The 60,948-nt window shown below is 43.9% G+C and overlaps 3 protein-coding genes across 4 annotated transcripts in view; all 3 read right to left on the bottom strand.

Annotated features, from left to right (window-relative positions):
* Positions 1-10,181, bottom strand: part of LOC118211770 (nuclear receptor subfamily 4 group A member 1-like) — a 14,786-nt gene extending 4,605 nt beyond the window's left edge. Inside the window, exons 1-4 of one of the 2 annotated variants that reach the window (XM_035389209.1) lie at positions 9,791-10,181; positions 1,287-2,080; positions 809-938; positions 1-144 (exon numbers count right to left, since the gene is read on the bottom strand). The exon at positions 1-144 is cut by the window's left edge and continues 20 nt beyond it. In XM_035389209.1, coding sequence (XP_035245100.1) covers positions 1-144; positions 809-938; positions 1,287-2,080; positions 9,791-9,830 — 1,108 coding nt within the window. In that variant the 5' untranslated portion in view covers positions 9,831-10,181. Of the gene's footprint in view, positions 145-808; positions 939-1,286; positions 2,081-5,156; positions 5,305-9,790 lie in introns of those variants that run through there. The other variant, XM_035389210.1, reaches the window with a different exon arrangement.
* A 14,451-nt stretch (positions 10,182-24,632) lies between these two features.
* LOC118210861 (general receptor for phosphoinositides 1-associated scaffold protein-like) lies at positions 24,633-40,292 on the bottom strand. The gene is made up of 8 exons (XM_035387323.1): positions 39,456-40,292; positions 35,686-35,735; positions 34,341-34,395; positions 31,370-31,472; positions 29,557-29,650; positions 28,818-28,884; positions 26,927-26,993; positions 24,633-26,405 (listed from the first exon to the last, which is right to left on the bottom strand). The coding sequence occupies exons 1-8, from the start codon at positions 39,720-39,722 to the stop codon at positions 25,906-25,908; spliced, it is 1,203 nt and encodes a 400-aa protein (XP_035243214.1). The 5' UTR covers positions 39,723-40,292; the 3' UTR covers positions 24,633-25,905.
* Positions 40,293-40,723: 431 nt separating this feature from the next.
* Positions 40,724-60,700, bottom strand: dgkab (diacylglycerol kinase, alpha b). Its single transcript, XM_035386822.1, has 24 exons — positions 60,367-60,700; positions 58,521-58,655; positions 56,557-56,633; positions 55,920-56,061; positions 55,273-55,347; positions 54,960-55,009; positions 54,377-54,451; positions 53,370-53,486; positions 52,334-52,451; positions 52,159-52,247; positions 51,682-51,801; positions 49,855-49,950; positions 49,308-49,397; positions 48,718-48,791; positions 47,948-48,022; positions 46,986-47,071; positions 46,218-46,307; positions 45,437-45,597; positions 45,276-45,340; positions 44,885-44,975; positions 44,110-44,284; positions 42,971-43,091; positions 42,411-42,471; positions 40,724-41,530 (listed from the first exon to the last, which is right to left on the bottom strand). The coding sequence occupies exons 2-24, from the start codon at positions 58,621-58,623 to the stop codon at positions 41,471-41,473; spliced, it is 2,211 nt and encodes a 736-aa protein (XP_035242713.1). The 5' UTR covers positions 58,624-58,655; positions 60,367-60,700; the 3' UTR covers positions 40,724-41,470.
* Between the last annotated feature and the right edge of the window lie 248 nt (positions 60,701-60,948).

Below are 60,948 nucleotides of genomic sequence, written 5' to 3' on the forward strand. Positions count from 1 at the left end.
CCAGTGAAGGGTTGGAGTCGATGTGTGCCCTGACCAGGGAGGCGATGATATTGACCGGAGGCGTGGCGGACGCCGAGTCCTGCACGTTCTTCGGCTTGGAGGGCAAGCGACCCCTGCGACCTTTCAGGCTGTCCGTCCGAACAACTGAGAAGGAACAAAGAGGGAAAAGGAGCAGAGCAAGAGCGTTAGACCAAGAGTGAGACCTTTCTACTGGATGAGGAGGGGTGGCAATTTACTCCAGCCCCATCTTTGGAAGCCCTGGTGTTTTTCCACTGTCTTTTGCAAACTAATAACTCTGACAGAGAAACTGAGCTGTCAAACCCCTGTCGCAAGAACATGCTCACTGACAAAATTTTTGAGACAAAATTCTAAACTAACTAGCTAAACTAATCTAGCAGTGCAATGAGAACATTACTTCATAGCATTTGTATTTCAAACAAATTAACTAGCCTAGCGTGAATTTAGCTGTTTGTTTTCACTTCTGGTGGTTACATGACTGCAACCAATCAAAAAAGAAACGGTGACTCTGCTTCACAACTTCTCACAATGTCACCCAAGTCTAACTGAAGTACCCTTAGCCCCCTGCAGTCCTCTTCTGGCACAGGGCTGAGTGTGAGGCTACACTCCCCGCCCTCACTTGGACTCAATAAAGGGAACTGAAAGTGTAGGTGTGTCATTGAACTTGATGACTCATACTTCAAGTTCCAATAATATATAATAGCCTAATATGGCTCTTTTACTGATTACTTAAACACAACCTGAGCCTTAAAGCAAGGGAACATGCCAACTCTGGCTGATGCAGCCATACCTTCTTTCACCATCCCAACGGCCAGGCACTTCTGGAAACGGCAGAACTGGCAACGGTTCCTCCGCCGTTTGTCCACTGGGCAGTCTTTGTTGGCTAGGCACACGTATTTAGCATTTTTCTGTACAGTTCTCTGCAGGACACAAAAGGCGTAGTTCAGCAAGTGTGGCAGTGGGTATTTCACACAGACTGGACCAGAGGAGAACAGGGAAAGTTCAGACCTCTGATTCTCTTGGTCCCTATCACACACACACACGTGCACACTCACACACACACACGCGCGCAACATATACAAACACACACGCACACATACATACTATATAGATGACATACATATACTTAATTAACCCTTTTACTGTTAGTTTAGTCTGAAACACTGCATCTATAAAAACGCTGCCTTAACACAGCCAAACAAGTACACAAGTACAATGAATCCATTGTGAACAGAGAGACCTCAAACTGAGGAGGAACCGAGGCTGACCTTGAAAAACCCTTTGCATCCCTCGCAGGTGCGCACGCCGTAGTGCTGGCAGGAGGCGTTGTCCCCGCACACGGCGCAGCGGCCCTCGTTGGCCCCGGGGCTCCGGGCCTTGGGGGACGACATGGGCCCCTCGGCCAGCACGGGACTGTCCAAGCACCCCTGATCGAGGGCGAGGGGCGTGAAGTGCAAGGGAGAGGAGTGGTGCTGAGCCGGGCCGAAGGGCTCCTGCTCGGACCCCTGGGGCTGCTGGGACGCCAGGGGGGACTGCTGATCCGACGGGGGGCTGAACGTGAAGAACGAGGGCTGCTGGGGCAGGGCCGACTTTTCGGCCAGCCAGCACCCGGGGCCGGGCGAGAAGGGGCTGAAGGGGGGCTCCCAGGAGGACACGGGCTGGACCTGGAAGCCGGGCGTGGAGGGCGAGGAGACGGACACGGGGCTGCCGTAGTAGTCGGAGCCGCAGGAGGACAGCGTCTCGTCCAGGTAGCTGAGGGCGAAGGTGCCGGGGTAGCAGCCGTACACCTGGAAGTCGTCCAGCTTGAAGGGCGACTGCTGGCCCGAGCCGGCGGGGGCGGGGGCGGCGGACGCGGTGATCTGGCAGGAGTAGGCGTCGAACTCGCCGGCGTACCCGCCCACCAGGGTGTTGATGCTGGGCAGGGAGGGGGCGGACAGCTGGTCCCGCTGGCCACTGACGTCCATGACCAACTTGGCGGTGGGGTCGGAGCTCAGGAACTCAGAGGGGTAGTGGTTGTTCTCGTAAGGCAGAGTTCCATACTGGGTTTGAACACAGGGCATTTCTGCGGGAGAAAGGGAAAGCATTCGCGCCTTTCAGAATTCACAGCTCGAGAAGGGAACCAGAGAACAACTAATGTAGGACTGGTGCACGACCTAGGGATGCTACCTCCAAAGCAACACGGGGTGGATGGAGCACCTTAGATAAATGAGACGTGACAGGTGTCATAAAATAAAACTAGTCCCTTAAACTTGCAAACTTGCACTCATTGAGAAATTGGTTACTGAAAATAGGAGCATGACCAAATTTTTTTTGTTGTTTTTAAAGTCAAACATTAGGGTAGGGTAGTCCCCAAGGACTGACATGACAGATACAATTCTGCAGCTAAACGAAGGCCAGGCTGCCCTCAAGGGGGAGGTGTTCCCCTGGCATGCTCCGGATTTCAACGTGGGTGGGAGAACCGGGACAGCCTGCAGCCGTAAACAGCAGCTCCAGGGACAATGCGCCAGCCCCGCCCAAATCGTCAAACTGCTCTGCACCACCAGGAATCCCAACGCGTCGGGGGACGGGGGGCACCTGTAACACCCTCCAGTCTCTCCTAAGGTACTGGTGGAACCCATCCCCCTCCCATCCACTATGGCTAACAGACAGGGTTGCCTTTTTTCCCTCAGAGATTCTGAGAAAGATTATGAAGTTGGCCACCGGCTGGAGGATAGTCTTGCCACAGGATATTGCATTACTGGTGTATAAAGCGTCAAACACCCCACACGTATAAACACACTACACACCTCCTGCAGGGCTGACAGGTCTAAGAAGCCTAACAAGCTGAAGTTCATGAATTGGCTGAACACCAAACAAAGTGAACATGTGTGTGTGTGTGTCTGTGTATATATATATATATGTGTGTGCAGGCATGCCTGCGTGTGTATGTACGTGTGAGTGTGTGCATGCGTGTGTGTGTGTGTATGTATGTGTGTGATGGTAGCAGGGGAGAGGATAGGTGCTGCTGTCTCAGGTCAAAGCCAATTGCAACATCAGAAAAGTGTTTATTTTTTATTTAAACAGATCAGATTCAGAAAAATCTGATTTTTGTCATACTTAGATTGTACTAAAGAGGACAGGCGCAACAGGTTCATCAGTGAGATCTACAAACGTTTTTGTCTAGTATACTGAAAAATGGTTTTGTACATGGGATTTCCTACGGTCCAGGTCTTTCAAATGTGTATTAATTGCATTATTCATTCAATTAAACATTTCTTTGTTTTACAATAGTGATAACGGACACATAAGCTTTTTACATAAAAAATTGCCAATAATTTTAAATATTACATATTTATTTTGGGAAAAAAAATATTTTTCAACTTCTCCATTGCCCTGTTCATGTTTTCACATTCAATTTCACTTGGTTGCTAAAATGAGCAAGTATTTTTGCACATGAATCTGAATACGACAAGCTGACAGCTGTCACAAAATGACCACCAGATTCCCAATGAGAAAAAACTTGATGCAACTCCATGTGACTCGCAATACTAGCCCTCAAGATGGAGAACAAAATGTCCTCAATGTTTAACAAAACTCTGAGAACCACTACTTATTTTTAGGCCTCCATGAATGAAGCTTTATATGCTGCTCTCGTACAATAGAGCTTTTTAAAATCTGCTGATCTCTCCGCTTCTGACAGTTGGAGCTATTAAGATGCACCAAAGCTGACAACTTCTCCAGTACCTATGGTAGCCTAGTATAAGAATTATTTTCAAACTTCAGAACTTAACAAAAATGTTGAAGCAACAGCATAGTGTTTTCAAACATTGTTGGCCAATCTGACAAGAAATGAACACCCACGCCAGTGAGACTGTCCACGCCAAGAAGACTTTCACTCCTGTTTCCTCATTGTTCAGACCTGTACCGTTTCCAGGTTTTCAGTTGGTTCCCTTAACATTGCGTGTGGGCGTTCTCCGTGTCTCTTTCAGTGCTCAGTTTGGTGATAGTAACCACACACCAGTTGCACACTAACTAACCAAGACACAACCTTGGCCAATGAAAAGGCGCCAACAGAAAACGCCGTGATTTGTTTTCTCCAAAGGGTACATACAAACAGGCAATTGCGTGCACATGTAGACTAAAGACAAATGACATTAAAGGCACAATTCTGCAGTTTCGTCTCCTAGAGCCTGTAATCGCATTTAAACTAAAACGGTGCTTCACAGACCTGATCAAGCCCTGATCAAGGCCAAATGACACATTTTGACAAAGTAATTTCCATGTTTAACTAACAAGCAAACAGCAAAAAGCACCAGCAGGACAGTAAACAAAAGTAGCACCACAGCAGCAACGACAACAACAAAAATAAAGCAATGTTTTTTGTAGTAAATGTTCAGTGAGTCGATTAGTTTGTGGGGTATTATGAAGATAATTCCGATTTTGAGACTAAACAGCTAAAAGATCTGAAATGAAAACAAAAACCATAATAAAGACGTCCCTTATGCTTGCTTTCCACGCCAGTCAGTATCAATGAGAAGACTTGTATAGAACTGTATCAGATATTGCGCCCACGAGACCATTGCACTTGTAATCGCTACTAAAATTAGGTAAAGCACATCAGATTATCGACTTTCCCGAACAGCTGTATTTGCATATCTTTTTTTTTCTTTTTTTGAGTTTGCAAACTCACTTTAAAGTCGAATTGGGAAATATGTCATATCGTCACGCGTGAATACATTGGGTTTAGCAGGTGCACAGGTCTCAAATACCTCTGAACAAATTGTCAGTATTTTTTCCTACTTCAATTTTATTATAAGACATAAGAAGTGAAGCAAAAACATTTTTTTAAAACTACGACAATGAATTTTACAGAACTATAGCTGGAATATTATAGCCATAGTTTTCAAGTTTAAAATATTTATTTTTAACGGCAGCCTCGTGACACGTAAAGAGCAGCGAGAGAGAAAAATAAAATACAGATGACGTTTATTAAATAACAAAATTGTTAAACTCAGATTTTAACTTCTGCCTGTTAAAGCTTATTCCCCCTTGTTACTGACACACCCCCTCCGTTCGCAATGTCATACAGGGTCCATACAAATAGCCTAATAATAACGCACTGAAAACTGTAACATACACAACAAAGTGCATTAACCTACCTGCTTTTATATCCTCTGTTTAATAAGGATTTCAAGCAATGTGTCTGTATTCCAAATGATAAGAAAGTGCTTCTCTATCTCTCTCCCATCGTTATGAACGTCTGTGGTAGCCTGCTGCCTCGATCAGCGCAATTTATACAATTTACTGTGCCGTTACGTCAGGAGGTAAAAGCCGCATGAAGAGCCACTCTCCATAGATGGTAATGGGGCGGAGAACTTCCCGGCTATGGACCAATGGCGCCCCTCGCAGGCAGACGTCCTCGAGGCTGACGCACACACGGGATTCCATTGACGCAAACACCATGCGGTGTGTCTGATCTAAAATTAGCTGTATGAACTACAAGGCTACACGCGCGGTGCTATTACAGCCTGGAATGGCCTAAAAATAGATGCAGAATGATGACATAAATAGCTAAAAGCGATGAAAAAATGTGAACTGTCAAATGAAGACAAGATGAGGATTCCTCAAATAACGTTGTTGCAATAGTTAGTTTGCTAAGAGCTGTTCATTGACGTTGAGGTGTGTTTAAACGCAGCATTTTAAGAAAAATAAATACATTGCAGGTCTGACGAGACAATTTACGTTCTTGTACAGATTTGAGCAACTACCCAGAACAAAAATCAGTAATTTCGCCTTAAATGCTGGTTGTGATCTTTAGTTGCTACTAAAATTATGTTTCTTTGTACTAAAATTATTGAAGATTTCACAACTGTTCCATTCTAAAAACGAACAGAGTTAAGTAGAAAATTAATAAAAACAGACAATTCACATCATAACGTGCGTGTTTTTAAAGTATAAATACAATACACAACTGTTGTACATCCTTTGTTCAAGTGTATAGCTAAAGTGTGACACATTTATGTACTTACCCTACAGTACCAGTTTGCTGTAGATGGGCCTGGTTTAAATAAACCCAACTGTCATACTGGACAACAATATTTGTAAACGTGCAGTGTTCATTCACTTCTAACAACATTAATTCAACTCATGACAGATAACATTTGTGCCCACTCTGGAATGTTGGACCAAATGTTATCTGGTTAGAGCTGAAATAACACTGGACATTTTACTGTATATGAACTTCTAGTTTATTGTAATAATAACTTTCCACACTCAAATGTGAGTACTGCATGTGCACACGTCCAGACAAGGCTGTAGACTACAAGTGCAGCGCTGAACATACGTGCACGTGTGTTGCGTATGTAGCCTACACAATACAATCCGATAAAATACAGATGATTTCTCTATATTAATGATGTACGGATTCACTTAAAATATAACGGTGCACATTACTACATATATAATTGCGATGATTATAACTGTTCTTTTGATATCAACATTTAAAGCAGTTAATTTATCATTACAAAGTAATCTGCTTGTTAGCTTAATAGCAAGATCGTCTTTCTTAGCAAAGTGCACTATACTCATGTGTATAGTAGCTACAGCTTTATGAATAATAAAGTCAGTCACGTATTTGTTTGAATGAGTAGGCCCTATTTACCAGTTTTAACTCCCTCAGCCATAAAGCTAGAACTTTCACTCTAAGCATGAATGAGTTATGCAAATATTGAAATACACACTGCAGGCTATTTGAAATTTGAGTGGCTGGCATAAACATCACTGAAAACAGGAAAACTAAATTTTAGCATTTATTTGTGAGGAAGAAACAGGCAGTACCTCTGTGAGAAAGGACATTTCAGTTCAACAGGAATGAATGTCAGCAAACAGGCACGCTTTAACATGGTTTCAAAATGTCCCTCTATTTCATGGAACCTATGTTTTAGATAGGCTCCAAAAAATTATTAATTCATCAATTGAAATTAATTCATTATTGTTTTCGTAATGAAGCAAAAAAAGATGAAAAGTTAAATGGGATACAAAGTAATGCAAATGGTGTACCCCCTAACGCTGTGAGGGTGCCAGTCATGTTATCTATGGAAAGTATTTGGGCTTTTGCATAGCGCACAGACACTCAGCTACATCCTGGCCAGAGATGTGCTGAGTGAAAGAGGTTATTCAAATCTCTATTCCGTTATTTGACTTACTGACTCATTCGTCAGTCCAACGTAAAATATATTATGGTGTCAATATTTGCACATCTGGTGGCGTACACAGGAAATCTAGTGGAAAGCTTTGCAAACGACTGCGCACATCCACCCTGTGGGCCCTGTTATGATCTGTGCACTGGTCTGACCCACCTGCGTGCCAGAGGAAACAGTAGCTTTGTAATTCAAAGCACTTTCAAGAGGGAGAAAAAAACTCCATGAGAATTGCATCTAAGTAAATGGTACAAAAAAACACGCCCATGGACAGTCTATTAGATTCCCATACTTTAAATTTTGTATGGTTTCCTGGTTTTTACTGGTAGCTCAAAGTGAAAATCAGTTTGTTTTCAGCCTTGGAATAAAATCTAAGCAACTGTGACATTTTCCTTTGGGTCGCACAATATTATGTGCTTGGGTGGGTCCCAGAAGTGTGTCCATAACTGAGACTAAACCCAGACCTGCTCCAGCCACTGCATGTATAGGAGTACCCAACATCTCCTCTCTGCCGAGCAGCACACTGTAGCTTAGCCTAGCATTCATCAGCAGCAGTGTGAGCATGCACAGTGCAGCCGTGTCATTTCATTACATAATAGGGTTATTGCACAATAACCAAAGACGTCAAATAAAGTATCTCCTATGGTGAGTCCTGCATCGTTTAGCAAACGGAAAATGCATAGTTTCTACAGTCTGTGCTATTTTTATGTGACGTATGCAGTATACGTGCTAGACGAATGATGTATTTGGGACATATCACTGTTAATTGACTATAATATTAAATATGTGACATACATTAGCAGCATATGTGTTATTTAACAGTCACCTAAACCCCAGCAAAAGGCCGTTGCGTCAGCTGCTCTCCTGTTTGGTACAATCCTTCTCTCTCCAAACACCTCTGTGAGTGAGGGACTGTGCTGGGTGCCAGGGGTGCCACAAGGGAGGGGGAAGTCTGGATGATTCCAAGGGCCCTGACGGACAGGGGCCCTCAAAAAATATTAGAGCATGGGATTTTCTGGGGTGGCGAGGCCCGACATGAGATCTTTTCATGGGGCCGAAAAATCGCTGGTGCCGCCCCTGCTGGGGGTTTTCCAGTGCTAGCAGTGCGTGAGCTGTCTACGGAGAAGGGACTGGTGATTCCCACAATGCATACAGCCTGTCCTCACCTATCCTCCAGGCCCTCTGAGTCTGTGGGCATATTACAGCATGTTAAGTCTAATAGCTCACTGAGGCAAATCTATGAACTACCAAAATACACTTTCTGCTTTGGTGTTTTTTGTCTGTTTGGTAGTGTGTAAACATAAATACACTAATGTATTTTCTGCACATGCAAACGGGTATATTTTAAGCTGAGCATATGATAACTTCACTGGACAGAAACTTGAGATTCCTGAGGGAGAGGTCAGCTTTAGATCAAGGAAAATAAACAGGGTGGGGGACTGAGGCGGAGGGGGTGGACGCCTTCCTCAAAGTGCGTTTTGGGCATCTGCCTCAATTTAAATTCTATGTCTCTCACGCACATTTTTTCCTATGTGGGTGTTTTAGTCACACCCCTTTTCGTAGGCAGTTGTTTTACCCACGGTTCCTTCTGCCAGACGGGTACTTTACCACACCTTTTTTTTTTCTTCTTTTTTCCAGTTGACTGCTTTTACCAGAGCAGATATGGGACCATTACTGACCCAATGAAACCCAACCCACTGGTTTTAAACAACTGGGTCTCATCACAGGAAATACACCTCAGTGGGTTGGGTTCCCCCCCTCCACCCCCGTAGGTTGAGGCGGAAGCTCCATACGCAGTTAACACCACACGTCTGATGTCTGTAGGGCTGTCTCGTCTATCACGCTGGCCCACTCAACCCTTACGTTATATCCTGTGCTGCAGCCACGCACTGGTCTGGAGATGACAGCTAAGGAACCCTCAGTGAGTCAACACGCACACGCCCACATACACAAACTGCGGATGCTTATGTCACCCGTTCAGCCAGGTCAGACCGACGGCCTCCCCACAACGCTGAACTGGATGCCGTTTCAGCTTTAAAGGATCGATTCTTTAACTCCTTTTCAATTGAGGTTGAATGGAAGGCTAAGCGCAGGTTTGCATCTCACAGACTGGCTGGAGACACGACTGAAATATGAATTAAGGAAAGAAGTTTTAAACACGCTGCCGTGTGTATTACACCCTAGGTGTGTGTGTGTGTGTGTGTTGTATACACAGACACTGATTGGGTACCCATCCTGCTCATACAATGAAATACCCATATACAATCTCTATATAATGCTTTATATAAATCGGTAGAATTGCCGTGGATCTTCCAAACTTATTGATTTAAGGTGACAAATGGCCAAACAGACGTTCGGGTCTCTTCTCCTACATGATGCCTCCAATTTTAGATGTCATATGCCTCTAGTCCTTTTCCACTCAGTTATCAGAGCCAGCAGACGTCCCTGTGAATGAGATGGAACCGAGATGCTCAAAGGCATTACTTTGAGTTATACCATTAGTATTCTTCGCAAATGAAATGCGTGATGCGTAAATAACTATAGAATGTTCCTCACTCTTTAAATAAAAATGTGATAGATACGCCTTAACTTGCCTGAATGAACAGCAATACTGTAGCCAGTGCAGTGATACATGTAGCCATTCGGGAGTCCATCTGTTCATCCGTTCATCCGTGTCCTATCGCAGCATGTCTTCTTTTCCATCTCATACTCCGCTTACGGACGCCTGCAGATCTGGAACAGCGCCCGTGTCTTTTATTCGTCTCTTTCATTGTAGAGGCCATGCTGATATGAAAAAGGAAAACCAGTCGAACCACAAAACAGTGAAGGGTTTTCTTCTTCGTGACTCCCCGCGTAATATGATATATGCCCGCCGTTTTTCCAGTTTGGTTACTTTTTTTCTATTGTGCAACGCAAGAGCTTTCCCTTCGCCAGAAACCCTAAGATGCTTGTCTCGCTCAGAACAACGGGGCGAGTCTATCGGATGACGTAAATCAAGGTTCTCATTGACGTAGTGGAATCCCTGGCTGGCTGTGACACAAGCCCGAGCTGTGGGGAGGTCTGTGAGAACAAAAAGAGAAAGGGAGTTCCTAAAAATAGCTGCTCGGTGAAAACAACGTATTGTGTTCGGCTACTGTGTAGTAGACAATATGCTGACTATTATGCCTTGTACATCAAATTATTACATAAATAAATTAATAAGTTTAACATCCTGGCGAGCCAAATATGGACATTTTCTTTGACTTTCTTCAGATTCGCGGAAGTGCATGTCAATTTTTTATTTTTATTTTATTTTATTTTTCTGCATTCCTTCGCTTATACTCATTAGGTGAGTATAATCGTGCCGCAATACAGCGGCAAGTTATTTTCTGACATCATGTTATTCCCGAATCCGAAGAAGCAGATAAACGCCATATCCCTGAAACCCAAAGAACTGTGTTACTAAAAACCTACTGAAACCCGGAAATCGTAGCTCTCAAGCTCTAGCGTTCATGTCGCATGCGCATGGAGACTGCGTAGCCTACATCGAATGGCTGGCAGCACTAAGAATTTCACTTCGTTGAGACCTGTTAGAACTTTTGCGGTCTTAATCAAAATAAAAAGTTCTGTATTGTCGGACACTTAAATTATTTTTTTAACTTTTTTTTTTTTTTTTTAAATTTAAAATCACGAAAAAAATATTTCGTCTTTGCGAGGCTGACCTGACGTCTAACGACCGATAATATCAGTTCATGCGGGATTTCTAACATGTCCGGTTAGGTTTTACTATATATCAATATATGAGCCCGATTGATTATTGACACAAATCTTTAGTCTTTTCTGTCTATGCACACGTCACGGCACGCAGGACAGCATATTTTTCAGCAAAGTGCCACCAGCAGACATATTGGCATATTTCTGTCGGTCACGGTCCAACGATGATACATTACAGGTTAGGTCTCAGCCAATCCCAGCCTGCCTTTATTTGGCTGGGCTGGTTTCAGTTTTCTGGTTTCAGTGGTTAGCATGTCCAACCTGACCCTGTGAGGTTGTGCTTTTTAAAAATGGCTTCTGTCCGTCTGTCACAGGGCAGAATGAGGTCCTGCTTATCTGGGCTGTGCTGAGACCAATTGAGGGGAAAGTGCTCAAAGTAGGAAAAGGGCACACCAACCTAGAAGAACAGGTTGTATATTTGGAATATATTTGACCAAAATGAAGCACAGGAAAACAATAAGTGAGCATCAGATTTAATATAAAATATAAAACTGCCCTACTCTTTCAGAGGCCAAATCAGGATTTGATATGGGGGCCTCCCCAACCCAATATTATAAATGATGTATCGACTATGTTTTGGGTTAATTAGGGGGCCTCCTGGTGGTCATGAGGCCTTAAGCAGCCATTTGTCTCATTGGGTTGGGCTGGCTCCCGTCGTGCTGTGAGGCTACACTCCATCTTGTTTCTGTTCTGACCTGTTTTCATGTAATGGCCCTGCCTGCTGTTTTTGGATGGGGATGGGAAGGCACTGCAGGCATGAGCAGAACCAAGCACAGGTAATGAGACTCAACAGACCAAGCTCACCATTGGCTCCACACCCCCCCCCCTCGCTGAGGTAGGCTACTCCGAGATCCTCTGCTGGAAGGATCACATCATCGGGAGACTCACGATCGGTGTCGTCATCGTCGCCGCGGTCATCGCCAGCAGCAGATGGCTCGACATCGAGGTCTAGTTTAGAGTCATTTTCGCACGTTGCGACCACAGCCACTCCCCCGTCCGTAAATTAGCACTTCGGAGCTATTTTGAAGTAACTGGACTCCAGTGCATTTGCCTGTTTTCCTTTGAGCGGGGAGAGTGAAACTTGAAAAGGATAGCGGAGACTCAACCCCGCGACAGGAATTCCAGAACTTTCTCAAAGCCACCGGCCACTTATCACGCTACACGGCTAACGGGCTCATGTATGGTGGCCAAATTCGTCCAGATGTCTGGAGGCTATGCACGTGATAATGTATGTGGGGACCAGAAAAAACTTTTCTTTGATGTGTTAATGTATAACATTCCTTGTTTGTGTCCCTGTTGACACCATGGATCGTAAAGAACCACTTTAATTTGCCCGAAAAATGCTCTGAGAAAAAATTCAATTATCCCAACAAATGGAATCTAATTAATGGGTATTACTCCTGCCAGCAAGGGCTGTTTGTGTTCAAGAGAGAGGAAAAAAAACAAGAGACACAGAAAACATTTTACTCTTACTGTGATAGAGTGAAATAGCCATTTTTGTGACGCTGCCTTTTGAATATGATATGGAATAGTCAGGGCACTTGTCACTTTCGAGAGTTGGAGAGTTTAAAGGGGTGAAAATGGGCCCTCAATTCTGAGTGCCTGTTTTCATATTCAAAATTACAGCAGCAATGCTAACATGTCATTGTCGCTTCGTCTATGTTTTTAATGTTAAAAATTGTCTATTAATTTCCTGGGCCATAGGATATGGCTGTATTATTTATTTAATGTGCACGTTTGCACAAATATCCACTCTCGATATAGTCAAGTCTTCCACTTATGTTCTCCGGCGAACGTATCTGTCTTCCTGCTACTGAAATGTAACACCGGGGTGTTACTGATACCGTGATGTTTTTACAACATAGAAGCGATCAATTATGCCCTGACTGAGGCTACATGATCAGCAGAGGAGATCTGATTTTTGCTTTCAAGTCTAAACATGACATGGGAACAGGCACCAATGTTTCATTCAGACAAGTCAGCATATGGAAAAAAATTCTACCTAAATCAAAGGCTTAGTCAGTCTTGTAAACAGAAAATATCCATATATTTATGTGTTTGCTTGTGCAGGCAAGCATACTCAGAGTAATGATGTATTTGACCATGCATATTCAGCTGCAAATGTAATACACGTGCATTTTTCATAGAGACATGTTTCCCATGAACTTGTCTTAGGTGTCAAGATTATCTTCCCATTCAGCAGAACCCACGGGTAATAAAGTCCCCTGATCACTTTTGCATCTTGCACATCAGGGGACACTGCAGGATGAAAAACAGGTTTGATCGCATCAGGGTGCTATAAGCGACTTTAATTTAATGGTATGTTGTTACCGAACGCCTGGCTCACATTTTATGGGTTAAAGAGAGCCTGGAATCAGCGGCATGTGTTGGCAGCTGCTGGGTGTGTGCACCATGCCAAGGAGTTACCCAGGGAGTGTGTGTGTGCGTGTGTGTGTGTGTGTGTCTGTGAGTGCACATATGAGGGGAGGGCCGGTGGGCTGTTTCCCTGGGAGACAGACCAATAACAGTTTCAGGGGGGAACAGCCTCTCCTCCACGTGCTTCCGTTAAAATTAGGTCCAGTAACATGAGCGTCTGTCCATCTCTGCACCCCAGTCTTCACACTCCAAGTCTTGGCGCCGGTCGTGAAGGTAGTGAAGCAAATGTTGACAAATAGTGGCTCATTAAAAGTGGCTTTGCTGCACATCTCCCAACAGATAAAATGAATAATTTGCTTACGTCCCAGAACTTGACAACACATGTCCATTAGATTTGAGAATGGTATTCACATTTATTGAATGATAACACTCTCTGTAGGTCAGAGACAGCAGGTTGTGTCTCCATATATGGCTTCCCTCCACCAGTCTGTTTGAAAGGTTCTAGAATTTTAAACTATCACATCACGCCAATCACAAGCCAGCTTTTCATATGGCATGGTTTGTGGCCTATAAGTGCATTTCACATGTATCTACAACTCCGCTGTGCAACTCCCCCAGAAGCACTAAAGTGCAGATCTGGGCCAAATACGTATTGAAATATGAGTATCTGCAGGTCACTCAGAACTTTCAACAAAATGTGCTGTTGACCAACAATCAAATGAGAGGAAAGTTCTTTTGAATTTTGGTGGAAATAGATACATATTTTAAAAAGACATTGATAATCGGCAGGAATTTTACAGGTGTTTAAAGGGTTAAAGCTGTTAAATGAATCATGTCACCTAAGTATGTGTTGATAACAAGATGTGAGCTTTCCTTTTAGGTCATTTGGGATCCCAGTGCTGTAGCCTCCTTTGAACATTTCTTCCATCTCTGCTAGTGACTTGTGTCATAGATGTTTTAGCCTTTTTGAAAGGTCTGGTTTATTAACTTTATTGGAAGAAAAACGTTGACAGGATGCTCTGATTCTGCAGTATAATTAGTGGTGCACAAAATTGACTTTCAGGATTTGTGATTGACTTATGATGTAATGCAATGAGTGTAATGCCAATATGCATTATAATTGAATAAATTAGATTCATTATAAAAATAAGATGTTTTAGAAGTCTGAATATTGTTGGTATAATTTAACAATTAGCTTCACTAAAATATGTGTTCACAAAACCTTATGGTTATATTCAGTATCATTCAGCGTCTGATGATTAACTTTTTCTATGGGGAGCAGGCGCTCTCTAGGGGCGAACTAAAGAACTGCAGGTGAAATGAATGAACGTAGTTTCAAATGTGCTTTCCATGTTCCTTGCCTTAATTCGGTTTTGGTCCATGCAGATTGCGAGAATTACCTATAAAGTACGTTTATAGGTAACGTTAAGCATTAATTTGACCAACGTCGATATATTGATTAAGAAATGTTCCGAATATTCAGGACGGAAATTCAGCAGCCTGAGTAATGCTCTTACTTCAAAGCACATCCTTTGTATTCCAACAATATGTAGTTTGCATTATGTACGTAGGGGAGACCGGCGTTGGTTGGCACGCTTTTCACTCTTTGCCGCATTTCTCCAGCAAAATGTATGCTAGAATATTCCAACCATTAGCAAATGAAATGTTATGGTCTCAGCTATAAATCAGTGTATTTTAATGTCCACAAATGTTTTATACAATTAGGTGACTAATGATTAAAGTCGTGTCGTGCACTTGTGCCAACCAGCCCCAACACAGGCTTGGTTGGCACACGTTATGGGGTTTTTTGGCACAATGTTAAAATGCAATAGTTACAAAGAATAAAGCAATGGAATAAATAAAAAATATAATAAATATACAAAATATTAACAGTATTAACGGAATAATATAAAATAGAGTTGAAACCAAACAACATTTTTACCCAGTTCATCAATAGACATTCCATGTACCTATAGGCCTATTAGTCTCTTCTTTTATCTTTCTTTTATCTTTGTCTTTGTGGGTGTTTTGTAAATGTATGATGAATGTATTTATTATACATGCTATGGTTTATTTATTATATGCATATTTATTTCATTGAATATTCATGTTTTCTTATTTGAAAACATTTTCTATTGGTTAGCTCATTCTTTTTAACTATAGAATTAAAAAAATTTTGCTAACCAACCCCAAAATCAGTGTGCCAACCAACCCCACTCACACTGGAACACACCTCTCCGATAATATCATGTTACCCAGCTAACATCACTCTTCACAAACATTTCAAATCTTTTATCATGTAGCAGATTCCTATCTCTACTAACTGGAAGTAATACATTTCCAATATTTCCATGTTTGGAGCCAACCAGCCACAGTCTCCCCTATATGTTACTAATGATGTATTTTTACGACTGTGTTATTGGAAAGTCAAAAGGGGAAAAAACAATTTTAAAAATGTATATGTCCAACAAAAGTTCTCTGAAGTCTAAGCTCTTCTAAATTACTCTGATAGGAAGGAAGCCAGGAATAGGTGAAAGTTACTATTGCCTGGGTGTATATAGAACCATGAGAAATTTTGGTAAACTTTCAATTCTCCCAATTCATTTTCTAGTAAACAAAAGAATCATTCAACACATCTCTTTACTATCTTTATTGAATGATAGAATTGAATAAGACGTAAGGTAAGGTCGAAAAATACTTTGTTTCTAAAAAATGTATATTTATGAAGCTATGCCTCTACTGATTCACAATGTTAAGCTTATAGAGGTACATGTTGTAATTCAAAATTAGATCATCAGATGGTGATGTGAGCAAGCAAGATTTGTGCTTATCTGTACACGTGCCAAAAGCAGTTTCTGGTCCTCTTAACCAAATGATAACCAAAAGTTAAGCAATCGAGTTGAGCGATCGAGCTCAAAAACACGGGGAACAGTTAAATGGTTTATGTAGATTTTCATACCCTCTGGAAGACAAAGGACAGAAGAAGTATTATAAATGAGTAAACTGTGCACTGGACAAAGCACCAGCTATACATGGACCGACAAAAAAATAAATAAATAAACAAATAAGCAGAATGGAAGTGACGTATTTCTGTTTAAAACTTCATTTTCTCAAATGTATATTGTGCTTGGAAGGAGGAGGGTTGGACTCCCAAGCCACAGACAAATAGTCATATTCCTTTTCTTTACCATATAGTTGCTATATGGTACAAGATTCTGTACCATAGTTCATAGCTCAGGCACCAGGTTCAAACAGCACTTTTCCTGATAGTATTCTGTGCCTTTCTACTCATTAATACATGCTTATTATATATCCTTCATAAAGACGAGCAAAGAAGGCAGTATAAAATAAACATATGTACCGGTAATGAGCTATATTGTATACTAAATAATATTATTTTGTGTGAATACAATTGCTCAGAGTAGAAAATTTTAAGAGGTAATATTTTTTCCCCAAATTTTTTTTCTTCATTATAACCCCTGCTTTCAGTATTTTGTGCTCCCCCCCCTCCCCCTTTCAAAAGGATACCCCTGTTGAGTTGTTATTGGTGATTGGTGAACATATTTGGGGGATCTTTGTATCTTTGTATCATTTCTCCATACAGAATTTTCCAAGATCCTTAGGCCTGTGTTTGCTGACCGCCCTCTTCGATTCAAACCACACATTTGCAATTGTGTCCAAGTCTGGAGGCTGAGATTCTCATACTGTGATTCTGAACTATTGCAAAACAGTAATTTTGTGGTCGGTTTACCACTTCTGGTTGTTTTTGAGGTATGCTTGGGATCATTGCCTAGTGAAAAGATTCATTTGTGGCCAGGTTTGAGTTTCCTGCTGGGGAAAACCAGGTTTTTGGCCAAAACATCTTGGAACTTGCCAGAGTTCATGATTCCATTAACCTTAACAAGAGCCCCAGGACCAGTATATGCAAAACACCCCATAGCATCAAATTTTCCCCACCATATTTCATCAGTGTTGAAACTTGGAAATGGATGTTATGCCCTGATGAGAACAAAATTGAGCTTTTTGGCTATGCAAACTAGTGGTGGGTTTGGAATCAAAAAAGGACACTAATGTTGGCTAGGACTGAACAGTAGAGCCATATATTTAATGAGTTTTAAATGCCTAAAGGGGAAATGATAATGATGAAGTAATCATAATATTTATGATAATGATTATTTAAGCTCTTCTTATACAATGGTTTGCAAATCAGAGAGCTTTGCAGATGAGCCCTTGCCTTCACATGAATACATTTTTTAAATTAAAATAAATAAATAGATGATTTTTCACACACAACCTACTCAGTGAATGTTAACCTTTCCCAATCACCCGGCTGTTCTCTGAGAATAGACATCAGACCAGCTGGAGAGTACAGTTAAAGCCTTGTTATAGTATAACAGTACGTTGTAGGCCAGTAGAACTCCCCAGGAGAAAGTTGCTATAAAAATTACGTTGCAGAAAAAAAAAAAAAACTTAAACCTTTGCCCCAGCAACAGAGCCTTGAGCATCAGTGAAGTAAGCCCCATTTTATTTCATAATTGTCTAAACGTACACCATAGCTTTCCTACCATTTCTCTCTGAGTACATTGTTCTCACCAATAGTATTTTTTTTTGAGTGGGCAAGTTAAACTCAAGCCTGATTTATGTCATTTATATTAATTTTATAACTTGAATGTCCCAGCAACAAGTGAATGCGTCAATCTCAGAACATGCATTTTCATGACAATCTGAGGACCAAAGCTTCATTTTGAGATGATCAACAGAAGTCATTGTATGTTCCTGCTTTTTATGGATGTTTACATCACTGAGCTTAATTTAAAAATCAGTTAATACATTAATATAAAACTCCATGATCCCTGTGGTTCCCTTTGCTGAATTGTTTCTTTTCTTGCTCCTATTGGCCCGGGAGTTGTTGGCAGTGTTTTTTGTTTTTTGGGTCGCAATAATGCTCCTATTTATCCCACCCACTGGCACATTCTCTGCGGTCTGTGCACATTCTGGGGCAAAAAAGAACGCTTCAGAGACGTGCTCTGAAAGATCCAGCTGACATACATTTGGTGCATTATCCTCCCACGGGGAAACTGTGCGAAACCCGCTACCACTGAGAGCAGGCAGGGCAGCTCGTTCTCTGTGTCAGAACACCATTCGGGGCCCAAGGTCTTCTGTGTAAAGAAAGACCTCGTTGATTGACAGAATCGGGGTGATGCCATAAACATCGCAAAGACGCTCGGGTGGAACTTCTGAATAATTAAAATTTCCCTTTTGCTGCTTTTTGTCACGCACTCGCACATCATTCTGTTGATAGAACTGTGACAACACAGATTCTGTGACATCTCACAGGTTTCTCAGCCGCATATTCATAGCATTGAATGTCCCCCCGACTGCTGAAGCCAGTCTGATTCCGTACTGGAATACAGCACCGGAATCTCCTGCTACCAACTGGAACCATCTGTCGTTAGGAGGTAAAGAGAGCAAAAGGAGCTGAGCATCTAGAAAGGCTATTGAATCTGTGATGACATTAACCTGAGCCAGTAATGAAGTGGTGAGTCCTCTCTCTTGGTTTTTCCATCATCCTACAGAAACAGAGAATGATGCCACAGTTTTAAAGCCAGGGGTGTCAATCTAAAGTCCCAGGGGGATGCAGGGTCTGCAGGTTTTTGTAGTTTCCTTTCAATCAACTGCCAAATAAGGCATTGAGAACAAGGAGTGTGGAGTTTAGCCAATCAGTGACTTAAATTAACCACTGGAACCGAAACACCCTAGAAACCAGCAGATACTGCGGCCCTCCAGGAGTCCGTCACCTGTGCTCTAAGCAGTGAGGGACCAACACAAGGATGGCATTGTGATAATGCGTCCTCCCTACAGCTATGTGAAGGATGACGGGCAATGGAGGACGGCCCCAGGCCAAGGACTGCGTCTGCTTGCTTTGACTCCTGTCCAAGGCTGGACCAAAAGCCATGTCTGCACGTCTCAGAAGCTGTTTCTTTAGCTTCACAATGAAATTCCCTCTGTTCCACCATTTTTAAACAGAACAGCAGCATCATTGTTCTAAGGATTCCTGGACAGGGTGAAGCACACGGCTACTGACAGACTTGTGAGCCGGTTTTAAAAAGGTTTTTTATGGGTGCTGACTGAAGCTATGGGGTGTCCAGATGGAGGGGTTAAACAAGGACAAATGTAACACGGTCCTAGGTATTCTGTTTTACATAACAAAATACAAACCTTTATTTAATCTGACATTGATGCCAAAGTGATTACCTTCATAATTCAATGATTAGCAATGATGCAACTATGTGGATCATGCAACTTCAGCCCTGAGAGGCATCCTGCTCTTGCCTGTTATTCTTGCACTGGAGTCAGCTCAGTGCCCAATCATTCTCTTAACAGAGTCACGCTCCCTCGCTTGCTTTTCATCTTTGGCATATGCATCTGAATCAAACCTAACCAATGCAGCCTATTCTCAATAGTGATCTGTAGCCTGTCCTGAAATTAAACAAACTGGGAAACCAGCATATGACCAACTCAAAAGGCGAAGGATGTCATTCTGAAATATAAATATTTCTAGTAGTTAATGGGCGATTGCGTCAGGATCCAGCAGGCCTCGTCCGGCCTGGGATAGGGGTTGGTTTGAGTCAGTTCCTCCTAAAAACACACCAGGCTCCTAAAGGCTTCCAGCCTTCCATCAGTCGCAGACACGTCTCCATCTGGGGCTATCCCTTTCCTGTAATATTGCCATTATCGTAGGGGACCCCACTAAGAGCAGGCAGAATAGTTTGCTGTTTCTGTATTTCAGAACAATATTCGGGGCCCAAGGTTTTCTGTTTTGAAGAACGTTGTTGATTAACAGAACCAGGATTTTGCCACACAAAATTGTGAAGGCCTCAAGATCAAACTCCAGTCCTGGAGGGCCACAGTCTTTGTTGGTTTTAGTGATTTCCTGCCAATCAGCAGCCAATTTAGGCCTTGGAAACATGGTGTAGACTTCAGCCAATCAGTGACTTGACTTCATAGTCATAGTGGTCCTGGTATGTGGTTGTGGGTGTGGCTATCTCAAACGGCAGTGGAGGAAGAAAACCAGAGAGAGAAAGAAAAAAGGAGGAATGAAAAAGTTCATCGTTAATACAGAGTATATGCTTATGTCATATGTTTATATATTTACCATTTCATGTTCTGGCAAAACATTTCTCATGTCACTGTTTAAAATGTGTTTTTGGTTCTGAGGATGGTGTGTGTGTGTGTGTATTGAGGGTAGACGGGGATTAATGACTCAGATGTGCACCTGGGCTTGATTTGGTTTTGTTGTAAATTTAGTTTTATACCTAACTAACCTAAATGCATAACTGATTAATGGTAAGTACAGCACATGGGAGATATTGGCTTTCCTCTCCTTCCAACAGGTGGACCTGAGCTGGTTTCTATCCTGTGTGTGATTCAGCGATAAACCTCCTGCTGCTACTATAATCTGAGTTCCCACTATCACCTGCTCCAGAGCTGCAAGCGGTATACACAGAATTTATCAGGTTATATATTTGAACTTGTGAGGAAAACTATCAGTCTTATCTGTCTTCATCCTGTTTAACAATAAAAAAGGACAACGCATGAACAAGCAGGGAGGTCAATATTTGCACATCTGCCTGGAACTGCAGAACGGTTGCAGATTATTGGCTGATATTTGTTTTTTGGCCACTGTTTGCACTTTGTTTCGGTGTGATCTGACAAACGAGTCAGTCAGGAGATTCTGAAAACACAACTTTATCTGGACATTTATATGAAACCTCCACATGGCAGTGTTACATTTAGCCCAGGCCTGGACCCCCAAATACACACACACACACACCCAGACACACACATACATACATACACACACACAGACACACACACACATACTCAGACACACACACACACACACACACACACACGCACACGCACACGCACACGCACACGCACACACATACCCACACACACACACACACACACACACACACAGACACACACACACATACCCTGACACACACACACCCTGCAATGCACTTGCTCCCCTGCCCCTCCTTCCAGGAGGAACCATACCCAACACGCATGCCTTAGTGGTAGGGGGCAGAGAGAGTGATTCCCCTCCCCTGACAGCCGAAAAGCAGGTGGAGGCCGTTAAAAGGAGCTGATCTCAGCAGGCATGATGCGGGTCTCTATCTGGGTATGTTTAAATACATTTCCACACCGTACCCAACTGAAACCTCTTCATCTGACTGGAAGCAGCAGCAGTCAGTTGACCGTCACTTGCTCGATGCCAATCAACCCAGGGAGCCAGCAAGCTTCAGTCTACAAATGTTAGACGTGGTTTCCCTCTTAGACCTCCCAGAACCACCACAGGAGGAGGGAGACTGCAGTACAGTACAGTACAGACCTGATCACGGGCAGCTGTAGCTTCACAGGGCTTTGCACACACGACAAAAGCCAAATCCTCCTCAGATTAGAACAGACAGGGCGCGGCTCTTCCACAAGTTTCAAAAGTGCCCACCTGTCCGTGCCACACCTGTGTAAATCGCGCTAGCAACGCAAAACTTTTGAACGTCTTTACCGGGATAATGCTGACGTGCCGAAATCTGTTTTTTTCTTGCGCGGATTAAAGAGCGGTCGCACAAATAGAACAGCCGAGTCAGGAGAACGGCAAACTGCAGAGCTTTGAACTTCTGCTTTGAGCATTTGTCGTCTGATTTTCGTAAAATAAAAACTCGGGGGCTATCAAGTTTCAGCGCCGCCGCAGGCAGTGGGGCTAGAGCGGAGGTCGGGTTTCTGGTTCGTCTTTCGGGCTCACAGTTAAAGCCACTGAAGAGTGCCCCACCCCCGCCACACCCCACACGCACACACACACACACCACACCCACAACCCACAACCCACCCCACACACGGCACCTGTCACACCAGTGAGTACGAAAGGAGGGGAGACGTGTCATCGCTCACTACAGCTGCACACTCTCCTATAGCTAGCCTCGTCTCCTCACTGTAACGGAAAACGCATCATTCACGAGGACAGCTGAGCGCCTGTGTGATATGTGTCCTCAGATGAGTCCGCACCAGCTCTGCTCTCTCAGCTCTCTGTCGCGTTTAGCACGCTTCAGCATCCTGAAGAAAAATGGAGCGGTAAAAAAAGCAAAAAAAAAAAACAGGCCTTACTGCACATTAGGACCCACGAGGAAGCACCAGCCCTCTGTGGTGCGAGATTACAAGTATGTGATCAGAATGTACTTAGCTGAACATTCTAATCTCTTATGGGGAAAAAAAGTCACAATACTAGCATGGCTTTAAACGAAATGTGCTCCAAAGACTTAGACAAATTACACCAGCAGTATAAATAGGTGGGAGGAGCTCCACTACTGTTTCATGTGGAAAGTACAATAAATCATATTCATGCTCTCGGGTACTTGTCATTATATTTGCAATTTCAAAATGAATTATCCATGCATTTGCGGGTTACTTGTGCTCTGCCAGATGAGTAGTGTATAAATCTGATATTTCTATCTTTTAAAATGTATCTTTTAAGAGCATATATACAGTCATTATACTGTTTCTCTTGCCTGAGCCCCCATAGTTCACTGCAGAGTCATTGTTTACATCTATGAGATGTCCGTGACATAATTGATGGGAATAGTATTCAAATGCAAAAACAGAATATTGGTTTTTTTTGAGCACCACAGAATTTGAAAAAAGTATGATTTATGAACTGAACTGAATGAGTCAAGCTGTATTCTAGTATGGTAAATATGGGTAACAGCATATGGATTGAGTTTAGTGTGATGGATTTTTCCTTAAATAAGTAGAACGGGGCATTTAGTCGATCAAGGCTCATCACTGCTCGACAGCTTAAATGAGTTATTTCTTACGTTTCTGTGAAAGAGAAACACCTTTTAAGTGTTTACCACAGCCGCTGCCACACATAGATATTACTGATTGTAAAGTCACAGGGTGATATCTAACGGCTACCTGACATCCAAAGCCGACAGGGTTTATTTTCTACCAAAACGAAGCCAAAAGCATAAGCGCTCATGGCCATAAGTACACCTGTAGAAACATAAATATTACCTATGCGATAACTTGCATGTTGCATTTGCTGTAATGTCCACAACAATGCACATTAAGGTTAAAGACAGAAACATAAAAAATACTAACTGGCTTTCTCGCAATAAACCACTCAGAGGTACCAAGTCCATTTAGCTATTTTACCACAGAATGCATTATTAATACGCTTATCAAGCCCGTTGGTTTTTCATTACAAGGAAGTGAAACCCCAGCTGTGTCAGCTGCAGTTTCCCCGAGTCTGGAGGCAGTAGTGCAGATGGCCGCTCTATGGCGATGAGGCAGCGCTGTTCCGGCTGCACAGCACCCAGCAGGGAACCGGCCCGGGACGTCCCTCTCCAGCTCCCCCCGGCTCTACAATTAACAGAGGGAGAGAGCGGAGACAGAGACCTCCTGTTCTCTCAGAATCAAAGTCGCCCCCACGCACCCACCTCCCACTGAACCAGGCTGCAGCGCTGGAATGCTTCTGCCGCCGTTTCCGCGAACCTCGCCCGACGCCCGAGCGCGGCCTCGCCACAAACGCACGCCCCAGATCGGGCGCCTCCTCGCACCGAGGCTGGGAGCGGCGTCCCGTTATACCAACATGCCATTGTTGATAATAAAATAATAAAATACTGCAGATCAATTGTAAAGCCTGTTTGTTTAATTTGCTACTTTAAGCCATGTCATTTCACTCCCCAGTCCACAATGCGGGACTGAGCAGCCATTGTGTCAGAGGCGTACAATTTAGGAGCAGTGGGCACAGACAGACTGCTGGCACCTGATTAACCGGGAGTTCCATGCCAGTCTGTGGGGCCCATCTCTACAGAACCCAGTGAGCAACCTGGCAGCCTCATGGGTTTGCCCACCATCTTGAAGGAAAAAGGCATTAGCCTGCACACCATGTTAAGATTTAAGTTTCTCTGGATAAGAGTGTCTGCTAAAGGCCAGAAGTGTAGTGTAATGTAGCAAAATTGAATCTAAATATGGTGGAGGAAACGAGACGCGAGATGTCGGCTGTCACTGCCAAGTGTCTCACATAAACAGATAAGGGAACCATGCCAGACACTAGAAATAAAGCTTTTTAAGCACAAAAGTGTTTCACCACTTAACGTAAACCAGGAGATAAATGCACATCTTCTGCAAAAACAAACGCATAGCTTGTCAGGGAGAACGTTTGCCTTCAGGTTAAGAGACACACTTTGAGTCCTCTTATTTATTCATGGCTCAGCAATTACTTCACAGTAACTCATCCTTGTTTACAGTATAAGGGAGGGAAATGTATATCCTACTATTTAGTCCTAATGTGACAGATACTATAAGAGATTAGTAAAAGATTTGTATATTTTGCAAGCAGATTAAAGAAATTCTCACATTACGTCAGATACATCAGTGTCTAATGGCAATACCTGGATACACTGGATACCTTTGAGCCAAACAGGAATTTCTGGGTAACCCTTCATCCAAATGTGTTGAGTGTGGCTGTTGTATGTGGCTCTGCTAAGCTTAGTTATGGGTGGAACAGTGTGCTTACTCAGCAAAATTTCAGCAAAATATTGGCCCATACTTTCTGGAGTCAGTCTGCTTCACAGCTGAATTCACTGTTGACTCCTTCTGGTCTTCAGAGTTGAGAGAAACCGATATGGTATTTAAGGAAAACTGGTTAAGCACATGTTCATAATTACACTGTATTATTAATCAGGGGCTATGACCCCCTTTTTTTACTTCTCAATTTCACTAGGTCTCTAATTTTCAAATGAGCAAGCTTAAACCAGTGGGGACAGTTCTTCACATGCATTTTAAGGACAAAGATATCTGAAGGTGAGTGAAGTTGTCTTTGGGATAAATGATATAGGCCACTGCATTGCAGAGCTACAAGAATGATGAAAATCCACGAACACAAAGGCCAGATAAAAACTTTCCAGTGATCCACTTTAATTTGCTCATCACTTTTGAAGGAAAAAAAAGAGCCATTCATAATCTCATAACAAGGTTACTCTTACAGGAACAGCACGATCAGCTGGCATTTTTTGTCTTTATTACAAAAGAAAAAAAGTTCTACAAAAACACGAAATAAATAAATACCTGCATAAAAAATGGAAAAAGGCATGTGCAGCACAAAAGTAATTTTACAAACCCTTACTGAGGCCAAAGAGGTCACTACAGACCCTGCCACAGGGTATGGGAAGGGATGGGTTTTAAAATGGGGTAGGAATTCAGATGGGGTTGAATATGGAGCAAGGTATGACTTGGAATTGGGTGAGATTTCTGATCGGGTAAGATTTGGGATCGGGTGCGTTTTGGGATGTGGTAAGATTTGGGATGGGGTTGGATATGGAGCAAGGTCTGACTTGGGATGGCGTGAGATTTCTGATGGGGTAAGATTTTGGGTGGGATGAGATTTGGGTTGAGGTAAGATTTGGGATGGAGTGGGATCTGGGATGGAGTGGGATTTGGGATGGGTTAAGATTTCAGACATGGTAATATTTGAGCGGGAGTAAGATTTGAGATGAGGTAAGGTGCGGTCTGGTTGTCACAGCTTGTTCTCATCCTCCTCCAGGGGTCTGTTGAGTCCTGGAATGAACCTGAGCAGATGTCTGCACAAACTGTTCTGCTTGGCCCGCCGCGGCAGGGAGCCGTAGAGACCCTGGCTGGCACCGCCCGGCTTCTCAGACGCGCCGTGCCCCGCCGCCCCCCGCAGGTAGCTGCGGGTGCTGGCACTGCGGGTGAGGTTGGTCTTGGCGGCGGCGAAGAGGCCGCTGGCCCTGTGGGCGCCTCCAGGAAGCCGCTCCTCTGTGGAGCCGGCGCTGGGGCGGCTGCTGGGACACGGGGAGGCGTGGCTGTGCGGGCTAGCTGCTGTTGCGGTGCTAACGTTGCTAGCGCTCCTGCTAGCGCTGGTGGGGACGTGGGCGGGATGGTGGGTGAGCTGGTGGTGGTGGAGGTGGGCGGGGCTGGGGACGGGGCTGGGGTTGCCCACGTTGAAACACGCCAGGGCCTTGGACTCTGAGACCGCCTCATCGCTCATTAGAATGCCTACAGAAAAAAACAGTTTGGACAGTGCGTGAGACAGGACACTGAGGGAGACTACAGGTCACTGAGGGAAACTACAGGACACTGAGGGAAACTACAGGACACTGAGGGAGACTACAGGACATTGAGGGAGAGACATTCCCTACAGTTTGGGTGCTACCTAGGGTGGGACAGGCTTCATGTTAGACACATGCTCTGTGTTTTCTGGGTGCTGGTACACAGTTCAGCACATATAGATCTCTTGCAAATTAAAGGTATAGCTGACTTTCTGGGGGTTTTTTGGAAATTATTTCAGTTTTACCCTCTACCTGCCATTATAAAGCCGGCAGGTTGTCAGAAACTTCTCTAAATATCTAAAACATCCTAATGCCTAATCAAAAAGAGATACAAAAATAATATGAGACAATATGAAAAAGCCCCAGAAAGTGAACTATGCCTTTAAATAAGACACTTGTTTGTTCATAGTGACCAAACAATGCACTGGGTAACATATCACATAGAGTGTGACCAGAGGGTGAACTCACCATGCAGAAGCTTTTGCTCCTGTTTCATAAGAGACTCATATTCATCCCACTTCTCCTGCAAGGTTTGCTATTTAAAGACACAAAAAACAAAGTAAGTTCCTGTTTCTCCCTCAAGACTGAGTCATTCGTTGACCAATGAGGAGGTCCTGCCAGAAAACAAGACCACGCTGCAGCTGGTGACTGAGATGTGTCGTCATGGAAATGAAAGAAAAAAACTGGTGAAACTGACAATCAAACTCCAGTTTAATATTACCGTCAGATGCGATTGGCTCAGTAGCTCAGTCGATACTGTAGAACGGCCCATGCTTAACTGCTGCACAATGACTAACTGCATTCTGCAGAGCCACTTAAATCAGTCAGACTGTAGTAAACCAAGCAAACCAATCAATCTTCAGGCCCTTCGCCCTCTCTACTCCACAACCTCAGGGAGTCTGGCTATCCCATCCTAGCCTGTCTGTACCCCCCAATGGTGGAACGGACTTCCCAAGGTGGTCAAGACAGCAGAAGGCAAACAGAACAACCACCCCTTGACACAGCATTTTTGTTACGCTCTTATCCCTCCCCCTAACACTCATACCTTATGTTCCCTACCCCTAACACTCATTAAGTTCAATTTATGGTTTTTTCAGGTTTTACTTCTTAGGGCTTGAGATGGATGTCATTTACATGCATTCAGAATTTGAATGTTGGTTCTTGTTGAGCATAGCTCGTTTGCATTAGCGCCGTAGTGATGTTTTATATACGTTGGTCTGAGAATGTTGTTCGTCAGGTCTGGCTCTACTACTTATGTAAAGCAGGTGAACGTGCTCCTTCACTGTAAGTCTCACTGAATGAGAGTGCTAAATAAACACAATATAATGTAGATACAGTAGAATGGCTCTGCAGGGACTGTAGAATGACTTGCTGGGCACTGCAGAGTGGCTCATTTGACTCATTAAATACTGCAGAGTGGCGCCTTTGACTCAGTAAATACTGTAGAGTGACTCCTTTGACTCATTAAATACTGTAGAGTGGCGCCTTTGACTCAGTAAATACTGTAGAGTGACTCCTTTGACTCATTAAATACTGTAGAGTGGCGCCTTTGACTCAGTAAATACTGTAGAGTGACTCCTTTGACTCATTAAATACTGTAGAGTGACTCCTTTGACTCATTAAATACTGTAGAGTGGCGCCTTTGACTCAGTAAATACTATAGAGTGACTCCTTTGACTCATTAAATACTGTAGAGTGACTCCTTTGACTCATTAAATACTATAGAGTGACTCCTTTGACTCATTAAATACTGCAGAGTGGCGCCTTTGACTCATTAAATAGGCGCCTTTGATTCTGTAAATACTGTAGAGTGACTCCTTTGACTCATTAAATACTGTAGAGTGACTCCTTTGACTCATTAAATACTGCAGAGTGGCATCTTTAACTCATTAAATAGGCGCCTTTGACTCTGTAAATACTGTAGAGTGACTCCTTTGACTCATTAAATACTGTAGAGTGACTCCTTTGACTCAGTAAATACTGTAGAGTGACTCCTTTGACTCATTAAATACTGCAGAGTGACTCCTCTGACTCATTAAATACTGCAGAGTGGCATCTTTAACTCATTAAATACTGCAGAGTGGCATCTTTAACTCATTAAATAGGCGCCTTTGACTCTGTAAATACTGTAGAGTGACTCCTTTGACTCATTAAATACTGTAGAGTGACTCCTTTGACTCAGTAAATACTGTAGAGTGACTCCTTTGACTCATTAAATACTGTAGAGTGACTCCTTTGACTCAGTAAATACTGTAGAGTGACTCCTTTGACTCATTAAATACTGCAGAGTGACTCCTTTGACTCATTAAATACTGCAGAGTGGCATCTTTAACTCATTAAATACTGCAGAGTGACTCACCCGTAGATACTGCAGTCTGGCCTCCAGCTCGGCCTTCCGTAAGGAGTCACTGTACACCGTCTCCAGCCTGGGGGGAAGACAGCCTGTGTGAGTGCGGGTGCCGCGGGTTCACAGAACGCACAGAAGACCTGCTGTGAAGTACCTGCTTCACTTCCTATTTCCTAAGACTAACGGAACAGCATTCATCACCCATACTCTGGGTCTCACTATTTGGATCTAACGGGCAGATGTATTTCAAACTGAACCACTCACAAACTTGTCATACGTTTTCTGAATTTTATGAAAACTTTTGTTTTTTTTCATTATTAATGGAATGGTCATATTTATTATTTCTAATACTATTATTCAAAGCCACGTGATTATACTCCGTTTCAACTCTGTTTCATTGAAGGAGAAAAAACAACACTTCAGTAAACAGTAAACAACACTGGAGCAAACAACACTGGATATTCACTAAGATCATTGTTCACTCCTAAACTGTTCCAGCAAACACTGGAATATGTACTTCCCCCTATAACCCTACTGTTGACACAGGTGATTGTTTACCAAAGCAAAGAAATAGGGGGAATGTCAACTTGACTAACTGTCATGAGGTCAAAGGTCAAACGCTGCAGAACTCTACAGGAGTCGGTGCGTCTGTGTGTGTTTGTGTATGTGTGCAAGCGATGGAGTGGGAGAGGTGTCTGCTAACAGATCCTGTTGCCTCTATAACCTGTTTTCTCCGAGCAGGAATACTCACCTGATAGTGTTGCCAGAGGATCTTATCAGCTGAACGATTTCTTTATGTCGAAACCCATCGACACTGGCCTCGTTGACACCTGAGATGGTGTCTCCTGTATCACATAAATCAAAAGGCCATATTTACATCAACAAATCGTTGAGTTTTTATTACTGCTGCAGTCAGTTGCAGCTACCTGCTACTGCATTCTGGGGTAGTAAATGTTGCTTATGATTAATGAGTATATTATTTTCCTTATTTAACTATGTAGGTCAGCTCAGTCACAACAAAACCTCATTGAAAATAATGATGATTGAACACTATGCTACACCCCATGCATATGAAATATTAATAAACAACACCTGGCATATTACTCTTACTCTCCTTTTTCGTAAACGCAGTGGGGAAAATGTATTCAATCATTTTAACACGGTCATAAAACACTGACAAGATCATTACTGTTCTAATTCTTTATTTATTTGTACTGTTTCTGTCATGAGAAATTAAGAGCTTTTTCCAGCTTGAATTTTTAAGCCACGCAGTTTCTTGAATGTTTTACTCAGGTGATATTTAAGTACTGCAACAGAAAAATGAGTTTCTGCCCTAAAGACTGACAGTGTTTTCCTCTCCCTGGAATTCAGCTGCCAAAAAGCCCCTCAAATAGCACGGTGGGTTTTTGCATTTTCCTGAGGCATGAAATGCAAAGCACTTCAGCAGTACAGGAAGTGAAACTATCAGTTACAGAGAGAGATGCAATGTGTTTTTAACAATTCATAAAATGACATGGATACTCTAACAAAAAAAAGTAATATACTGCAATATATTGTAAATATATGGAATTTAAAAAATACAATAACAAATATGTTTCAGGGCAATGTAATATATTACAATATCTAAAACCAGAAATAAGTTGTATATTTGCCCTTATATATTGACGCGCTGCAATATCACAAAAATACACTTTATTTGCATATATTGTCAGTATATTACATTTTTTTAAGGGTATTCAGACTCTAATATTGCTATTGCAGATGACGGCAGCTGCTCATATTCCCAGTGCTTTGATAGGCTGGAAATAGGGAAGCTCGCTGCTGTGTTTGCAGTGCGCTCAACAGTTCAACGGCAGAAAAAAACACAGCTTTGGGTCTTATTGACACTCAGACAGCCGGGCTATCACCAGGTAAACAAGATGGGGGGAGGAGCTTATCGGTTCACCTCACCTGCCACCTGCGTGGGCGGAGTCACTGCTGTGGCCATTTGGCAACTATTTTCTGTATATTTCAAATCATTTACATTTGCATACATACTAATGCATGTTTTATACATTTCTACTAGCATGCACGTGTGCCTGCGTGCATTTGTGAGAAGGCCTTTGGTCTTAAGTTTGTTGTTTTTGCAAGTAGACCTGACTGCAGGATGCAGGAGGGGTAGGGTTGGATGTCGAAGGGTGGGGTTTGACATCAAGCTCCGCCCTCCTGGAGCCTGCTGTCAGACGCCCCTCTGTTTTTGGCGCTTCTAAGTTTCCTCTCCTCGCTCAGACTCCAGCGTGTAGCGGTGCCCGGAGGTCTGGCATTATGTGCTGACTGTGCCAAGCTTGGCCGGCAGCCACGCACAGCAGTGAATAATTGCCCGTGGAGTCCCCCCTGGGGAGGCAGGTCTGGCCAGTCAGATTTCTCCCGTCTCATAAAGCACTATAAACCGGCCAATCAGCCGCCTGGCTGCCGGGGTGCCTGCAGTCTGCCTGTCTCAGCTGTGCGTTGAGTGTAAAACTGTACTTTCACACAGAGCTCCCTGCTGGAACCACAATGACCAATAAAACCGGGGAGATGCTCACCAACTCTGAGGCCCGCGCGATGGGCGGGGCTGCCAGGACACACCTTACAGACGAACGTGCACATCTCCACCGACGTCTCGTCCGTGTGATGGAGACCGTAGGTCTGAAACAAAATGAAGACAAAAGTTAGAGCAGCCAATCAGCGAGCATCGCTTCCAGATGTGGGCGTGGAATTCATTTACAGTTGTTAATGAACATGCTTTGAAAGCGTTGCTACTCTAGCTCGATAGACTAAATATAAACTAATATAATCGATAGACAATATAAACACACTGATGCCATCAGTAGCGATTCTGTGGTGTATCTGCAGCAAGCAGTGAATCGATGGGAAAAGACTGCTATTAGCTTCATAGAATAGAAGTCAGTTCAAAGTATTCTAAATTTAGTGTATGCGATTAGCCTGGAGGGGAAGAACGAATAGAAAGTACAACATGGTAAGTAGAGGATGGGGGAGAGATTTTAATTAGAGGAATTTGAAATGGATTTTGAACTCTCCACAAAGAAGAGCACTGTGTATAAAACTGGCACACTGCACCGAGCTGTCCTTCCTCATTTTATAAACCCTCAAAGGCTTTGGCAACAAAGCCGTGACCTGCTTCTAAGATTAATATTGAGAAGCACTCCACTTGAACAAAGGGCTTTATAAATGGAGCGGAACAGCCAGGAGACTGACCTTGGAGTTTCCCTCATAAATCAATCGTAATGACTGCACAGGTGTGCAGGTTTGGCAGTGGATAAAAACAGCGTTTCTATGGATCCTACAGAGAAGCATGTATATATATATTATATATATAGTCTTCTCTTGTCACTGTATATATGTGGAACCAATGTAAGGAACCATGTCTTATGTATATGCTAAAAACAAGCAATTAATTTTTGTCCTCTCTAGGGGACATGAGCCTCTGATCTTAATCTCAAGAATCATATACTCTACCATGAAACCTACACTACAAGGGACATTCCATAAAAATATAATAAAATAACACGTCCAAAATAACACATTTCCAGTACAACAAGTTTTGTCATCCAAGACATTTGTATTTTATCAAAAAAAAAGAGGGGTAACACACACAGAGCAAGAGGTAAAATCGGATACAGAACCGTGTGTGGACACCTCCACTGTCTTCCCTGTGTGTGTGAAAACCTTAATCTCGTGGCGCTTCCTTTACACTCTCACAAGCTGAAGGAAGGCCTCTCTGTCAGAGGATTCCAGCCCTGCCGCCGTCACCAGAAAGCAATGTGCAGTCGAGGCCACAACTCAACCAGCACTTGTCAGCTTTAACATTGCTGACCTTCCATTTTGACTTAATTTTGGACCGCTGAACTACAAAAACCAAAACTTGTGATAAATGGTTACACCCCGCATTCACTGCTTGTTTATGATTGCTATAACCAATGACCCTTGCTCTTTCATGCAACGCCCACCACATTACATTGAGAAGAAAGCACCGTAAATTCCACACTGAAATTCAAAGGTCCCTGCTTCAATGCCTTCTCAGAAAAAAAACGTCACTGAGAATGAAAGTGACAGCTCATCTCGGCTGAACCATGACGATTGACTACGCAGAACCAGGCCACTGCCGTTCTACCCCGCGTCTCTGAATCACCGGCAGCTGCCTCTCAGCGGTTTGCCAGTTTACCATTCAGGCTGGAACTTCCTCCAAACATTGACAGCGACAAAACCTGCAAATTACACCTTTGCTGCTTCAGTCTGTTTCATTCACCAAACAGGTGAAACAGGTAAGGGAGGGGCTGCAGTAAACCAACGCGGAACACTGACCGTGAACAACCACAAATCGCATGTTGACATTGTGTGGATGCGGTTTTAACGCCTCTGAAACAGTGCCAGCAGTAAACTGCCTCCCTAACACAGGTTAAAGATCTCTAGAGCTGTAGTACCCGCAAGGCCTACATACTGACATCCTGTGACGTTGGGTGAGAACTGATAGGGATGTGATGATGCAAGATGTAGATGGTTTATACTGTTGAATGCGGTGGATATTGGGCAGGTGACCAGTCATGTCAGAGATGGAACTGGCTCGATGTTCGAGGCAGGCGAATGGTCAAGCACAATGTGGAACGAGTCTAAACAATACGTGAGTGGGAACCACAAACACTGCACCCTGACCTCTCTGTCTAAATAATAAATAAGAAATCTAAGAAAAAGAAAACTGACTGCCATTTTGATTCTAAATACAACCTGTCTTCTGAAAAAACATGGCCACAGGGTTTTCCAACTCAAAGAAACAAATATTGTGCCAACACAGTTACTAAAACTATTACTATTATTATTAGTGCTACTACTACTACTACTACTACTACTAATAATAATAATAATAATAATAATAATAATTTTAAAAAAGATTTAACAAAGTGTTAAATCACCATGGATGCAGGAAAATCTGCTCCAGCCAGCACAGGTTGATAACACTGCACTACATTATACAGAAAATAAATGCTGTCTTGTGTCATCAGTGTTTTCTTTAATAATTTAATCATTTTAATAATAGTCTGTTGGACACACAGATTGATCGCTTTTTCTCTTTGCACATTGCACTGCATAGCCATTACTTTTTGTCCATCGTTTTTATTTATTTATTTTTTTACCAATTCTGACTTACGAACTTCTGTGGATTCAATGGTATGTGGGTTCATACAGTATGACTCTAACATGACTCTGTACCTCAACGGGAAAACAGCATGGATAATAACAGCAGTCGATAACACTAGAGGAAGTCTAGACTTCTATAAGTCTCCCTGCTGGACACACGGGTCAGTGATTTTTAACAAATAGACGGAAGAATTGCATGATCCCCACGACCTCCTGCTGGCGCAGATTAAGTGCTGAAGTGAAACCCGGCGTAATCTGTCCCTGATGCTCTAAATCTGAGGGTTAATGTGGATAAGGAGGGAACCCTGTTATCTGACCCAAACTGCACAGGATCTCCACCCGACCGGACAATCCTCTTACCTGGATCTCAAAGCCAAACGCCTCCTCATCTTCTTTCTCCAAAACAATGACCTTCCTGGAATCAAACAGACAGGATGGAGAAGGGTAAGCAAAGAAGCAAAGGCACATTAAAAACCAATCAAAAAAAATTCTTATGCACAGAGCGTTTAGTACGTGGTTTTAAAAAGATGCTTCGAAATCACACATTTATCACAGAAACCAGGGTGTCCGACAGCAAGTCACAGAAGAACGCTGACATCGCGATCTCGCAGCTTGTGTGAGCATTGCGGCCACCTCTGCACCCAGGGAAAACTCCTCCTGAGCAGACGTGCAGTTGCAATGCCTTCCGTGTCTGAAAACCAGCCCTAAACCCAGAGGCCTTCTGATGTTACTTCAGCTCTGTGATGCAATCCTAACCTTCTGAATTACGTGTCCCAGCAGCACATGAGATTGCCACATTTTGGCTGTTTTTTGAGGGTCTTTCGCGTTGCGCAGTCAAAATTTCTATTCATGCAAGTCTTTAATGAAAAAGAGCACAGCTGTTCCTCGCTGTTGTGTGCAGCCCTGGGTAAGAGGAGAGCAAAGGGAGGGTGCTCATGCTTTGGGAAACTTTCCTCGCTTTGCAAGACAGTAAAAAAGACAACACACATGGATAAAAAATAAAAATAAAAAACTTTCCATATACGTCACTAATTATGTATTCTGAACAATTAGCGTCACGCTTCGGGCAAAAAAAAGGAACAAAAACAATGGCGGTATTGAGCGATTCAAAAAAAAGGAACCGCAACGCTCATAACAAGGCCCTCTATGGGACACACAGCTGTTGCCCTGGTACTGAGGACCCCGCGCTCGAAACGAAAAGAAGGATGAAGCAAAGCACGCCAGGGAGAAGTTTGCAAAAGTCAGCTCGGTGCTGTGCCTGTTGCATTTTTGGAAGGGATCTTAGCTCAGGGCCGGATCAATGATAACAGCACACGTCTCGTTTGATTTTCTACTGGGAGATAGGTCAGTGTTGAAATAAGTGGTTGCTGCACTGTAGTGGTGTAATAGAGCTTTCCTTCTAGCGCTCCTGATTAAAGTTGTGCAATTGTAAACTCAAATGCATCCAAATTTGTGACAAACTGACTAAAGAAATGCTTATTCACGGACAAAATTTCCTTTTGGATTTTGATAAATATTTTATTATTATCTGGAGATTTCTGTCAGATTAAACAGTTCAGCCATGTTCTCCCTCCACCCTGTTTGAGAAACACAAGGGAAAGCAGCCAACAGCAGTCTGGTCTCCACCGCACAAGAACTCAGCTGGTGAATATGAGACAATTCAGCAGGGCTGAAGGACATACCCAGAAGAACGCAGACGGCTTACCTGTGCTGCTCAGGCGAGTGCGTCATGGAGTTCCACATCTGCGACGCCACCTGCAGGGACCAGAGAGAGCACCAATCAGAAGGAGATCCTGACTCTTTGGGTGGGGCTAGGGACACAAGCTAGGCCAACCGGCGATGCAGAGGGTCCGACTGTCTGTGTGAGAGGCCGTTGGCTCTCAGTTTGGCCCTCCTATCAGAACCACTAACCAGCTGAACTTTTATTTTATTTTTCAGTTCTACAAAAATGACTATCATTTACTATCACATACTGACCTATTTCAAACAACAGAAACAACAGCAACAGAAGTTCTCTCTCCAAGGAATACTTTTGCGTCAAGCTCAAGGTCTTCTATGGGGGCCATTTTGTGCTTGGTCACTGATCGCGGCTGCTTGCGATCGTACTGTACTTTCTCCTCATTCTGACCTGGCCGAATATTGTCAGCAATTTATATTACATGTGATACGTGCATTTTCTGCAAAGGTTTCATCCTTCTATATATTGGGAGTCATCACTATCGGCTTGTTCCCCAGCACGTGGAGTTACACACTACAGCCAGCAGAAAGCCCTGATTCTTCCCACAGGTACAGAAAGAGGAAGAGCAGGACAGCATTTCATTATTTATGCATAAGGCACCAAAGGCTCACGCCCTTCCCCTTCAACTCTTAGGAATCAACGCGCTGTTCTCTAAAATGGCACGTTCACTTCGAGAATAATGTAACTAATTCGGTAACACATTACTTTTTACGTAAGAACTCACCCTGTGAGGCATTTAAATAATTATAATAACCAAATACTGTACTGACAAGCCTTCTGATAAGGGTTTTCACAAAGGTCTTTTGTAGCAACGCGGCTGGGCTTGTATGGCGGGCTTGTGGGGGACGTGGGCATGAAAATGACACAGGCTTTATTCTCCTCCTAACAGTGAAAGCCTTTCATCTGTAGACCCACTGTTCTTGGACAACAAGCAGAAAAGCAACACATCACTCATCAAAGCTGGACTTTTTTTTCCCCACTTACAATTTCCAATTTAGCCCCTCGGCAGAGTTGGCAGACCCTTTTAGACAGAGCGACTTGCAAACGTCTCTTTGGCTAACTTTCCCCTGTAATTTTAATAAAAAGCTAAAAGCTAAAAAGCTAAATCAAATCGATCCGTCCAGTTAATCTCATTATACCTGCTCTGTCCTTCTTGGAAGTTGCTCTCTGATCAATACATTTGATTCGTTTTTGATGTTTATCAGCCGCATGACCTGGTAAGCTGGAATGTTCCATCCATACACACAGTCTATCTGAACAAATACAGGCAGGAAACGATATATAAAGCCTGCAAATCTGCAAAAAACAGCCACACATTCTGAAGATCAGATCTGGCCTTTATGTACTTTAAATCAGGGGTTACTGAACTATGACCCAAGGGCCAAAATGTGGCCAACTTATCCATTTTGACCAACCAACCAATCAATCAACAAATCAATCAATCAATCACCAAGTTGTCCCACTGAACAGTTCAAAATAATTGACAAAATACAGGCAAAGCACAGTTCTGTAAGATGGATATAGATGACATAAAAGCACAGTAAAAAGAAGTGTTCGCACTTGGTTTTTGCTTTCTATTGTTTTTATCAGCATTGTTTCTGAATTTCTGATCTTAGCTGCAAGAGAGTCCTACAAAACGGAAGTTAGCGAGAGAAGGTTCTTAGTCCTGATAATTTGAGGCGAACCCAGTAGTCCCTCGCCTTCCAACCACTAATACCAACAATGTATTATTTTCATGAACTTATTTCCAAGTGCACACAGCGACGTCATAGAACCGAATAGCCTAAATTCAGTCTGCGGGCGAAGACGAGCGACACTGCTGCACAGCTGGAAGAGGCAAGAGCTCGATCAACCGGAGGAGACGCTATTGCGTGATGAAACGAGGACACGCGCAACACCGGCCCAGTCAGTCTGCGAAAAAGCGAGCCCGTATATCACACTGAGGGTTCCAATGAATGACATCATCATCTGGCAGAAACAGGGAGGGACATGGCTCTATGCTGAAACATTCTCGGGACCCCTTCTTTGAAACAACGGCTCTCACATGCCTCTGTATTAATGGTTAGGTTCTTGCAAGGGCGGGGGGGGGGGGGGGGGGGGGGGTAGACATACAACAAAATATGCGTAAACAGAGGCTCATGTCTAAGAATAACTGTCAGTTACACTGTTATTCATAGGTGCGTTCAGAGTTCACTGTTCATTCAGCCACCAGGTTTTTATGACAATTGATAAAACATAGACAATAAATTATATTCTGTGATGATTTTGGGTAAATTAGACTCTTTCCAGTGGAAAAATTGCTCGAGTAATTTGTATGTGGTTGGATTTTACAGTCCCGGGCATACCAATCCAGTGGCAACTGCACGAGAATTCTAAATAAAGACGTGTTTCAAAAATACACCAGGATGCAAATAATTTGGAACTTGAACTTGTGAACGAAAAAAGCAGCATAACACAGCCATGCGTCTTCCTTTCGATGTGAACTGTTCTTACTGGTATTCAAATAATATACAACGATACATTAAAATTATACATTGGAAGTATTATTTAAAGGTAAGCGCACGGGTGTATACATGCTCCCGCTCGTCACTGTTGCATGCGAAATGACCTTAGCTACATCATGTTATATGTGGACAGTGACAAAAAATTTCAGGTTATTTAAACAATAAAAATTTGTGTTCGCTCGACGTCGCATTTCGCAGCCGCTTCACGGGTAGTCTACAGGAAACGCAAAGCCAGTGATGTCAGTGGTTGCAGGATCCATGTTCGAACTTTACAGTGCTTTCACTGAAGCGTTTTTCATTGTTGCAACCTGATCACCCACGAAAATTTAATTGGGTCACTGCAATGCTAAAGATCCACGGAATTACGTCCATTTTCTCGAGGTGCCAACACTTTACACATGCAAATCACGTGCAAGAATTCCACATGCGAGATATTGCAATAGCTACATTACCTGCGAAGTGTGAAATACTGATCAGGGACATGTCCATGCATGTAACCACGGAGACTGCAATATTGGTTATAGGCTACATAGCCTATAGACATACCCACATACACACGCACACACACGCACACTGGTACACACATACACACGACTGTGATCGGTTTGGGCACGGGGGATAGGTTTAGGCAGGCTACTTTAATTTGCCTAACAATAATTATAATGTTGCTCAATCATTTCAACCATGATAACCTCGGGCCATTAATCTGAATTACACCGTTCAAATTGTTAGCTGATGTTACAATATCTACACAGTGGGCGGATTTTTCTTCAGATGTTCAGTTCAGCACGTGTCGCATTCTGCTCCCGCATAAGACTAGGTTAGCAGACAAGTATGAACATAAAACAGGTAGAGGACTAAATATAGAACAGGTTTTGCTTACACCGTGTTTAGCATGCAATGCATCGATGAAAGCACAGTTAATAATGTATTTAAAGACGGAATCAACTATAATATCACCTGCAAGAAGTTGATTAGACTAGCGTAGTGCATCATTTTAAGTAACCGCATTATGTATCATAAGAATTTTATTTTCACGTTCTTATTCTTATGTGTAGCCTATAGTGCAATTTAAAGTAAAACGTGGTAGGATGAGATGCTACCTGCTCAGGCATATATCCGTTAAGCTACATATTAATGTTAATCGTTGTTCAGAATGGGATCCGAAACAACAGCCACACTTCGAAAATATCATAGCAGTTTGAAATATACTGAACAAAACGAAATTTCTACCTTTCTGCGGTTTCTCGGCAACGTTCCACCGGAGTAAGCCAGCGTCTTGTAATTGTAAACATCCAAAGAATTGTTCATCGAGACCATGGCTTTGTAGTTGTCTGATTTGGAAGTGGGAAAGTGAGTCTCGGCACTGCTCGGGCAAGACGTCCCATGATCCGGTTTGCTGGAGCTCCGCTTCTCTAGCCGCCAGAAAGACATGTTCTTCATGGCCGGCGAGTGGTAAGTGGAAAGTGTGCACCTCGGCTGCTCGTCTTGTAAAAACATTTATTCCGTGAAACTGAAGGGAATTTTCACGGCACTGTCAAAGTTGTGCTTACTACGCCAATTAGTTGCAGTTGTAGGTCGCACCATTAAAACGGGAACGTTATGGACCAATCTCACAGAAGATGCTCTGGCCTAGGGGTGGGGCGACTTGTATGTTCGTTGAGATTCTGCGGTCACACTCCTGGTTATTGTTTGCGGTGTGATTGTTTTAGGCATGGAAAGTGCGCGACTCGAGTTTTACCATAACTTTTCATACATTGCTTGTAAAAATAAATAAATCGCATTATCATTATGAAAATTGTGTGATAATTTAAAAAACATACATACAGTCCTCATATGGTAGGTTACTATTTCAATTTGGACATTTTCTTAGTTTAAGCCGCCTCATTGAGATGCATTATCATAAACGTGTGTCCTAGAGCGAATCTGTCCAGATGTCTATATTCCGTACAGGCTACAGACAAGATATTCACTACTCCAGGCCCAATTCCCCCAAGGAGTATAAACTTCACGTTGAGGAAAAGTAGGCGATAAAGGACCGTACGCGATACTATTCATTTCAGTATCTGTGACCAAAATTCTACAGCAGTTCCTTCGAGTATCTTTGCGGAAACGTCTCACAATCCTATCTGCCAAAAGAAACATTTGTCCAAACCGCCATGGGAGGAAAAAAGGAGAAGCGGGCGCCATCTGGTGCACGCTCCTTCGCTTCATATGGGACCTGTGTAGGCATGTTTGCTGAGACTCCGATGGCTTGCCTTTGAATGTATAGTTCATTTTTTGGTGTTTTTATTATATTGATATTATTATAATGCATGTTGTATATGGGGAAGGATATTTTATATACTTAGAGAGGTTTTACGACCTGCAGACTTTACAATGGCTGGTGTAAGGGTATTTTGCTTTTAAAGTTCATGTTTAAAAGCAAGAAAATACACTTTAAAAAAAGCATGTACACAGATCTATGACAAAAATAATCAAGTTAAAAAATTGGACAAAAATGTTTCAGTGAAGGATTCACCATATTTTATTTAGAAAAACACTCAGGAACATACAGTTTTGAAAATGTGTTAACATGACTTTAAAGCATATGTTGCTCTTGGGTGCTAACTCAAGTAACCACAGTCCTTTCACGAATAAAAAAAACCCTGAATACTTAATACAGAAATGACTATATTAGTGATTATTTGAAAAAGCGTATCGACAAATATATCTGCAAAGCATTTGGAGATCATAACACAGTGTGAAAGCTGAAATAATAGATTTTTGTAGAAGCATTGAACATCCCCTCCCTTAGAACAGGCCGAGTCTAGCAGAAGCACAAATAAAAGTCTGCAATCAGCTTCAGCTTTGAAACTGAAGCAAATGCTGACAAAACAGGGCTTTTCATTAGCCTTAAAGTCTATTCAGACTGCAAAACGGAACACGCCAGCACACGCGCAAATCTCCAACACTGAGGGTTACAAGGCTCTGAAGTGCCGTCAGAAATGGCTGTACCTACAGTACTCAGTTTATCCCACAACTGCAACTTTGCAAAGTAAATACGAGATTCTCTCATCCACTACTTAACACTTGTTTTATCATGACTGCCAACATCTCCCAGAATGCCCCCCTACCCCCCCCCCCCCCCCCCCCCCCCCATTGAAAAAGTTTGGTTGATGAACAGCTTCTCTCACATTCGCGTACTTCAGTCTTGGTCAATCTTTGGGTCTCCGATGTGGGGCAGAGTTTACTCGTGGCTGACGAGGCTAGGATCTTGTCTGGGGGGCTGCGAGCATAACAGCTTGGTTCCTGTGTGTGATATGTATCTGGAGGGGCAATACAAGGCAATTCGAGAAACACCGTCATTGGTGAAATGACAAAGACAAAACTAATCAATTTAGAATAATTAATACTGTATTAATGAATGAGGGAAGTGGGACATTGGGTTTACATTCCTTAACCTGGTTTAATCACTGCCCGTGTCTACTTAGAACAGTGCAGCCAGTACTAAAAAATAGCGCATGCATTTCATGGCATTGCATTTCTCATCCAGAGGGACTGCTAGCCACAGCCAGCTGGCCCTGGATTTTGTCATGTGACTTGGGTCTAATGCCCAGTTCAGACCAAAGATTCGCTACACGAACAGGTGCAACTGGCGATTCCTTGCAACATTCTAAAACTGGCCAACTGCGATCAGACAACTTGAATCGGCTGCAATGGCGAGCGCCGGCATCAGACGCTCTGAGACGAGCGGTTCACACCGCTGCAACTCCTCTCAGGAACACTCTAAACGGTTTTGTTGCATCGCAAAACTTTGGTCTGAACTAGGCTTAAGGGCGCATCGCCGCCCTCGAGCGAGCGCATCGCCCCAAAACGCGCCGCACTGGGGTCCCCCAGCCGGCGGCCCTCGTCCTCAGCCTGCGGGGAACCAGCGCGGGGAACAGCATCGCATCACAGTCATTTAGCGTGCGCTCTTATCCAGAGCCACGGAGAACACCACAGGACGCGAGCACGTTCCCCTGATTTACAACAGGCCAACAGGCCCAGACCCGGCTGACGGTTTTCCCCGACCAGCCAGCGGGTGGCATTCCCTTTTCATTGGTGAACAATGCACGGGGGCATTAATGTGATGCGATGTAATCCCAGGCCTGCCTGTGTGCATGGGTGTAGGTGCGGCGCAGAGTAATGGCTGAGGCCAACACTCACGGTGCAGGGGGGCTGCATCCAGGGCTCTCCATCGATCTGCATGGGCAGTGCTTTATTCGTCCTGAGAGAGGGGGAGACGGAGGGGGAGAGCGAGATGGAGGGAGGGAGGGAGGGAGGGAAAGAGCAAAGCAGCAAAGGAGTTTTACAAACACATTGTCTGCACCTCGCCTCTCCTCCGACGCCACTCACAGTCAGCTTCTGAGGTAACCGCTGTGGTCGGCTGCGATGCGGTGGGTTCCTGAGAGTTGGGGAGTTGCGGAGGAGTCGCCCGCCCCCCCCCCCGTCCTGACAGAGCGTCCCCGGAGCAGCTCGAGGCAGCGTGTAATTTGCGCGACTCGCTGCGAAGATGCGCTCCGCTAATTCGGCCTTAAAATCTAATTTCACGCTCGTCTGTAATTAGCGAACTCAGGATGACAGGGAGTGAATAAGAGGGGGCCGACGCATTAGGAGATATGAGGCCGTGGGCCAGGAAGGGAACTGCAGAAGCGTGCGGAGTGTGGCCTTCATGCCTGTACGTGTGTGTGTGTGTGTGCTGTGTTTAGAGGGTCGCTCTCCTCTACCTGATTGTGATCTGTGAGGTTATGGCCAATTTCTGTGCGGCGCTCTTCAGTCCAGTGTAGATCTGTCCCATCTCCATCGCCCCCTCCAGCCCCACCACCTCCAACCGTTTGTCACTCAGGTCTGTGGGAGGGGCAGAACACACCACACAAGCTATGGTACACCCAGATTATACACAAGCACACAATGACACACCCACACACACACATATACACACACACGCACATCCACACCCACACACACACACATCCAGGCAAACACAAATATGTAGGCACATACAAGCCCTTACACAGGCACACACAAACATAGGCTCAGGTTCACGCATGTGCACGCACACAAACGCACATCTTTATACAAGCAATTTCATGTTTCATTAACCGTTCCCTAATTTAAATGTTGAATTGTAAGTGAACCCCAGTTCCACCTTCTGTCAGCTAAGGATGGCCACTCTGACACGTGCACACTCGGAAACACGTGCGCTCTGAAACGTGCACATTCTTAAAAGTGTGCGCTCAGACACGTGCACGATCTGAAACGTGCACAGCCAGCTGGCACATTGGGACAAGTAGAACACAGGGTGCCGCTATAGCACCTGAGGGAATTCCCTGCGGACAGAAGCACGCCCTGGGCAACGCTGTGGCCAATCACATCTCATCAGTGAGGCTCACTGTTACAGTCAGCATTGACACGGTCAGGGAGTACATTCTGGATGGCAGGGCACATCACTGCATCACGCGTGACATCACATCACGTCACTGCATCACACGCGACAGTACATCACGTCACTGGTGGCAGTGCAGTGCAGGGAACTAGTGCTCGTGCCTCTGTGGGTGAGGGTCCGATTCCCTTGAGTGAGTGAGTGAGGTATTTAACCTGAACCGCTTCAGTGAATACCCAGCTGTATTAATGGATTGTGGGTAAAGAATGTAAGTTGTGTACAGTAACTTGCTCTGGATAAGAGCATCTGCCAAATCCATAAAATGCAAAAATAAAAAATAAAAATGTGGGTGTGCCACCCAGAAGCTCCCCCCTCCCCATGCACACACACATACACACAAACACACACACGCACACAAACACACACGCACACACACACGCACACACGCACACACGCACACATACGTTCAGCCCTGGCGCTTACTTTGGAAGCTCTCTTTCAGAATGCTGGGGTCGGTGACGAGCTCTGGCAGCTTCTGCCCCGCCTTGCCCTGGGACCTCTTGCCCCACAGTTTGGAGCCGCCGTAGATGTTGTGAATGTTGAGCACGGCGATGGTTTCCAGGGAGAGGTTGCTCAGGTCCAGCGGCTTCCCACAGCACTGGGCCGAAGGCAGAACCACACACACTATCAGCCCTTTAAAATCCCAGCAGGGGACTCAAACCAACAAGCATGCTCGCATAAAACAGCACATTTTGAAAATGGGGCGTCATCTGGTCGTACTGCTCACGTGAAATGAGAATGATCGCACCTCACCCAACATAAACACTAAAGGCCTGATTGACAAAGGCTTTTAGCACATGCAAAACCAATAACATGACCAATAACTGGTCATGTTGTTTGTTCTGCACCAATCATTGGTGGTGTTATTGGTTGAGCTTGTGCTTAGTAAATCAGGCCCTGAAAGATCACACTCTACAGACCTGACTGTCAGTGGGCCCGGGTTCTCACCCGCTCTACAGACCTGACTGTCAGTGGGCCTGGGTTCTCACCCCGCTCTACAGACCTGACTGTCAGTGGGCCTGGGTTTTCACCCCGCTCTACTGACCTGACTGTCAGTGGGCCTGGGTTCTCACCCCGCTCTACAGACCTGACTGTCAGTGGGCCTGGGTTCTCACCCCGCTCTACAGACCTGACTGTCAGTGGGCCCGGGTTCTCACCCACTCTACAGACCTGACTGTCAGTGGGCCTGGGTTCTCACCTCGATGCTGACGCTCTCCTTCAGCTTCTTGCAGGAGGCAGAGAGGGTCTCAGAGGTGGCCAGCTCAAAGTACCACAGCTTGTTCTTCATTCTGGAACATTCCCTTGAGTTACGGCGTATTCTAACACACGTGTGTGTGCGTGTGTGCGTGCGTGCATGCGCATCTGCGTGAGTGTGTGCGCGCGCATGTGTGTGACTGTGTGCGGTGTGTGTGCATGTGTGTGTGTGTGTGTGTGCGTGCGTGTGTGTGACTGTGTGCGTGTGTGTATGTGTATCTGTGTTTGTGTATTTTTATTTTGATTTTCTGCTGGGTCTCAGGAGGATGTTTGACCATGTGACAAACAGAGGCTTTAAAACGCGACAGAAAATCCTGAATGAACGATGCGTTTACCTGCTATTGAACTTCTGCGGGTGCTTTTCTCTCATGGTGTGAAATCTGTGGGCAATCGAGGCATCCTGCAGGAGGTCAAAGTTCGACAGCCTCAAGCTCACAGCCAGTCTGCTTCTCACATGGTTCCAGGTTCACCTCAGGCTTCGAAGGTATGAACTCACCACTCCGATGGTGAAGTAGTTGTTGATGATGTCATAGGGAACGGGATCCCCGATCACCTGGCTGTCCTCGGGGATCACCTGCACGCTCCAGCGATCCATCAGAACCGGCAAGCTGCTCTCGATCTCCTTCAGGATCTGAGACAGATCCGCTCCTTCGTAGCCTACAGGAGGAGGTCAGACGCACGTAAGCAAAGGCGTGCATGTAGCCATGGGCGCACACACATGCGCACATTCACATATACGCACATGCACACACACACACACCAAAAGAAACACATTAAAAATGCTGTTTTAAAACACAAACTTAATTAATGGTATGTTTCTCCAGAATGTACCTACATTAACTTTGTGACGTACTCCTACTAAAACTGAAACGTAATTCTGTTTTGTACTTATGCATGTATTTTGTGGTAAAGCCATACCAGGGGCTAGTCACTGACTTACTGATGATGAGTGGCATGATGAAGATTATAAGGCTGGTAAATAAATGAGTGGGTTTTTTCTTGTTCATTTCAACTGTGCTGATATGACCTATAGTTTTCATTTCTGTTTTCTTTCCAGTTTTTGAAAGGTAAATTTGACAGTGTACTTTAAGCAATATGTTTCTTCAATCATTCCCCTAGCATATGTATATTATTATGTGTAGTGTTTGAATAAAACAAACCCAGGAGCAGTAACTGGTCTCTTGTTTCTAAATAAATTCTATAATGGACATTATTCATATCTGAGCAGTTTGTGAAGCTGAATGTGAGGGGGAAGCAGAGAGGAAACAGGGGCTCACCTCCCCCCCACCCCAGGGACCGCGCCAGGTCGTTCCCGGTGCCCAGGGGCAGCACGGCCACTGGGGGGGACACCCGCAGCTTCGCCTTGTCTGGGGAGAAGGGAGTACAGGGGACACAGGCAGGTCTCACACAGTAATAATGGAGGGAGGGGTGGTTGGGTTAGGGACACACAGGCAGGTCTCATACAGTAATAATGGAGGGAGGGGTGGTTGGGTTAGGGACACACAGGCAGGTCTCACACAGTAATAATGGAGGGAGGGGTAGTAGGGTCAGGGACACACAGGCAGGTCTCATACAGTAATAATGGAGGGAGGGGTGGTTGGGTTAGGGACACACAGGCAGGTCTCATACAGTAATAATGGAGGGAGGGGTGGTTGGGTTAGGGACACACAGGCAGGTCTCACACAGTAATAATGGAGGGAGGGGTAGTTGTTACCAAAATACCAAAGGCGGACCCTAGATACAGATGATGGGCCACGATTGGTTGAATGGGCTGTTTATCAAGTCATGTAGACACATAGATTACAAGAACGGTTTACACAATAAATACTCAAATCCAAATCTGGCCCTGGTTTTCTTTCCCCCCAGGTAATTAACTAATTGTTCAGTTAGCGCTATTTGATTGGCCAGACTGTCTTCACACCTGACTTCCAGGTAAAGGGAGGGTGGAAAACCAGCAGTTCTTGGACCCTGAGGGCCGTGATTTGAGTAACAGGGGATTACACGAACATCACTGGATTTCACAGGAGGGGGGGGGAGTCTCTCACCTATGGCATCCAGAATCCAACCAACAGTGCCGTCCCCTCCACACACCAAGATCCTGTATTGCTGTAGGTTCTTGAAGAATTTCAGTCTGACATGCACACACACAGACACACACACATGCACACACACGCACACACACACGCACACACACACACACGCACATGCACACACACGCACACACACACACACACGCACAACGATCACACAGAGATTAATACGGCTCTTACATTAAAGGGGAGTTCCAACACTCCAAAAAGTTACACAGGCCCATACATTATTTTCTTCCATAACGTGTCCCTCAATGAGAATTCACTATTGGTTCCATGAGTATTCTCTTATAACAGGGAATAATATAATATGACACTCCAGTATGCCCAAATCCAGCCCACATAAATGAATGACCAGCATAGCATTTTCTATAGCCACCACCAGGGGGAGACTGCTTACACAGAAATTGTAAGTACTTTACAGCAGACAAAATTTGAATTTGGGTAAAAAATGGGCAATAATCAGAGGTGGAATGTCTCGGTCTCAGAAGGTAAAAGTCCTGCCATGTGTTTCTCCCACCCACCCAGCCAGCTGATTTCACTAATTAGCCCCACCTCCTGGCTGAAGAAATGCGCTAATTAGCAGATCCAGGTGACTGGAACAAAATACTGGGGAGGACTTTTACTTTCTGAACCTGGATTTTCAACCTCAGGCCATAAACTAGTAACAGCACAGAGTCAGGGTGTTAAAAGAGTACCGGGAATTATGATCGGGTGCAGGCCAATGCACACTGTGTAAGACTATACCGAATCGATCGATACAGAAATGTATCTGATCGATATTAATCAGAAATGCCTGATATTAAAGACTGTGCTTATCTGGGCAGGCTAATGCTGTAATGACTGGCTGAGATCAGGATGAGTACTTCCATATTAGCCCCTGCAGTGTGGTTTCACACTAGAAGAGCAATCCTTACCCAGGCCCAGGCCCTCCATTGGAGAGATTGTACACCTGTCGAGGGTTCAGCAGGTACTGGAATTTGCGCAGAACCCTGGAAGGCAGAGCCCAACATGTTGTCAAACGCAGAGCAATAGACGGGAGGACCAGCTACTGACTCATTAACACAGGAAATACAGTTCTGGCACCAGGACTTGAACATCCTACAGCTTAATGTGAGTGAGGCGAAAGAACTAGCGGTGGATTTCAGAAAGAAGCCTATTGCCATTATTGATGTGTGAAACTGAGCTGTATGTCAGTGAAGAGAATTACAAAACTGGCTGCAATGTTAAACCAGAGGCACTGAATGAAGAGGGACAGATGAAACCTTTGATGTCTGTACGAAGACAACGTACATTCAGACCCTTTGTGTGCAGCTTGTGCAGACAGACTGCAGGTGTCCGATGAACCAGAAGGGGGCGCCGGTGGACATACGGCAAACCAGCAGACTAAAAACCCTCCCTCTTTGAGTGACCCTATGGAAAATGGGCCTGTAGGGCTGTCAGCCAATCGGCACAGTCTGAATACAGTACCAGAGAGTGGGGCCCATCCACACAGTGGAACAGTGTCTGAGTAGGATAAGGTACTCAGTAGCCCCATTGAGATGCTCCATGACTGACCTAACCCCACCCCTGCCCCTCCCCTTCTGGTTGACACTGGCTCCTTCTCCTAACTGCCCCTAGTCCTGCCCCATGACAACAGCAAACCCCACCTACCCCAGCCAGCTCCACCCACAGACCTGTCACTCACCTCTTGCCTTGTTTGCCCCCACTCTTGGGGTTAACGAACACCAGGAGGGGGTGTGTGTCTGGAATTGGGCTGATCTGCAGGGACGGGAAATAACTGTTACCAGAACCGACAGAAAAAAGTATGCCTCACACATTTTGCGTCAGCGTGTGTGTGCACATGTGTATGTGTGTGTATGTGGGGCGACATAGCTCAGGAGGTAAGAGCGGTTGTCTGGCAGTCGGAGGGTTGCCGGTTCAATCCCCCGCCCTGGGCGAGTCGAAGTGTCCCTGAGCAAGACACCTAACCCCTAATTGCTCCCAATGAGTTGACTGGTACCTTGCATGGCAGCCTTTCACCATTGGTGTGTGAGTGTGTGTGTGAATGGGTGAATGAGAGGCATCAATTTTAAAGCGCTTTGGATAAAAGCGCTATATAAATGCAGTCCATTTACCATGTGTGTGTATGTGTGCGCGTGTGTGTGTGTGTGTGTTTGTGAGTGTGCATATGTCCGTGCGTGTGTGTGTGTGTGTGGGCATGTGTGTGCGTGAGTGCGCGTTTGCTTGTGCATGTAGGTGTGTGTGCGCATGTGTACGCATTGTGTGTGCTCTTACCTGCAGGAGCTGGCCATCAGCAGTGTAGTTGTGCACGTCCTTGCTTTCTGAGACACCGGGACAGTGAGCTTTCACAGCCATGGGATCCTCCTTTGGGATCATTAGAGGACAGAGACGGGGCAGACAGGACCAGCCAGAGAGAGCAGAACAGAGAACACAAACATTATGGAGCAGACAAAACCTAAGGACTACGCTATAAGTTCTGGAAAAAGTGCTCCACTTCCTTATAAAACAAGACAACAACCACTGATATTTGTTAAATGCCAAAAACAGAAAATCAATAATATGCACAGAAACTAAGAACACACTTACTCATGTTTCATATTTATTTCTTACACTTTTATGCGCTGCTCTCATGAATAAAAACCCAGTCTCCACTACCCCCACCCCCACCCACAACCAAAAGAGCCCCTCAATAATCTTCCAAAAGTGTTGTTGCGTGGCTCTGAACATCGAGCTGCGATATCACAATACTCTGTGTAATGAAGGGTTTCTGCCCCAGTGTAACCTCAAACATGCTGCTAGGTAACCTCACAGTAAGAAGCACCTTTATGGGGTAGATGGCCCAGGGGGGCAAGATGTGGTCCCGGTTACACCCGCAGTCACACTCAGTGGGCAACAGGGACACGCACTTGTCATGAACCTGAAAGGAGGCAGAGATGTGTCAAGGCACAGGGCATTCCATCAACCCTTTGAAGAGTAGGCTTTCTGGAATGTTCTTTCAAAATTCTAAGCCAGTGTTCTACATTACATTACATTACATTCATTTAGCAGACGCTTTTATCCAAAGCGACGTACAAAAAGTGCATTTTCATGATCGTAGACAACTGCTGAACACGGGTTCAGTAAGGTACAATTACTTATTTTGTAAAGCTATTTCTAGCCGAGAACAAAGAACACTATCCTGGTCTAACATCTGCAAAGCCAAACTAGGCAGAAGAATAAGCTAGAGTATTAGGACAAATACAATTTACCAAGAAGTGCAGGGATGGGGCAACATGTAACAAGTGACAGGAGAAAGGGTTTTTTTTTTTTTTTTTTAAATATATATATACACAGCGTGGTGGTGGTTATTCTAGGTATAGTCTGAAGAGATGAGTCTTCAGGCCACGGCGGAAGATGGATAGTGAGGGGGAGGTTCGGAGAGGGACGGGGAGTTCGTTCCACCACTGGGGAGCTAGGGTGGAGAAGCTCTGTGATCCCTTTGGGCGGGTGGGAGGAGTTCTAGCACTCCATTGTTTTCAATTACCAGTGATGATTGTTACATCAGCATTAGAATGTTCACTTAAGAAGATTGCAAGCACATATTTGTGACCTAAATGCAGGTTTACTATTAGGCAAAGTATGATCGTTGCCACTGGTGATTACCACGTTTGACAGACATTTAGTTTATACTAGAGCGATGGACGATTTGTCATCGTCGCTATCATCATTGCGCCCACATCGCTGAGACTTAAATTGTACTGAACTTTGACCCCATCGCTAGCTCTCTTGTCATGACAATATTACTATAGAATGTGATCATCTCCTGTAATTATCTTTAGCGAAGTGTAAAGTCATCAACTAGCCTAACCTTATAATAAAATGGAAGACCACAAATTGTTGAGAGTTTGATAAACACAGTTACAATGTTTCTGTGCCTGTCTGCTGCCGACCGGGTGGACTGCAAAGATTCCATTAATGACTCCAATTTAGTGACATGTTCTTAGTTGGTTACGTGTTTATATATTTCATGAGCAACAGCGTTCAATACCAATGTTGAGCGATAATGTAATGTTGGTGGAATGTTGGTTCGATCACACATTGCCTAACTATAAACTGGCATTTACACCATAAAGGGTTAAAACAAATGAATGTCACACAACCAGAAAGCATAGTTCAAGACAGCCACAGGCATTTGTGGTTTTTCTGAGCTGTATTTCTAAGACTGTAACTACTGAATAGGGACAGCAGAGATATTCATACATTATTTTCTTTTTCGATTTTTAGACTTAACTGTCATAGCCCTGGGCTATCCTTAACCTCAAGCTATCTTTAGCACTGGGCTAGCATCCAGCATATCTCAAACTAGCTTTCTTTGTCTCACTTTATCCCAGGCTTTATAGCTTCATTTAACCCAGGGATGGCCAGCAGATTTGAATATTCGCAAATCAGGAGTTCTCACCAAAAAGGTGGTGTTAGTTTTACTATGGTTTAAGGTCGCTCAATCCAACTTTTGAAAGAAGCTTAGCTTGGAGCAAAGGATTCCTTCAGCCCATGCATATGAACATTCTAGAATGCTCTAAGCCAATTAATAATCACAGCGATAAAAGCCCTGTTGGCCCACTAGTGATTTGGGGTTCTGCCCAATGGATGGGAGTAAACGAGCCTTCACCTTGACATGGCACCACACGCAGTGTTTGCCCGTCAGACTCCTGTAGCTCTTGATTTTCTTCTGGCAGCTGGCACACTTGCCGCTGTTGCAGCCCCCAGAGACCCAATCGTGAAAAGCGACCTGAGGCGGGGGGAGGGGATAAGGCAGACAGACAGATGGATGGACGAATCAAATCTGGACAGCCCCGCAAAGTGACATTTACATGGCGCTAACACCGGCAAAGGAGGGAGGGTATTCAGGCGCCTTGCATTACAGCGCTCTACTGCTCTCTAGCGCCCCCGCTGGTGGAGCCAAACTTGTAGACTGCAGTTTGATAAGAAGCTGACATCACAATGCTTTGGAAGAGAGCGCACGCTTGTCTGCGCTTTCCAGAATCGATAGCGGAGGTTGTAGCAATGAGAGCTAAAGAATACGATTAGGAAAGCATTAAAGAATTGGTTATTGAACACAGCCGGTGTTTCAGCTATACAGTCTCACCCCTGTTTCTTCTTTGGACTTGACAAAGGTGTGAGCGCAAGGGGCGGGATTCTTGTTGGCACAGCGTCCATGGACAGTGTATTTGCAGCCTAGGAAAAATGATGGAAATAAAGTAAGAAGAGTGTGCATACAGACATATGAAGGGAGACTCCTTGTGGATGGAGGTGGTGCTTACATTTGCAGTGTAAGCCCTGTTTGCGCAGTCCCAGGAGCATGTTCTGACACACGTTGCAGTAAGCAGGCTTCTTGAAATTCTTCATCCTCCACAAATGCTGTCCATCCTTCTGGATCATCTGAGAAATGAAGCGATGAAGAAGAAGCAAAGGAGGGAGGGTGAGAAGGAGAAACGTCAAAACTTTTCCTGAACAGACTAAAAAAAACCTCCAAACGGCCACACTATGCAATTTGACAGTTCTGCTGGGGAAGCAGAACAAATTCTTGTAAAGTCTTTATGAAAGTCATGTATATATGGATCCATTTTATCGAGGTGATAGCTTATTGATGAAGGCTGCAGTCAAACCTCATGAGTAGATCCCTGGCTTCTGCTGTGCCATTCATCAAGGTGGAATTCATCACTTGAAATTTCTCGCTGCCCTTTAATTTGGCACATGAGACGTCAATCATCAGCTGTGACCATAATATGAGTGAGGACTACTGGAAAAGGGGCGGGGCATGCTGTTTCCGACTTGTTCTTTCTTTTTCCCCATACGTGAATGTCACATTTAGGAGCCCTTTATCACTCTGCAGTCCAGCTAAACCACAGTGCCATTTAATTAGATTCTGAACCACATTTACCCACAAGGCCACATATCTGGAGTGGCCCGACAACTACCTGGGTGACACTACAGTCAATTTTGTCCCACCCCCCTGGAGCAGCCAGGCTCAATCAGCACTAACTGGGGCAGAATTCAGTGCCTATACTATGCTACGCTACACTACATTACGCTTATAGTCGGTGAATTAGTGGGATGCACCAACCAACAACCCTAAGGGGGCAACATCTTCACAAGTTACAGCCACAAATGTGCCCTGTGATTGACCACAGTGCACTGTCAGTGTTTTGAGTAAAAATATTGTATGTTGCTGCATTGCCTGACAAATACAGAGTAGATTCCCATGCAGTTGTTCATGGCAGCGTGGCATTTTTAGAGTTTCTACACAGCAACAAAAATGGAGGCTGAGGTGGAGGAATACGGGCCCGGGGTCCTCACCGCCAGTCCCAGCAGCACCAGCAGGGGCACGTTGTTCATGCCGCCCTCCACCCACTCCTGCAGGGACACCGTACCGCTGCTGTCCGCATCAATGGCAGTCATCATTTCCTGGAGAACCTGACCAATGACATCACAGAGTCACAGCCCTTTCCTCTCTGCTGGCCCCACCCACTCTCACGTCACACCCCACTCCTCACGCAGTGTTTACCGGTCAGTTTAGGCCATACCAGAATAATTATATTTCCAATATATCAAATTATATATTTTGTTAAAAAAAAATACATTTACATTTAATTTCATAGAATGGAAAATACATCTTTAAAGGCATACTATGCAGGAATTTTAGCCTTGCTGAGGTACAATAAAACACACCAACCCCTCTCCACACAAGAGCATCCAGAAACATCCTGAAAACATATAATTTATTGGTCTGTATAAATAATTGCCAAATATTTTCTCACATTTAACATATATTTCCTTTTTGGATCATGAAATGGCACAAATTTTATGTCCTCTTGAGTATGAGGTTTTCTTTGTTATGTATTTCTAATATATGCCTTCTCCATGTATTTTATAAGAGCAAAATATTTTTAACAATGTTTTATTTATATATGCTTGGTGTGGGAGGGCAAAAGTGTGCTGGAGTGGTTATAACAACACATTTGAGAAGTTACAGGCAGTCAAAGAAGACAGCCACTGGGAGCTTGAAAAGGGTGCTTTTTACATGAACTGCTTCAATAATAAACCTGAACTGCTATAGTAATAAACATGATCTGCTTCAGTAATAAAATACAAACTGCTCAAAACTACAAGCACTGAAGAACACCCTGAAAAGCACAATTATGATATGTATTTGAAGTTTATCTATCCATCTACAAAAAAAACCAGCACAGGAGAGACAGAGTTTGTTGGAATCCAGAAATGAGACAGTTTTACTGAGCCTCTTTAGGGTGAAGAGTGAAATTAGACAGCGTGTGGTGCAGGAAGGGCGCTATCGTGCCCCTCACCGGTCTGAGCTCGGTCACGTCCCACCCCAGGTAGTCTGCAGCTCTCATCATCTGGGCGATAATGCGGTCCACTTCCTGACAAAACAAAACCACTGGCTGGCAGGTGAGACCTTCCAAGCTCTCAACGGCTTTGTACAAGGAGGGTTTTGTTAATAGCTCTGGGTCGGGCATTATGCTGAAAGGCTGATTTATGTGGGTTTACAAAGCACAAAGTAGCGCAGAGTTTAAGTGTACCCAAACCCATAGCAACGCACTTACGCTCCAATCAAATCTAACCGCAAAACCCTTTAGCCCTTAAACTTCATAAGCAATAAAGCACGGCTCTTTGGAATGACTTGCACAGCATTACAAGTCTGGCACACCCTCAAACCAAAGGAAATTGAGTGAACAACGACAAAAATAATGCAAGCTGTCGACACCAAGCTCTGAGTTTGGATCTTGGTTAAAAAAAAAAAAACTTGTAACCCAGGGACAACACATTCAAACCAAACTAAGAACCCTGTAAGGCCTGCCCACCAATGGCGTTTGAGTGTGAAGCTGCAGAGCTGAGGCTACTTCACTGCCGGATACTCGCCACACTTACCGAGCTGTCGAGGAACCCATTGCCATCTTTGTCGTACAGTTTGAAAACAACTGTAAGTGACAGGGAGAACACACAGATGTTTGACTGACATAACCCATTGACTACAGCAGTGGATAACACATTGATAACTCGCCTAACCGGTTTTCTTTATTTAAAATAATACCAGCACACCCTGCAGCCATCCAGGGCCAGGGTTGGCTTCAGACTGCATACACACAGCATAAGAACAGGTAAACTAGAGTTGACAGCCTCCAGCAAAACAAAGTAGACCACAAGAGAGCTGGGACTGGCCGAGCGGAGCACCGGGACTCACATTCCAGCTTGTTGGAAGGCAGTCCGTCTTCCAAGAGAGAGAAGTAGCAGGACACGTCCTTCAGAAACACGCTTTCTGAAAGAGAATGAAACACCGAACATAGAGGCACCTTCAACTACACACTGACAAACCCGTTAGGACCAGAGACAGACAGCGGGCAACACACTCACATGTATTTATTTAACTGGATGTCACATTCTCTGCTCAAGCATTTTTTGTTCATACATCTTTTTAAAAATTATTACCTATTTTATTTTTATTGAATGTCCATTGTAGTGTATTATCTCAGCATAGTAGAACATATGGGTTCTTGATATTAAGATCAGAGACTCATGTCCCCTACAAGGGACAAAAATGAATTGCGGAAATGAATCTTAGAAGGTTGAAGTAGAACACTTGCTTAATAACTAATGAGTTTTCTAAGTATGAATTGTCCCTATTCTTATTGCAAGGCCTGTTGGATAAGTAGCATGTGCCACATGCTATAAGGCTCAGTTCACTGGCCCACAAAGCCATGCAAACCAGCACCAGTACTCAGACAGTAATTTGGGAAGTGGATTCTGATTTCTGCTGAAGTGGATGCTGATTTCTGTAATGACCATGAGGACTAATGACCTGGGACCTTACCGCAGAACCAGGAGACTCACTTGGTGTCGGACTGTCGGCCACGTCGGCCTCAGGCTCTGAGTTTTGGAAGTAGCAGAAGAGGCGGTCGCAGAGATCGTTGGGGAAGTCGTCCACCTCTAAGTAGGTGCTCAGAAAGAGCCGGAAGCCTTCCTGATTGATAGACTAATCAAACAGGTACAAAGCAATAAGCGTGAGAGCACACAACACCGCTGCATTACACACACTGATGTACAGCGAGCTTAACAATGACAAACAATTCTGTGTATAACATTACACTTTGGTTCAGCATTAGGGCTGAGTGTAGGGTTTAGGGGAAGTGCTTCAGGGTTAGGGCAGACTGTAGGGTTTAGGGGAAGTGCTTCAGGGTTAGGGCAGACTGTAGGGCTTAGGGGAAGTGGTTCAGGGTTAGGGCAGACTGTAGGGTTTAGGGGAAGTGGTTCAGGGTTAGGGCAGACTGTAGGGTTTAGGGGAAGTGGTTCAGGGTTAGGGCAGACTGTAGGGTTTAGGGGAAGTGGTTCAGGGTTAGGGCAGACTGTAGGGTTTAGGGGAAGTGCTTCAGAGTTAGGGCAGACTGTAGGGCTTAGGGGAAGTGGTTCAGGGTTAGGGCAGACTGTAGGGTTTAGGGGAAGTGGTTCAGGGTTAGGGTTCAGGACTTACCTCGCCCTGTCTATACTGGGACAATTTACCATCAGTTTCTAATTCCTTCATCACATCCTTCACTTTCAGGCTATGGTCTGCATGGAGAACAGAGAAGTTATAAGAAGGAGGGAAGATGCTGAGTGACAAAATGGAAACAAATAAACTTTACAATAAGGAGTTATTATAAGGAGTTTTCTGTTGGGAAAATGCCTCGATAGTAAATCTATTTTTTAAATACTGGAAAGAAATCAGACACAATTCAGGTTGTGAAAAGGTATGCTGTTGTCCTCATCACATTCAAGAGTACAATAATACAAATACACTTTAGTATTCATACTGAAAATGTTAAATTCATTTTGGCACTCATTTAATATTGACTATTAACTACAGATGTTGTCATTCATTGAATGTGATAGTATCTAGTCAGGAAGGACTGTATTGGGAGCATATCAGATTAAATTATGGGCAGGAAAATTAAGGAACAAGGAGATGATAAGGAATAAATGTGAAACCGTCTAAATTTGTACCCGTATTCTTCTTAGGGTATTGGTTAAGCAAGCGTGCACCCAAATTCTGTGCATTTACAAGAAATCAGAGAGCACAGAAATTAAAGTCTGTAAGGACTGAGTGTGTTGCCATTATGGTAATTTATGTGGGAAACCCTGAAAAGTGCCAAACCCTCTGTGCTGTACAGGTACGGGGTGTGCTCCACTAGCCCATAATTCCAACTAAGCCATGACAACAGGAAAAGCAAACAGACACCAGGAATTTCGCAGGAATCGCTCGAGGGGGAGAGGAAGAAAGGGTCAGATGGTAAACTGCTTTTTGTCCACACGGCAACTGGGAAATGATCCTGCCATTAAATAAACGTTGCAAACGCACACCAAGCCAAGTCAAACAATAAATGACTCAGGACCAGATTAATCTACGGAAATAGTTGTAGTGCAAAGACCTTTGGTGTATTGCGGCTCTGCTGCGGTCGCAGATACCGACACATTGAAGACTGACTGACAAAGACTATCTCTGTTTACGCAGCCAAATAAATTAAACTGCCTCTTTCCTCACTATTTTATGTAGTTTAAAAGAGGAGGGGGTAGGGGCATGGACACCGCCTCTGACACACACACACACACACACATTCATATCACAGATAGTAACCCCCCAGTTCCTGGCCTGTCTTATCTCCAGGCTATGCTGGCCAAGCACTTTGAAGCTTCCTACGGTTGAGAATGGCCAACTGGTGAATTACATGTCTGACATTCCCTCTCTGTGAAGGGTTCATTACCACCCCTCTATGTGATGAACCTTTAACACCATCAGGTACCCAAGAGGAAACTTCCGTTTAAAAAACAGACACAATTACCTTTGTGGTAAGGGGCCATGATAAATCAGCTGTAGCAGGTCATATGCAAAAATTTCCATTCTCTCCTGTCAAATATTTGTGGTCTAACAACAGAACACCCTAAAATACATATGTTTTAACCCAAACAAACAAATTTTAGGGATGCCCCATTTTCTCATTTTACCAGCGCAAATCTCCAGTGCGGCACCTTAGTAAATATGGAAAAATGCTATTTGTCCTTTTAGTGTCTATAAGAAAGCCCTGCAATTCCTTGATAAATATGGCACTATTTGTCTTTCACAAGAAGGCAGAGCACCTTCACACAGGCTAAGACAAAACCGGACACCAGTATCAGCACATTAACTACTAGGCTATTATGCACCTGGTAAATAATACCAAACAGAAAAAAAAAGGATCAACGCCTTTCACAAGATGTCAGCGAGCAACATGTTTAGCCTGCATTTGTCTTCTCTTCAGTTCTTTATTTCGGTGGTTTGCTGTGGTAAATTTTATTTTATTTTTTAAATGAAAAACTTAAGAAAAAAACGAATGCCCGTGCTTAACCCTTCAGAAGCTTTTTGCAGTTGTCAGGGAGGGCGCAGGCTCGGGCAGAAAGGCGGGGGAATCTAGCGGGGCTTACAGTCCATGTACTGCTGCAGCTGAATGAAGTCCACCGGGCTCAGGTCCTTCCCCATGTGGTTGCTGTCGGACAACATGGTGCTCATATCGGGGCCGTCTGCCATCACACTGCCTGCGAGAGGTGTGCCGAGCCAGCCTGCACGAAACAGAGAAGCCCAAATTCACTCAGCTCCACGGGGATCTGAGGGTGCAGAAGCTAGCCAAAACCAGCTAAATTAGCTTCAGCATTTCTGTCTACGATTTGGCACTCAGAACAGCACTACTATGAACACATTTATAAGGCATAAAATCACAATTCTAAACATTACGACTGCATCTACTAAAGATTAACCTTATTATCAAGCTCATTCCATATTATTTAATGATGTGTCAACAAAAGCTTAACTGTGGACACCAATATTTAAGAAGCATAGGATATTCAACTCAGATGTTCAATTTGTTAAACAAAAAAGTAGCATATGATAAAGAACACAGAGTATCATAAAACTTTTTAAAAAATTTTAACAGGTAGTGCAAAGAGATCACACATTAGAAGGACATGGAGAGAAAAAAATTAGAATTATTATTAAATTAAAAAAACAGACATGAAATGGTTTTACCACAGCACTGCTGCCACACCCAGGGGAGTTCAGGTGAGAAAGATGAACTCAGCTGAACTAATTACTGGATACAATGAGGGCCTATCTAGGCATTTGACTACTGTCCCAAACATGAAAAGTGGACACAAAGTCATATTTGGGGAGGGAGGGAGCAGGGTGGCTACCACCATGAAGACTGTTCCCCTATGTTATTACTATGGAACAGGCTTATCCCGGTTCTGAAACAGGTGTACCTGTCACAGGTGCTATGAGGAAGCATGTGAAACCCCTCAGGATCTGGGGACAGTACGGGAGCAAAATGCAAAACGGAGGGTGACAGACGCAGGAAGTACAGTGTATTTATTCCCGCCTATTTATGTTGTCATGGAAACAACAGTACTTATGTGCAATTGTGTATTTGATTCATCCAGCTGATGTGTGCAGGAATAGTTATATCATCTACAGTGAGTTTTCAAGGAAAACTCGATGTCTTAATTTCTCAGCTGATTAAAAAATCTATTCATTATAAGATTTGATTCATCTTATAATGAACATGGATTTCAACAAATTATAGAACCCTGGGCAACTACAGCTCAATATACTAATATATATATATTTACTGTTACCTTATATTGAATTTCCTTGACTAATTACACTGAGAACATATCTATGATATCGAAATAATGAACTGTGGCAAGGCAGCTTGTTTCCTTTCTGTACAAAAGTTTTACTGGGGTTATACAATCAATCAGATTAGATTTATGGACGGCAGATTATTTTAAATTCTGGCAAAACCATACAAGTGAAATATTAATATTTTTAGATGAAGGGAAATATGCCTTGTGCTAATACTGATATAGTCATTTGTCAGTCATTAACACCTAATATCTGACACTGTCCAGTGCATTTTCTTTCCTGACCGTTTATACACATTTATGTCTGATAAATAAGGAAATGAAACTTTCGGTTTTCTTTTCAGAAAGTTAATGGCATTGGCATACATGTTGTTCTATTTAGCTGTTAAGACTCAGAAAAGTTTGAAGCGTTTTTGCAAATGGATCCAGCATGAGACGTCCTGGGTGTGTCACACAACACTGTTGCCAAGAAAATGAGCTGCTTTCAAACTGTTCACATGAACACGCACCACCGGAACTCACAGGCAGCGGGAAGACTCGCCGTTACAGGATCACAAAGATACGCAAGTGAGAAAGTTTAACAAGGAGGACAGGCCATTCAGACCCACAGGAAATTAATTCAGCCTGTACTTACAAGATGTCCCTCCTTATTGCGTAATCTGCAAGAACGAAAGGCCGCAGTCAGTTGCCACAGCGAATCCACTGTTGGTTTCCAGCTCCTTTCTGCTGTATTTGTTACTTTACTCCTCTCTTAAATCGTTAATGCGTCTGTATTGAATCTTGGTCAGCTTTTCTCACGGCCTATACGCAAGAACTCTCAGAAGAAGGACCCACCGCCGCAGTGTACCTGCGAGAACTCTTTGACTCATACCTGGGCAGACTTCAACCTGTTGTTTTGTTTGAAAAAAAAAAAACGTCAGCTGGCTGTTTTGCAGGAGATGACATCAACTGGGTATTCGTGCTCGCCTTCATTCCACGCCCTGTAACCGGAGAGTGGGCTGGATATTGGAAGGATTGTGTTTAACCCAAAATATCATTAAACAGTCTTGATCACATGTTACCTGTTCACGAAATCGAGCCCTTTCAAAGAAAAATTAAACCATGCTTTTCATACCTGCATATAAAAACTTGTTTTCAAGTGCATGCATTGCACATATGAATCAATGCTATGATACAATATAAATACGAATAAGGGCAAAGTCAAACACTCCTTTTC

This window comes from Anguilla anguilla, chromosome 13 (genome assembly GCF_013347855.1).
Source record: "Anguilla anguilla isolate fAngAng1 chromosome 13, fAngAng1.pri, whole genome shotgun sequence".
In the NCBI taxonomy this organism is placed as follows: Eukaryota; Metazoa; Chordata; class Actinopteri; order Anguilliformes; family Anguillidae; genus Anguilla; species Anguilla anguilla.

Bases quoted from the DNA above. Each gene is read 5' to 3' on its own strand.
- LOC118210861 (XM_035387323.1), bottom strand. From the start codon at position 39,722: ATGTTTTTACAAGACGAGCAGCCGAGGTGCACACTTTCCACTTACCAC. The intron at 29,651-31,369 runs GTGAGCATCTCC...TATGTGATACAG, and splicing joins TCGCGCGGGCCTCAGAGTTG to GAGACACCATCTCAGGTGTC. The intron at 26,994-28,817 runs GTGAGTCACTCT...GTCTTTAAATAG, and splicing joins CCAGACTGCAGTATCTACGG to CAAACCTTGCAGGAGAAGTG.
- dgkab (XM_035386822.1), bottom strand. From the start codon at position 58,623: ATGGCAGACGGCCCCGATATGAGCACCATGTTGTCCGACAGCAACCAC. The intron at 44,285-44,884 runs GTGAGAACCCAG...CCTTCGGCCCAG, and splicing joins AGGAGAGCGTCAGCATCGAG to TGCTGTGGGAAGCCGCTGGA. The intron at 41,531-42,410 runs GTGAGTGTTGGC...TTGCCCCTCCAG, and splicing joins GGATGCAGCCCCCCTGCACC to ATACATATCACACACAGGAA.